The 72,089-nt window shown below is 40.2% G+C and overlaps 1 long non-coding RNA gene across 2 annotated transcripts; it reads left to right on the top strand.

Moving 5' to 3' along the window:
* The first annotated feature begins 17,646 nt into the window (after window positions 1-17,646).
* LOC147005144 (uncharacterized) lies at window positions 17,647-71,147 on the top strand. 2 transcript variants are annotated; one of them, XR_015046832.1, is made up of 4 exons: window positions 17,647-17,762; window positions 19,642-19,759; window positions 25,989-26,048; window positions 71,089-71,147. It is a non-coding gene; the product is annotated as an uncharacterized LOC147005144 (long non-coding RNA). The 2 variants fall into 2 exon arrangements; XR_015046833.1 differs by lacking the exon at window positions 71,089-71,147 and adding an exon at window positions 28,735-28,938.
* Window positions 71,148-72,089: the final 942 nt, after the last annotated feature.

The raw sequence follows: 72,089 nt of genomic DNA, 5'->3' as shown, positions 1-72,089 counted from the left end.
TTTCTTAATTCCCTCCCTTAATCTTTTTCATGAAGCATATTAATGTAGGTCAGGGTATTGCCTCAGTTGTCACTGGAGACTTAACTGGTTGGATACTTCTGGAAAAACTAGGTTGCTTCTAGATATCTTATGGACTAGCCTATTTAGTAAAAGTTCTTCTGAGGAACATACGAAAAAAGCTATTCCATCCCACTTCGTTGGCTTGCAGATTCCTTCATATCTCTCTATGGTTGTAATACTAATCATTAGATTAGAGTCAGCCTTAATGACTTCATTCTAAACTTGACTATATCTAAAAGATCTTGTGCTCAAATGTGGACACAATGAGGTGGACCAAAGGGACAGTTGAGACTTCAGTGTGGAAAGGAAGCAGATACAAATCAACTCATAAATGGCCCTAAGTCTTTTAAGAAATAATTTGGTAAATTTTGCATAATATATTTTGCATGTTTTTTTTTTTTTAATAACTAAACAAATGGCTGGGCGTGGTGCTGCACGCCTTTAATCCTGGCACTTGGAAGGCAGAGGCAGTTGAATTTCTGAGTTCGAGGCCAGCCTGGTCTACAGAGTGAGTTCCAGGACAGCCAGGGCTACACAGAGAAACTCTGTCTCGAAAAACCAAACCAAACCAAACCAAACCAAACCAAACCAAACCAAACCAAACCAAACCAAACCAAAACAAAACAAAACAAAACAAAACAAAACACAAAACAAAAAACCTAAACAAATGTTATAAACACCTTAGTGTGTTCCCACCTAGGAGTGTTTGTTTTTGTGGTCCTCCCTTTGTCATAGAACACACTTTCCCTTTTGCTATACACTTATCTAAGTACTGTGTATGTGTGTGTGTGTTTGTGTGCATTTGTGTGTACATGCTCGGCATGTTTGTAGGAATAAGAGGACAACATGTGGGTGTTGGTTATCTCTTTCCATCATGAGGATCCTGAGGATAGAGCTCAGTATGTCAGTCTTTACTGAGCCATCTCACCAGCCCAGGTAAGGTAATTTTTAATACTATTTTGTCAGTGAGGACAAAGATTTTGCTTTCTCTTCTGTCAAGTGAGGGGACAACTAGAAGCTAGCAGTCCACTCCTCAGAAGAGTGAATGCACCAGAACCTGATTGCACTGTTATCTTGATCTTAATTTTTTTATTTTCCAAGATGGTGAGAATAAATATTTTCTTCATAAATTACTCATTCTTTATTACTTTGTGATAGCAACCTAAGATAGAAAAGGCTGAAAAAGGGACTTGTGCCCTTGGAGATCAGGATAGTCATGAATGTTTCTGAAAGACCCACAACATGAGGACTCCCCCACCTTCTGACTCAGGAGAGGCAACACCCCAAATCACCCACAAGAAACGGTCTTGCTGCAAACTGCAAGAGGATTTTTATTCAAGAGTGATCTCAGGCCCACAGTCATACACCACGCAGGGGTAGAGGACTGTGGAGCTCTGAGTAGCTAGATAAGGGGTTATTTAAAGGGAGAAACCACAACTCAAAGAAGTGGGGAGGGCGTTGTTGGAAAATACCAAAGATACCAGTTAAGAGTCCCAAGGAAGTGCAAAGTCACAAGAGTAGCAAGGAATACCTGGTAATTGTGCAGGTTATCTCTCAAGACAGTTTCTAAGAGCCCCTAACAATAGAACATTTGCATAGCAGGTTCCGGCAATGGTCAGGGTGACTTTCAATGGTCAGGGTGACTTTCTTTGAATGAACACTCTTTGAACCCAGGAAGCAGGTGGGGGAGGAATCTGTTTTATGATTAGCATACCTTGGAGCAATGAGTCACAGAGGTCACATTCCCAGGCCTGGGCCTAAAGACCTAGAATTTTGTTTTTACTTTGTTATACTTTCATTTCTTACTATGAGAAAGAATAACAAGTGAATCCAGGCTTTGGAGTCATTCATATGAGGATTTAAATACTAGCTCTGCCCTTGCCTTGGGTGCAATTTAAAACATTAGAGCTAAAGATTCCTCAAAGGCATTTCAAATGAGGAGTAAATATAGATTTCTTGCTCTATGCCCTGGAGATGAAATGAAATTACACTCAGTTTCATAGATTATATGGCTTAGAGTTAAGTCCTTGATCCTGTAAAGTGATGCTAGGTAGGAGGTTTGTGGGCGTGGTGGAAATACTTGCAGTTTTGTAACTGCATGAAGCCTGTCTTTGTGATATTTGAAAAACTTCCGTGAGTTAGAATCTGCTACTTAACCACCTGGAACCTATCAGATATTCCAGTACTAGTACTTTAAAATACCAAGTAGCAGTGATGTTTAGATATGGAATCAATCACCTTCTTAGCCAAGAGTGCTAGAGACCTCACAAGAAATCAGGAGTCATTATTTTTTGCTTTACTTTCTTCTGTTTTGTTTCAGACTCAGAGATTCTTGAGCCTATTGCCAAGGACCAGTGGTATTTGTCACCATTATAGCAAACAATGGCAGATAACTTTTAATTTTGTCCACCTTGAACAATGAGGGGAGTACCAGGTGCCACTTCTGCATCACAGATCATTCCTACATTTCATCAGAAGCACCCTGTCACTCGGTAAGTACCTTACAATGAGGATCCCTCTTGGTTGAGAAGATGCTTCAGCACAGAGATGCTCCCATTCTGGAATCCTGCAGCTTGGCTTTGCTCTGTAGATGGGAAAATGATTAGCATCCCGTTTGAGTCACTTACAGTTTCTACTGTTCACTGGGCACCATTTAAATGGAAATGATTTGCATAACTGAATTTTCTCTTCTCCCTTGCTGTGTGGGGAGCTCCTTATTGTAAGTTATTCCATAAGGTGAATTATCTTAATGGATTCAGCGTGTATGAAAAATTAACAGATGTTTGTGGAATTCTAAATCTATTTGGCTTTGTTTAAAGATGTGATTTAAGCTCATCTGTCTTCAAATCACTTCTAAATTATTTAAATAAAGAGTCAACCACAGCTTGGTACTAACAGAAGGCTCTGCCCAGAGAAAGTATGTATGCCAAATTGTGTTTTAATTTTCTTTTTTCAAAAAAGTAGCTGATTTCCATTGTTTGAGGCATTTTACATTTCTAAAGGATGGCTAGGACCTACTCCTATGCTGAGCTTTTCTGAAGCTTCTGAAAATTGGGGGAATGAAATTGCCAGCAGGAGTGGTGTTCTATATTAGGAAATGTGCATCCTGGCAGATGTTCAAGGCAATGCTACCTGAGTGTAGAGAGCCATTTAGGACTATTCACATTTAAATCTCTGATTTTAGCTGAACAACACGAAGGAGCAATAAACCCATTTGTGGCATTTATGCTTGGCTGAAGCCAGAGGAAATGCAGGTTTGGCACTATCTACTCCATGCTGTTAGAGACTATCTATTTGCAAGTGGGTCATTGTTCAAATGTATTTGCAATAATGCAAGTATAACTTCCAACTGAATAGCTTAATGGAGATAATGGTAACATATTGCATATATCCATTGCAGAATATTCATTGTATTGTAGTATAATTCAGACAGAAGACTATAAGATTAGTAGGACTTTCCCTTGGTTACATAGGAAAGTAAGATATACGCAGAGCTATTATGGATTAAGGGAGTCAAAGTACCCTCCCATCATTGAAAATACATTTGATAGTTTTTCTATAGAAATTTCTGAAGCATGTAATTCATTTCATTACTTCTTAAACCTACCCAAATTCAAAAATATAAAAAAGGACTCCAGTGCAATTTGACTAAAACTGGGCACTCTACCTTGAACCCCTTGATAATAATAGACTACTAGGCACTCATGAAATCCACATTTCATCAGTTAGAATATTAGACTCCCTTTAACTCTCTCCTTGAACTAAATTGAAATACTTCTATGCTACTTTGAATTTATCAGTGATTTAATTGCTGAAGTTAGTATGGTGAGAAAAGGATGTTTAATGTAATTATATTATTACTAAAATTGAATCTCTATTTAAAAGAACACATGTTATTAGAGTAAAAACAAATTTCAGATCTCATTTTGGTTTATCTCCTTCATTTGCTAGATAAAGAATAAACTTGCATAAAGTCAAACCATTAATTACTTAATCAGAAAATATATCTTACAGAGTGCAGATTAATTAGGATGATTAATGATATAGCAAAAATAAGACCTATCAGGTTTTTTCCTGACAGTATTTCATTGTTCCTATCAGCTGTTTGTGCTTGTATAATTTTACTGAGATGTAAAATTACAAATAAATGATCATGATATCCATTGTAAAGTCCCATGCACTTATTGAAGAATTTGTTTTACTAGAATGTCTGAATGAGGAAGGATTTTTTTTTTTTTTTTTTGGATACATGGTGTTTGTGAAGTTAGATGGTTTCCCAGAGTTGCTTTCCGGATACCCCACAGGCACATCTTTTTCTATTGGTATGGTAAAACACTATGAACAAGGCAACTTATCAAAGAAAACCTTTCATTTGAAGCTTATGGTTTCAGAGGGTTACAGTCCATGATGGAGGACAGAAAGAATATCTGAGAGCTCACATTTTGATCTCAAAGTTGGAAGCAGACAGAATGGCTCCCAGTTAGTGGAACTGTTTGGGAAACAGTAGAAGGAGCCTATGTGAATTCTTCTCATTTAAATCACCAAATATAGTTTGCTGATGTTTTCAGAGACTTCCTGGGCTCCTCTTTGAAGCCAGTTCAGTGGGACAGAAAAAAATGTGAGGAAAAGGAGACTGAGTACCTCTGAATGAAGGCCAGAAGTGTCAGAAAAATTTGAGCTGTGAAGTTGTCAGGTTTGGAGGTAGGCAAATGTGTTTGTGTATATTTCTCCTTGAGTTTAACTGCAAATATATAAGATCTCTAGCTAAAGGCAGATAATTCCATGGTCTCAGGGTATAGAGAAATTTATGTAGTAACACATAGAATAAACCTGTGCTGTTCCTCCATCATGGACTGTAACCCTGTGAAACCATAAGCTTCAAATTAAAGGGTTTTTTTGTTGTTGTTGTTTTGTTTTTTTTAATTCTTCTACCTCTTGCCAAACATAACTATGATACAAAATTTTAAAATTTCTTTCCTATAAGAACCAGCTTATTATATATATATATGTGTGTATATATTTTTATATATCTTATATATATATTTCTTATGGTTTTCTTTCATTTACATTGTTCTGTGAGAAAATATAGAGAAAGCAAATGTCCTACTCAAAGTCAGACAATATCCAAGATTCCCCAAATATCTGTCTCTCTTGTGCTTTATAGTTAATTTATAAATAAACTGATACTTCATTTTTCCCCAATAATTTAATTAATTAATTTATTTATTCACTTTATGTGGGGGATGTGGAAGTCAATCTTGTGAAGGAAAAAGTGGGATGGAGAACGAGGCACCGCAAGCTCCTGTGACTCCTTGAAGAGTTTTGATCTGCCACAATTGTCATTAGATCTGGCATGACTCCCAGAACACCAGTGAGACAGCAACAAAGAACCTAGGTCAGGGCACTGGCTGCTTACTCCACAACCCCACCCCACCCCTGAAACATGCATTCCTTCTGAGTAGGCTGGGCTTTCATTAGGGCCTGGTGATGATGTGGCAAGACATGATTGGCAGAGGATTTAAAGCATTGGGATTGGCTCAAACCCTGTACATAAGCTTATGTGCTTAGCATTAAACTCAGATCTGTACCCTGATGCTGGTCTCCAGAATCTGATTTCCCAGTATTTGTCATGTGATTCCATTGTCTTTTAGTCCTGTTGCGACAATGTTATATCCTTATCAACTCCCACCTCTCTCCCTTCCTAGTCTTCACCTTACAAATCCATATCCCCACGACTCCCCCACTATCTCTCCAATGAAGGGTGAGTCCTATCTGGGTACTACCCAGCCCAGGCATGTCTAGTCCCAGCAGGACCAGCACATCATCTCCCACTGAGGACCAACCAGGCAGTCCAGAGAGGGGAAAGGGATCCAGTGGCAGGGAACAGAGTTAAAGACAGCCCCCACTCCAATTATTAGGGAACCCACATGAACTGATCCTTGTTTTATGGATAGACTTTACATCTCATAAATGTATCTTTCTCCTTGATTCCTGCCATCATTTTTGCAATGGTAACTTTCCTACTTTCATGATCTTATACTGTGTATCTGAAACTGCTTGTTTTGTGCTAGATGGTCTGGTTGGGATGAACTGTGATGACTCCTACATACTTGCTATTATTTTGTAGTCTATCTTTTTTTTTCTTTTTGTAATTATATGAAATGTCAAAGTTTCTCCTCTGTTCATTTCTTGCTTGTGATTTTGGTTGGGGGTACAGCATAATTCATTTGTTTGTTTAACAAATATTAACCAGCACTTAGTGTATCACAAACTTTATTCTAAATAGGAATTGATAAACTATGGCTCAATTTGGTTGGTTTGATTTAGGAAAAGGAAGAACTGTTGAGATAAAAATCCATCTACTATAAAGTTCACCCTGCTTAAGGCTACAACTTGAATATTTTAGTCTAGTTAGTTGTGTAATTGTCATGTGTTTGTCAGGGTTCTCTAGAGGAATAGAAGTGATGGAATGAGAACATGCATTACTTATTAAATAATGTTGAAATAGTAACAGCAGCTGTCTCACTCTTGAGAAGTCAAGAATCTAATAGCTATTCCATCCATGGGGCTAGATGGTTTTCTAGCAAGCCTCTTGTCCTTATTCAGTCATGCAATCCTGGAAAAGCTCCTCCTGATATTAGAGTAGGAATGAGCAGCAACAGCAACAGGGTAGATCAAATGGACAGCAAGAGGGAAAGCCAAGAGAGCAAAGGATGAATAATGTTTTACCACACCCATTTGATCTGCGATGCCACTGGTACTGCCCATATTTGGCATGAGTCTTCTCATACCAATTAAAGTAATCAGGAAATTCTCAGCTATGGCTTTCTACTCTAATTGTGACTGCTTGACATTAAAATCAGCCATCACACATCACCACTCTCTAATTTGTTAATTTTATCACTCCCAAAGGAACTCTCTTATTACTATTATTCCTTTCCCATCTCCTCATGTCCCTATAGTTTGCTTTTCAATTCACTCATTGTGAACCTTTTATAAAACTGAGCTCATGAGTATAGTTTTATAACTTGACTCTTTTTTATGTAGTACAGTATTCTCAAAATTCATTAATGCTGTAGTGTGAGTTACTATATCATTCTTTTTATTGACAAAAATATTCCAGTATATAATATATAATATTTTATTTTTCATCTCATCAGTTGATGGAAATTTCACAACCTTTTTGAGGTATACCTTTTTTATTTTATTAAAAATAGCCTTTTTTTCACACAATGTATACTAATCACAGTTTCCCTTCTAGCTTCTCCAAGATCCTCCCCATCTCCCCTCCCCTCCCACCCGAATCCATATCCTCTCTGTCTCTCATTAAGAAATAAGCAAACAGCTAAAGAATAATAAAATAAATTAATATCAAACAAAGATTAAATAAAACAAAAATAGGACAAAATAAGGCATTTAAAATGTTAAATATGTATGCCCCAGTGATCTTTTGTTTGTTTGTTTGTTTTTTGGTTTTGTTTTGAAGGGTTGGGGATTTCTAGGCAGGGTGGGTTTTTTTTTTTTTTTTATTTTGTTTTGTTTTGTGTTTTGCTTAACTCTGGCTGTCCAGGAACTAGTTCTATAGACCAGGCTGTCTCAATCTCACAGAAATCCACCTGTCTGCCTGAGTGCTGGGATTAAAGGTGTGTGCTACCATTTAGTTGGTATCTCTTGTGATAGCTCCTTTCTTACCTTTAATTTGTTAATTGGATCTTCTCTCTCTTCCATTTTTGATATTTTGACGGACAGTTTGCCAATATTTTTATTTTTGTTTTTAAAAGAACCATTTGTTTCATTTATTCTTTGTAATGATTTTCTATCTTAATTTTAATTATTTCTTTCCATCTACTGTTTTAGAATTTAGCTTATTTTTATTTTCCATTGTCTTTGGTACCAAGATACATTGCTAAATGATTTGTTTTGCATCATAATGAATTTTTAAAATTTATTTATTTATTTATTTATTTTACACTCCATATTACACACACACACACACACACACACTGTCGACCCTCCCAACTGTTCCACATCCCATACCTCCTTCCCACCCCCTGTCTCCATGTGTATGCGTATGTCCCTGCCCCCCACCCCACCTGACCACTAAATTACCTAGGGCCTGGATTAGGTGCATCATCTCTGAATGAACACAGACTTCTGCTGTATGTGTATTGGGGGCCTCATATCAGCTAGTGTATGCTGTCTGTTTGGTAGTCTAGTGTTTGAGAGATCTCAGGGGTCCAGATTAATTGAGACTGCTGGTCCTCCTACAGAGTTGCCCTTCTCCTCATCTTTTTTCAGCCTTTCTCTAATTCAACAACAGTGGGCAGCTGCTTCTATCCATTAGTTGGGTTCAAATACATGCATCTGACTCGTTCAGCTGCTTTTTGGATCTTCCAGAGTGCGGTCATGCTAGGTCCCTTTTTGTGAGCACTCCATAGCTTCAGTAATAGTGTCAGGCCTTGGGACCTCTCCTTGAGCTAGATTCCACTTTGCGCCTGTCACTGGACTTTCTTTTCCTCAGGCTCCTTTCCATTTCCATCCCTGTAATTCTTTCAGACAGGAACAACTATGGGTCAGAGGTGCGACTGTGGGATGGCCCCCTCTTGTGGATAGCCCTGGAGCTAATTATATTTGATGTTAATTCCATCCTCCTGTGAGTGGTTGTGAACAAGGAATGAGTCAGCACTCAGGTGATTTCCTGTAAAACTGCTTCCCACCTTAGTTTGTAAATAAATAAGATATAATAATAAATAAAGGAGAGCTGATGATTGGGCAGATAAAAGGAAAGGAAAGAGAAAAGGAAAGGAAAAGATAGGAAAAAGGAAAGGAAAAGAAAGGAAAAAGGAAAAGAAAGGAAAAAGGAAAAGAAAGGAAAAAGGAAAGGAGAGAGGAGAGGAGGGGAGGAGAGGGGAGGGGAAGGGAGGGGAGGGGAGGAGAGGAACCAGAGGAAACCGCAAGTTCTAAGGGACCATAGATTTGAAAGATGGTAGTGTAGCAGTAGATCTGCCCAATCTAGGTGCATGGTATGTATTTATATTAATTTTTTTGTGTTTTCATTGCCGGGGTATATTTAGGATAGAGAGATTTATCATAACATAATGGCACTGAAAGACCCACAACGTGAGGACTCCCCCACGTTCTGACTCAGGAGAGGCAACACCCCAAAATCACCCACAAGAAACGGTCTTGCTGCAACTGCAAGAGGATTTTTATTCGAGAGCGTTCTCGGGCCCATGGTCATACACCACGCAGGGGTAGAGGACCATGGCGCCCTGAGTAGCTGAGTAAGGGGGTATTTAAAGGAAGAAACCACAACTCAAGGAAGTGGGGAGGGCGTTGTTGGAAAAATACCAAAGATACCAGTTAAGAGTCATAAGGAAGTGTAAAGTCACAAGAGTCACAGAGAATACCTGGTAATTGTTTTGGTTAACTCTCAGTTTCTAAGAGCCCCTAACAATAGCACATTTGCATGGCAGTTTCCGGTGTTGGTCAGGGTGACTTTCTTTGAATGAACACTCTTTGAACTCAGGAAGCAGGTAGGTGGAGGAAGGAATGTCGCTATCAAGGTATGATTAGCATACCTTGGAGCAATGAGTCACAAAGGTTACATTCCCAAGCCTCGACCTAAAGGCCTAGAATTTTGTTACTTCTTCAGCACCCAAAGTAGGGATTGAACCCAAGACTCTGAGATTAAGAGTCTCATGCTCTACTGACTGAGCTAGCCGGGCCAACAAAATGATGCCCAATGTATTGATCTGAATTCAACTAACCTGAGATAAAAATTTACTGCCCCCTCAATCCCTGAATTATAGCCTTTTGACAATTATGGGAAATTTCACCTGCGGTTCAGAACCAGATAGGGAATATTAGTCACTGACTTCAAGTAGAGAAAACAATGATAATCACCTGCTATAAACAGGTATTAATTAACTGAGGCTCCAGACAGCATAACAGATAATATTATAATAGGTATTAATTAAATAAATGTCTGTGGTTCCTGGTAGAGAGCACAACAGATAGATGGTATAACAGGATGGCTGCTCTAGGCAGAGAGCTTCACAATTGAAAATGATCTGCTTCCTATAGGCAGATACTAGTGGAAGTTTAAATTAATTGCTTTAAAGATGGTATAAAGATATATCGCTTTAATAAGTCTTAAAGGAAACTCATACTCTGTCTAACTCGGGCTCCACAAACATTTGGGGTTTAAATCCTGGCTTGCCACACTGCCTCTTATAAGCAGTTATAGAAAGAAAAGGAGAGAGGAAAGGAAAGGAAAGAGGGAAGAAGGAGGAAATGGAAGAGAGAGAGGAAGCAGAGGAGGAGGAAGAAGAAGAAAAATGGAGAAGAAGCACATAGCCTGGAGAAACTGCAAGTGCTAAGGGGTCTCATAGATGTGGAAGATGGTAGTGTAGTGGTAGTGTAGTGGTAGATCTGCCCAATCTAGGCCCACAACATGTAATTATATTAACTGTGTTGTGTTTTCATTGCCAGGGCATAATTGGGTTGGAGAGATTTACTGCAACAGCCCCTCCCCCCATTTGATGCCCAGTCTTCCTGCTAGAGGTGAGCTCTATAAGTTCACTCTTCTTACTGCATTTCATCTAAGTTCCTTTCCTTTGAGTCCTGAGAGTCTCTCAGGTCTCTGGTGCATTCTGGGGGAGTCCCCCCAACCTCCTATCTCCTGAGGTTGCCTGTTTCCACTCTTTCTGCTGCGGGTCCTCAGGGCTTCAGTCCTTTTCCTTCATCCAATACCAGATCAGGTTCCCCTCTCCCCCTCATCCTCTCTCCATCTTAATGAATTTTTAATATAGGTATTTATAAACACAAACTCACCTCTGAGAGCTACTTTCATTTTGTACCATAGGTTTTGTTATGTTGATTTTCATTTTTATTCAATTCTTCGGTATGTATTTGATGCATCACTTATTATTTAATGGTGTGTCCTTAAATCTCTATGAATGTATGTGTATTCTGTGCTTCCTCAGCTACTGATTTCTAGTTTTATCCCACTGTGTTCAGGAAGAATATAAGTAATATTTTCAGTTTTCCTATTCTTTAAGATTTGCATTATAATATATATTATAGTCTTTTAGCTGAGAAATTGTGGCCAGTAATATTCAAAATTATTATTGGAATATGTGTTTGATTCTGTTCTTTTATTAAGTTTTTAATTTGTCCATAACATTTAGATCTAGTCTTTTCGTAATATAATACAGATTTCAAATACTTGATCCACATTTTCTCATTCATTTACTTTTTCTGATTGTTTGAATTCAACTACTTTGTATGGAGCTCTGATAGTCTTTACTCCACCTGATTCATTATATAGGTGTGGCTTTCCACTCAGCTTTTTATTTATGGTGTTAAAATTTTCATTTTAAGTATTTCAAAAAGATTTTTTGTTTTTACAGAATTTCTATCTCTTTATTGAATTACACTTTAATGTCTTGGACTAACTTTATTTCATTGATCTATTTGTGTTCTCTGGAAATTCATTCAAGGGTTCCCTTGTATATTCTTTGATTTCTTTGGGAAAAAAAAACCCTTATAATCTTTTTTTTTCGTTTATATAGTTCATTCTCATTGGAAGCTATTACTATAGGATTAGAAGTTTTGGAAGAGTCATTTTACCATGATTTTCATTCTTATTTTTCTTGTGTTTTCTCATTGGAATTCATATATTTTGTTTGGTTGGGTTTTAAATTCTTGAATCACTTTTGTTATTACAGTGGAAGTTTATAGTGCTGAGGATGGTCCTGGCTGAAATAAGTTGGAAGTCATATTTCATCTGTTTTACTAAAGATCTAGCTCAGTTCTTAGATTCTCAGGTCAGGTATTTGGGCATCAGGTTCAATCCCCCTTCCTCTTCAGAGTATATAATACTGTCTCCAAAAATAAGCATTTTCAAAGATCACTTCCTCTTCCCTTATAATACAGTAATAGTTTAAAAAAAAGTCACCAGTTTCATTCCAATGTTTATAGAAAGGAAGAGAGCACAGATAGGAATGTTTTGTATTCTAAGATATTCTATATAATGGATGTGAATGAAAAGGAAATGAGCAGTGTAAGATTAATGATTAGTATTGGGATGACAGGAAAAGAATTGGGGGGAGGTGAATAGACAGAAAGAAAGAGCCATAGGGGTGGGGAATGTGGTAGGTCAACCTAAAGTAGAATAAAAAATAAGAAGGAAAAAAATATAATCATATAACCTGCAATTCTGAGATAATGTTTATCTCCCAATAGTCCTGAGATAATATTTATCTCTCAGAAGTCTATATCTATTCTAAGCTTTGAGATATAGACCAGTGACCTTGGCTTCAGATTTGACAAGTTATAGTACTTCAAGAACTGGGGAATGGCCAGCCTCTTGATGAGTCAGAGGACTAAAAGCTGTCTTCTCAGGGCTATAGAAATGGCTCAAAGTTTGAAGGCACATTTTCCCCACCAAAGAACCAGAATTCTATGTGTAGAACCTACAGCCATCTTTAATTTCAGCATTGTACCATTTTCTGACTTCCACTGACTTTGGCACACATGTGGCTTTTAAACATATGAACACACACATAAAATTAATTTAAAGGACATCTTTTTTTTTTTTTTTTTTTTTTTGGACAGGGTATCTCTCTATAGCCTTAGCTGTCCTGGAACTCACTCTGTAGATCAGGCTGGTCTCGAACTCAGAAATCGGCCTGCCTCTGCCTCTCAAGTGCTAGGATTAAAGGCGTGCACCACCATTGCCAGTCTTAAAAGACATTTTAACAAAACAAAACAAAAAATGGCTTCTCTTTGGTGTTCTGGTCTAGTGATTTATAGAGTGTTTTTTTTTTCCAGCTGTTTCTCTTCCTTCTGCTTGTAATATGTGCAACTTTTGACTTCATCCCTCCTCTTTTTCTCTCCTTGAAAATGTTACTGAAGGTGCAGTGTAAATATTTTTGAGGCAGTCTTAAATCATGGCTTCCTTCCTCTTCTGGGGTCCTTGATGGGAGTGAGGAGCTCCCTAAACCTTGTCAGTTCTTCTGGAATGAACTCTGAACTTTCTCCTCTTCTGGTCTGTAAACTTGTTTTACTTATAATCATGTAGATGCTTTGTGTTTGACCCAGCTCTTCTGATGGCTGTTATCCTATTTCCCCAGAGTCAAGCAGACCACTCTGTGGTGGTTTGAATATGCTTGGCCCAGAGAGTGGCATTAGGAGGTGTGCTCTTGTTGTAGTAGGTATGGCCTTGTTGGAGGAGGCCTGTCACGGGGGGGGGGGGGGGCTTTGAGACCCTTCTCAAGACCTGGAAACCAATCTTCTCTTGGCTGCCTTCATCAAGATCAAGATGTAGAACTCTCAGCTTCTCCAGCACCATGCTTGCCTGGATGCTGCCATGCTTTCTGCCCTGGTGATAATGGACTGAACCTCTGAAACTATAAGCTAACTGCAATTAAATGTTTGCATTTATAAACATTGCCTTCGTCATGTTGTCTCTTCACAGCAATGGAAACTCTAACTAGGTGTGGTAGTTTGAATATGCTTAGCCCAGGGAGTGGCATCATTCAGAAGTGTGGCCTTGTTGTAGCAGGTGTAGCTTTGTTGGAGTAATTGTGTCATTGTGGGGGTGGGCTTTTAGACCCTCTGCCTAGCTGCCTGGAAGTCAGTCTTCTGTTGGCCTTAGGACCAACATGTAGAACCTCCAGTTCCTCTAGCACCATGCCTACCTGGATGCTGGCTTGCTTCCCACTGTAAGGATAATGGACTGAACCTCAGAACCTGTAAGCCAGCCCCAATTAAATGTTGTCCTTTATAAGAGTTGTCTTGGTCATGGTGTTTCTTCACAGCAGTGGAAACCCTAACTAAGACACTAGGACACATTCCTGTGTCTCTTCTTTTTCATAGTCATTGTTGCTTCATTGACTATATAAGATGCTCCACTTTGGCTCTATACATTTTTATCATGAAATCAATTTTTGAATATTAATATAGTCATTCTGGTTGTCCTATGGTTAATGTTCTTACTGTATTACTTGAATTTCAGTTCACCTGTTATTTTGATTGTGCTTCTAGTTGACAGCCAATAATTGGCTTTTGTAAACATTTCTCCAAGCTCAGCCTTCTGAGTTGAGTATTGAAGTTTTTAAGTTTAGGATAATAATCATTAGTACTTGGGGTTAATATTTGTTATTTTCAACTTACTTACATGCTTTGTTCATTTTTGTATTCTGTGATCTGCTCTCTGAGAACTCTGAAAATCAGACTCCCTTCCCACACATCAACACACACACTCACACACACTCACACACACTCACACACACACACACACACACACACACACACACATACACACAAAACAACCAAGTTTTTTGTTTTGCTATTTGTGGTTGTTTGTTTTATGAATTTTCTGTAGCAATACTCAATGTCTATTTTACTGAGGCATGAAGGATTGATAGAGAAATATTGTGGTGACATGAGCAGATAAAGGAGCTTCTTCCAGATCTCTGTAAAATCTTCTGCTTACTGAGAAAAAAGAATTTCAACACAGTTAATAAAATTTACTGTAAAGATTGCTTACAAGGAGACAATAGGCCTTTTATAGGGAGATTTCTTTTCAAATAAAATCGGTCAAATCACAGTAAACTATATTAAGGTCTGAGCAAATTTGACTAAAATATGGCCTAACATTTTTCCATATATATATATATATATATATATATATATATATATATATATATATTTAGAATTTCACAAATACAACTTAACACTCTCCCCCACACCCCATTTCTTCCTTGGGGGTCCGTGAACAGCTGTGCTTTCCTGCTAGAACCACCAAACAAGCTCTTGAAACTGCTAATTTTTGAGACAATCTTACACTATGTCTCTGGCTAGAATTCCCTAGGTAGACCAGGCTGGCCTTAGGCTTTCAGAGATCTGCCTGTAAATGTGTTGTAAAGGCATATACCAATGCTGGTCTCACTTGGGGTCTGACCTTTAATCTTCCTGTACAGTGAAAATATCCTAAACTCCTAGTGTAGCTTTCATGAGGCGATCTAATCCTTTTGGGTGCCCCTCAGGTACCATGTCTTAAGATCTTATTTAAATTTCTTAGAAACCTTCACAAAATAATGTCTGAACCTCACAAAATTCTGTATATAGTTATCATAAAGAGAGTAAAATGTGCCTTTCCCTTTCAATGTCCACTCCCACACTTCTTCTTCTTGAATGTTCCTATCTATAATTTTCTTTTTTAGGTTACTCTGTGCTTAAATCATATCCTTTAAGATTCTCTGACCCTACTTCTTCTTCTTTTTTTCTTTATTTTTTTTACATTTCAAATGCTATCCCAAAAGTCCCCCAGACCCTCCTTGCCCACTCCCCTACCCACCCACCCACTCCCACTTCTTGGCTCTGGCGTTCCCCCGTATTGAGGCATATAAAGTTTTTAAGATGAAGGGGCCTCTCTTCCCAATGATGGCCTACTAGGCCATCTTCTGATACATAAGCAGCTAGAGACACGAGCTTCAGGGGTACTGGTTAGTTCATATTGTTATTCCACCTATAGGGTTGCAGACCCCTTTAGCTCCTTGGGCACTTTCTCTAGCTCCTCCATTGGGGGCCCTATGTTCCATCCAATAGCTGACTCTGAGCATCCACCTCTGTGTTTGCCAGGCCCCGGCATAGTCTCACAAGAGACAGCTATATCAGGGTCCTTTCAGCAACTGACCCTACTTCTTATACTGGCTTGTCCTTGTTCTTCAGTGAAGTCAACAATCTAGCTTTACCATAGTAAAGGTCTCTGAAAAGAGCCAGACTGCTGCAGATAGCAACATGGTACTGTGTCTCTGGCTAGCATCCCACTACCACCAAGGGCAGTATTTGTCAATATTTGTCATACAAAACACTCAAGTCTCTGTTTACTTAGTTGAATGACTACCAGGTGATTAGGCTGAGAGATCCTTACATTCTATGGGAATCTACAAGATTGCAGAGAATTTCTGCAGTTTGCAAGAAATGTTTGCATTGTGCTGACAATTTCAAACTCCATCTTAGCCTTCTCTTACTTTTCTAGCAAAGAAACTGAGATTATCCCACATTGAAAGCTCAGGAATTTTTTAAGGCTTTCCTAAGACACAAATGGACTTCTAGGTTCCCAGGAATATTTCATAAACTTTCAAAGCTCTCTGCTAACATTTCATTTCTGTCTCTGTATTTTTCCTATTAGGTTTCTGGAGAAGCCTCTTATTTTCTCAGCTTCTATCTCTATCTCAGATAGCTGTGTTAAACAGTCGCCTCTGATTGTGTTAATAGTCAGATGCCTCCAGGATTTCATACAATTGAGCTCTGAGTGGGGTAGCCCAAGATAAGGCCTTAGAATACCCAGAGCACTGTAGGATGAGTGGTTTGCTAGGGGTGGAGTTTTTTTCACTGCCCCACACCTATTTGGCACCCTGCAGTGCTAAACTGGTGTTTCTTACAACTTCTCTTGTAGCAAGGCTGCTGCAGATTGGGGTAGGGATGGGAAGTCATCTAAAAGGCAAGTCTCATTGCTTTCAATGGGATTTGAAGGTATTTTCTTAATAAACACTTCTCTAATTATGGCAAGCTTTTGAGCAATGCCCAGCATTCTCAAAAAGTTGTTTTTAAACAAGGTTTTACCAGGTATCTCATTGTTTTCACAGAGCAATGAAACTCTGGCTCCCCTCTCTGCTGCCACAGATATCCTTTCCTGCTCTTAGTGATTTTGAAGCTTAACTGAACATCATCATTTCAAGAAGTCTATCCTTTACCTTCAAGACTCCTACTCCAGTTCTCATAGTATCTAAGATGTGTCCTTCCATAACAATCCCCACATTAAGGAGAGTGACAGATTCCCTTGTTCCTGTTTTTCTATTACTCTTAGATAATTCCTTTAAGGACAGGGGCAGTGTACTAGCTAGTTTTGTGTCAACTTGATACAGGCTGGAGTTATCACAGAGAAAGAAGCTTCAGTTGGGGAAATGCCCCCACAAGATCCAGCTATAGGGCATTTTCTCAGTTAGTGATCAAGGGGGAAGGGCCCCTTGTGGGTGGGACCATCTCTGGGCTGGTAGTCTTGGCTTCTATAAGAGAGCAGGATGAGCAATCCAGTGGAGGCAAGCCAGTAAGTAACATCCCTCCATGGCCTCTGCATCAGTTCCTGCTTCCTGACCTGCTTGAGTTCCAGTCCTGACATCCTTTGGTGATCCACAGCAATGTGGAAAGTGTAAACTGAATAAACCCTTTCCTCCCCAACTTGCTTCTTGGTCATGATGTTTTGTCTAGGAATAGAACCCCTGACTAAGACAGATGGCCTGCATGATGATTGGTATAGCCAACATCTTCACTGAATCCAGAATCACCTAAGATAAAAGCTACTGGGAACACTTTTGAGGGAGTGTTTGGTTAGGTCATGCCTATAGGGGACTTTTCTTTACATTAATTGAGATGGGAAGACATGCCCACTGTGGGTGGTACCCTTCCCTGTCTGGGATTCTTGATTATATAAGTCAAAATAAACTAAGCAGCTTCATGCATTCATGCTCTCTGCTTTATGATTGTAGATATAATTTGACTAGCTTCTTCAAGCTTCAAGCTGACTTGACTCCCAGCCATGATGGACTGAACCTGTGAACTGTGAACCAAAATAAATGCTGTTAACATTCTGCCTAAGCTCTGCCCCAAAATTACCTGTCAACAACCAGGTATGTTCTGCCCCACAGTTAATTCCAACAGCCAGGTATGTCTGACTCAGTATAAAAGGGGCTGCTTGCCCCTCCTTGGTATCTTGCTCTCTTGATTTCTCTTTCTTTTGCTCTTGCTTTTCTCTTCCCCCTTCTCTCCCCATTCCCTTCCCCCATTTCTGTCCATGTGCACATGGCCAGCCTCTACTCCTCTACTTCTCTTCTCTTTTCCTCTTCCCCTTCCCCTCCTTCCCCTTCCCCTCCTTCCCTTTCCCCTCCTTCCCCTCCTTCCCTTTCCCCTCCTTCCCCCTCTTCCCTTTCTTCCTCTTCTTCCCCTTCTTTCTTCCCTTTCCCCTTCCTTTTCTTCCCCTTCCCCTTCTTCCCCTTCCCTTCCCCTTTTTCTCCATCCCCTTCTTCCCCTTCCCACTCCTTCTCTCTCTCTCTCTCTCTCTCTCTCTCTCTCTCTCTCTCTCTCTCTCTCTCTCTCCTCTTAACTTCCCTCCCCACACCCATAATAAACTCTATACATCCAATGGCTGGTCCCTCAGGGGGAAGGGATACCTCAACATGGGTCCACCGAGGCACCTCTTCTCCCATACTTGACTACACCTCCATAAAACATATCCCCTCACTTTTTATCTTTTAATAAACACATCAAGTGCTTTCTCCTGTAAGTTGTCCTCTCCTTTACAGCATCTCCCATTGAATTCATTCCTCTGGTTTCTTTTTACTTATGTATTCTCTTATTTTCATCTAGAATTATTTAACAGAAACATGCTTATAACAGTGATTGAGAAGATTTTGGGTCAGGGAAATACATTTAAGACTTAGACTTATGTTGTATTTAATTCCATGTAGTTAATAGGTTAAAAATAAAAGTTTGGTTCTGAGGTTTCTAGCTCTAGATCTTGAAAAAGGTCAGATTTTAATTTTAAATATAAAATTGTGAATTAAAAGTAGAAGTGGTCAAAGAGGAACAATGTAGCACACCTTCATTATACAGAGTCTTTTTTGCATGAACACTATGGGAAGTATTTCCAGTAATGTTAGTCTAATGTGAGCGTCTGGCTCGCCAGCAAGAAAGATGCCTCAACAGGATCCTTCTGCACACGTTTATTGGGAGAGCTTGATTGCAGAGGCAAAAAGACCCCGAGCCCAGAACTGGCGCTGCTTATATAGGCCTAGGAGAGGCGTATCCACACCTGATTGGTTATGCTTTCAGTACCTCATTTACATGTCTACACCCAATTGGTTATGCTCTCAGTACCTCATTTACATGCCCCAGGCCAGGCAGTGACTTGGCAAAAAACTCTACTGAACATGCACACATTGGTTGTTTACCCAAACTTATGGGTGGTGGCCAGCGGTAGCCAGTGCCACCTTGTAATGGCATATATGGCTTTCCACAGTCTGTGATCTCTTCTTGGCACTCAACTCTTGCCATTGTAGTCTTTTACCCTACTTAATTATTAGCCTTGGTTCTGACTGAATTTGCCCTGTTTTCTGTGTCCTGTCTCTTTCTTTAAGTAGTGAAGATTCATATATGGAAAATGCTATGAGCAAAATAAGTGTGCCAAAAAACCAAATTCTTGATCAATAAAGCCTTTGAGAAGACTCAGTTCTCTCTGATGGAATCACCATGCCTGACCTAAAGCTGTACTACAGAGCAATTGTGATAAAAAATGCATGGTACTGGTATAAAGACAGACAAGTAGACCAATGGAATAGAATTGAATACCCAGAAATGAACCCACACATGTATGGTCACTTGATCTTTGACAAGGGAGCAAAAACCATCCAGTGGAAAAAAGACAGCATTTTCAACAAATGATGCTGGCACAACTGGCAGTTAACATGTAGAAGAATGTGAATTGATCCATTCCTATCTCCTTGTACTAAGGTCAAATCTAAGTGGATCAAGGAACTCTACATAAAACCAGAGACACCAGGAGGGCTTTGCCTGAGCATCGGCGGGAGACATCTTGGTTCTGGGACTCCTCCAAGAGTAGTCTGCACAGGTGAGAGTGTGGACTACAGAAGCTAACAGCTTCTGGGACAGGCGGGAGCCACAGAGCCTCTGAGGAAGCCCCCTTTTCGGGCTCCAGACATCCGGGCACCTACCCTGCAAGAGGATAGGTGTCCACCCTGCCTGGGAGGGCTTTGCAGGAGCACCTGGGGGAGCTATCTTGGTTCCCGGATCCCTCCAAGACTAGTCAGTACAGTTGAGAGTGTGAACTACAGAAGCTAACAGCTTCTGGGACAGGCCGAAGCAACACAGCTTCCGGGACAGGTCCTGTTTTGGGTCTTCATCTTCGGCCAGGAGGGAGGCCCGAATGCCAGATATCTGTGCACATTCCCTATAAGAGGAGAGCTTGCCTGCAGAGAGTGATCTGACCACTGAAACTCAGAGGAGAGAGTTAGTCTCCCAGGTCTGCTGATAGAGGCTAACAGAATCACGAGAGGAAAAATCTCTAACCAGAGACAACTATAACAACTAACTCCAGAGATTACCAGATTGTGAAAGGTAAATGTAAGTATCTTACTAACAGAAACCAAGACCACTCACCATCATCAGAACCTAGCACTCCCATCTCATTCAGTCCAGGGCACCCCAACACACCTGAAAAGCTAGAGCTGGATTTAAAAGCATATCTCATGATGATGGTAGAGGACATCAAGAAGGACTTTAATAACTGAGTAAAGAAATACAGGAGAACACTACTAAACAGGTAGAAGCCCTTAAAGAGGAAGCACAAAATCCCTTAAAGAATTGCAAGAAAACACAACCAAACAGGTGATGGAATTGAATAAAACCATCCAACCTAAAAAGGGAAGTAGACACAATAAAGAAATCTCAAAGTAAGGCAACGCTGGAGATAGAAACCTTAGGAAAGAAATCTGGAAACATAGATGTGAGCATCAGCAACAGAATACAAGAGATGGAAGAGAGAATCTCAGGTGCAGAAGATTCCATAGAGAACATTGGCACAACAATCAAAGAAAATGGAAAATGCAAAAGGTTCCTAACTCAAAACATCTAGGAAATACAGGACAGAAAGAGAAGACCAAACCTATGGATAATAGGAGTTGATGAGAATGAAGATTTTCAAATTAAAGGGCCAGCAAATATCTTCAACAAAATCATAGAAGAAAACTACCCAATCCTAAAGAAAGACATGCCCATGAACATACAAGAAGCCTACAGAACCCCAAATAGACTGGACCAGAAAAGAAATTCCTCCCAACACATAATAACCAGAACAACAAATGCACTAAATAAAGATAGAATATTAAAAGCAGCAAGGGAGAAAGGTCAAGTAACATATAAAGGCAAGCCTATCAGAATTTCACCAGATTTTTCTCCAGAGACTATGAAAGCCAGAAGAGCCTGGACAGATGTTATACAGACACTAAGAGAACACAAATGCCAGCCCAGGCTACTATACCCTGCCAAACTCTCAATTACCTTAGATGGAGAAAAAAAATAATCCACGACTGAACCAAAATCACACATTATCTTTCCACGATTCCTGCCCTTCAAAGGATAATAACAGAAAAAAAAACCAATACAAGGACAGAAAGCATGTCCTAGAAAAAGCAAGAAGGTAATCCCTCAATAAACCTAAAAGAAGACAGCCACAAGAACAGAATGCCAACTTTAACAACAAAAAATAATAGGAAGCAACAATTACTTTTCCTTAATATCTCTTAATATCAATGGACTCAACTCCCCAATAAAAATACATAGACTAACAGACTGGCTACACAAACAGGACCCAACTTTTTGCTGCTTACAGGGAACTCATCTCAGGGAAAAAGACACTACCTCACAATGAAAGGCTAGAAAACAATTTTCCAAACAAATGGTCTGAAGAAACAAGCTGGAGTAGCCATTCAAATATCTAATAAAATTGACTTCCAATCCAAAGTCATCAAAAAATACAATGATGGGCACTTCATACTCATCAAAGGTAAAATCTTCCAAGAGGAACTCTCAATTCTGAATATCTATGCTCCAAATGCAAGGGCAGCCACTTTCATTAAAGACACTTTAGTAAAGCTCAAAGCACACATTGCACCTCACACAATAATAGTGGGATACTTCAACATACCACTTTCATCAATGGACAGATCATGGAAACAGAAACTAAATAGGGACACAGTGAAACTAACAGAAGTTATGAAACAAATAGATCTAACAGATATCTACAGAACATTTTATCCTAAAACAAATAGATATACCTTCTTCTCAGCACCTCATGGTACCTTCTCCACAATTGACTACATAACTGGTCACAAAACTAGCCTCAAAATATACAAAAATATTGAAATTGTCCCATGCATCCTATCAGATCACCATGGACTAAGGCTGATCTTCAACAACAAAATAAATAATAGAAAGCCAACATTCATGTGGACACTGAACAACACTCTTCTCAATGATACCTTGGCTGAACAATACTCTTCTCAATGATACCTTGGTCAAGGAAGGAATAAAGAAAGAAATTAAGGACTTTTTGGAGTTTAATGAAAATGAAGCCACAACATACCCAAACTTATGGGACACAATGAAAGCATTTCTAAGAGGAAAACTCATAGCTCTGAATGCCTCCAAAAAGAAGCTAGAGAGAGCACACATTAGCAGCTTGACAACAAATCTAAAAGCTCTAGAACAAAAGGAACCAAATTCACCCAAGAGGAGTAGACTGCAGAAAATAATCAAACTCAGGGGTGAAATCAACCAAGTAGAAACAAGAAGACTATTCAAAGAATCAACCAAATGAGGAGCTGGTTCATTGTGAAAATCAACAAGATAGATAAACCCTTAGCCAGACTCACTAGAGGGCACAGGGAAAGCATCCTAATTAACAAAATCAGAAATCAAAAATGAGACATAACAACAGATCCTGAAGAAATCCAGAACACAATCAGATCCTTCTACAAAAGGCTATAATCAACAAAACTGGAGAACCTGGATGAAATGGACAAATTTCTAGACAGATACCAGGTACCAAAGTTAAATCAGGATCAGGTTAATGATCTAAATAGTCCTATAACCCCTAAAGAAATAGAAGCAGTCATTAATAGTCTCCCAACCAAAAAAAAGCCCAAGACTAGAAGGGTTTAGTGCAGAGTTCTATCAGACCTTCAAAGAAGAGCTAATCCCAGTTCTTCACAAACTATTCCACAAAATAGAAACAGAAGGAACTCTACCCAACTCATTCTATGAAGCCACAATTACTCTGATACCTAAACCACAAAAAGAACCAACAAAGGTAGAGAACTTCAGACCAATTTCCCTTATTAATATCAATGCAAAAATCCTCAAAAAGTTCTCGCTTACCGAATCCAAGAACACATCAAAACAATCATCCATCCTGACCAAGTAGGATTCATTACAGGGATGCAGGGATGGTTCGATACAGAAATCCATCAACATAACCCAGTATATAAATCAAGTCAAAGACAAAAACCACATGATCATCTTGTTAGATGTGGAGAAAGCATTTGACAAGATCCAACACCCATTCATAATAAAAGTCTTGGAAAGATCAGGAATTCAAGGCCCATACCTAAACATGATAAAAGCAATCTACAGCAAACCAGTAGCTAACATCAAAGTAAATGGTGAGAAGCTGGAAGCAATCCCACTAAAATCAGGGACTAGAGAAGGCTGCCCACTTTCTCTCTTCCTATTCAACATTGTACTTGAAGTCCTAGCTAGAGTAATTTGACAACAAAAGGAGATCAAGGGTATACAAATTGGCAAGGAAGAAGTCAAAATATCACTTTTTGCAGATGATATGATAGTATATAAAAGTGACCCTAAAAATTCCACCAGAGAACTCCTAAGCCTGATAAACAGCTTCAGTGAAATAGCTGGATATAAAATTAACTCAAACAAGTCAATGGCCTTTCTGTACACAAAGGATAAACAGGCTGAGAAGGGAAACAACACCCTTCTCAATACTCACAAATAATATAAAATACCTTAGTGTGACTCTAACTAAGGAAGTGAAAGATCTGTATGATAAGAACATCAAGTCTCTGAAGAAAGAAATTAAAGAAGATCTGAGAAGATGGAAAGATCTCCCATGCTCATGGATTGGCAGGATCAATATAGTAAAAATGGCTATCTTGCCAAAATCAATCTACAGATACAATGCAATCCCCATCAAAATTCCAACTCAATTCCTCAAGGAATTAGCAAGGGCAATCTGCAAATTCATCTGGAATAACAAAAAACCTAGGATAGCAAAAACTCTTCTCAAGGATAAAAGAACTTCTGGTGGAATCACCATGCCTGACCTAAAGCTGTACTACAGAGCAATTGTGATAAAAAATGCATGGTACTGGTATAAGGACAGACAAGTAGACCAATGGAATAGAATTGAAGACCCAGAAATGAACCCACACATGTATGGTCACTTTATCTTTGACAACGGAGCAAAAACCATCCAGTGGAAAAAAGACAGCATTTTCAACAAATGATGCTGGCACAACTGGCAGTTATCATGTAGAAGAATGTGAATTGATCCATTCCTATCTCCTTGTACTAAGGTCAAATCTAAGTGGAATTAAGGAACTCGACATAAAACCAGAGACACTGAAACTTATAGAGGAGAAAGTAGGGAAAAGCCTCAAAGATATTGGTATAGGGGAATAATTCCTGAATAGAACAGCAATGGTTTGTGCTGTAAGATTGAGAATCAACAAATGGGACCTCATAAAATTGCAAAGCTTTTGCAAGGCAAAAGACACCATCAATAAGACAAAAAGGCCACCAACAGATTGGGAAAGCATCTTTACCTATCCTAAATCAGATAGGGGACTAATATCCAATATATATAACGAACTCAAGAAGGTAGACTCCAGAAAATCAAATAACCCCATTAAAATATGGGGCTCAGAGCTAAACAAAGAATTCTCACCTGAGGAATACCGAATGGCAGAGAAGCACCTGAAAAAATGTTCAACATCTTTAATCATCAGGGAAATGCAACTCAAAACAACCCTGAGATTTCACCTCACACCAGTCAGAATGGCTAAGATCAAAAATTCAGGTGACAGCAGATGCTGGCAAGGATGTGGAGAAAGAGGAACACTCCTCCATTGTTGGTGGGATTGCAAGCTTGTACAACCACTCTGGAAATCAGTCTGGCGGTTCCTTAGAAAATTGGACATAGTACTACCGGAGGATCCTGCAATACCTCTCCTGGGCATATATCCAGAGGATGTTCCAACCAGTAAGGAAGACATATGCTCCACTATGTTCATAGCAGCCTTATTTATAATAGCCAGAATCTGGAAAGAACCCAGATGCCCCTCAACAGAGGAATGGATACAGAAAATATGGTACATTTACACAATGGAGTACTACTCAGCTATTAAAAGGAATGAATTTATGAAATTCCTAGGCAAATGGATGGACCTGGCGGGCATCATCCTGAGTGAGGTAACCCAATCACAAAAGAACTCACATAATATGTACTCACTGATAAGTGGGTATTAGCCCAGATACTTAGAATACCCAAGATATGTTTTGATTTGTGAAACACATGAAACTCAAGAAGAACGAAGACCAAAGTGTGGATACTTTGCCCCTCTTAGAACTGGGAACAAAACACCCATGGAAGGAGTTACAGAGACAAAGTTTGGAGCTGAAACAAAAGGATGGACCATCTAGAGACTGCCATACCCGGGGATCCATCCCATAATCAGCCTCCAAATGCTGACACCATTGCATACTAATTAGCAAGATTTTGCTGAAAGAACCCAGATATAGTTGTCTCTTGTGAGGCTATGCCAGGGCCTAGTAAACATAGAAGTGGATGCTCACAGTAAGATAACAGGACCCCCAATGGAGGAACTAGAGAAAGTACCCAAGGAACTAAAGGGATCTGCAACCCTATAGGTGGAACAATAATATGAACTAACCATTATCCCCTGGAGCTCTTGACTCTAGCTGCATATGTATCAGAAGATGGCCTAGTCGGCCATTAGTGGAAAGAGAGGCCCATTGGTCTTGCAAACTTTATATGCCTCCGTACAGGGGAAAGTCAGGGCCAAGAAGTGGGAGTTGGGGGGAGGATATGGGGGACTTTTGGGATAACACTAGAAATATAAGGGAAGAAAATACCTAATTAAAAAAAATAGAAAAAAAAAGTAGACTTAGTTCTAAGTACTGCTGATGGAGGACCTGCTTGGCTTTCTTATAAGGTACCAAGTTGTTTCCTTCCCATGTAGGAGCACAGCATGAATTTGCAGCACTGAATAGATGGCAAAGAAATTCAGACAAAGCAAAAGGTAACTGTAAAGATGTTGATTTCTTACTCTTGCATCAATTCACATACTCATCTACCTAGGAAGGTTAGAATGGTATTCTAATGACCTTTTGAGATGCTGATGAAAGAGCCTGTAATATATCTCTCATTATCTTTTGCAACCATGATGTTGAACTCAGCAATCCCGAGCCCTGCAGTCTGTTCTTCATGGGGGGAAATGGAAGTAATATAAATTAAGTTGTTCCTCCTCTAGAGAAAAATAGAAAGGCGGGCGGCTTTCAGCCAAGAGATCATCAAACTAATAAAGACTTCTCCTCAGCCACCTGATCCCACATCTCTAAAGAAATGCCCATGATTTTTAGAGGACCAATTCATAAGATAGGCATACTGTCCTTTTGAAAATATGAGTTACTTACAAATACACTTTTATCAAGTTGCACAGTATTTTACTTCTTTTAAAACAATATTTTCTAACAAATATAATTTCAACAGAATTTGCAACCCTATCTTTGAAATTGTAATTAAGCTGTCCTTGGGGTGTGAAGGATTAAGGGAAAGTGTTAGTGATAAATAATAGAAACTGGCAGGGATTGGAAGGTTTAAATATTCTCATTGTTAATAGTGAGTGAATTTAGTAGAGGCAGGTCAGACCCAGATAAATTTGGAGCCATAGCTCCAATTTCTATACAATGGAATTAAAATTGGGAGGCATCTTGTGTCTGGAATGTACTGAATATCTTTCTTTTTATAGCAAATGGTACTTTTGATACTTGTCATTTTTTTTTTAATTGTTATAGCTCACGGCATAAAACAAAGAAATTCTCATCAGTAAGCAATCTATTTTGAGTTTAGATCCTGAAATAAGACAGAGAACCATGAGGAGACGAAGGAAAAAAAACTAATGAGAAAGAATATTCTGCTAATTATAACATTATTTCTAACCTTTGAAGGAATTATTTAGCAAATTGCTGAAGTTTAAAGCTTACATTATACTCCCATTACACTAGCAAAGCCCAGTAATGTCCTGTTTCTAGTTGAAAACTATGATAATTGTCAAATTAACAACTCAAGTAACTGGAATAGTTGAATGAGCTTATTGAGCCAATGTATCACCTTGTTTTTATAAACTATCAAGCAGAGACAGACTATTTTCATTACTTTGGATGCCTTAAAAATACATTTATTAATTGTTCTCCTGGAGACAGATAAGTCCAAAATTAAGGTGTTGGCTGATCTGGTGTCTGGAGAGGTCCTGCCTCCTGATTTGCACATGGCCACCTTCTCTTGGTGACCTACCCTATCAGAAACCAGGGGAAAGTGATGTCATTGCTTTCCCCCAGGAAGGCTTTTGCAGACAGATTTCTTGGCTTTGGAGACCTCAGAAAAAGATGACAGAGAAGAAAGAAGTAAGATTAATGACAGTAGAAGCCACCATGTACCTGAAAGGGCTAGTGTGATGAGTACACTAAGCACTTCAGAGAGCTTCCAGAAGGCTATTGGGATTTTGAAATGGGTCTGGAGCCCTATAAGGGTGGCTGGGTGCTCAGTCAGAGAGCATGGTGTTGATCTTTGAACATGGCATTTACTTAATAGCCACTGTGATGAGTGAGGCAAAGGATTATAGAAGTTAAGACACAACTTCTGAGTCAGGAGGATTAAGAAGATTGTCTATACTTAGTACTTTTCTTCATGTTTTGATGTGTGTTTCCTGACAAGCTGATGTTATTTTTTTCTATGTTTTCATATGTATCTGTGGTACATGTGTGTATGTGTGAGGACACTTGTGAGCATGATTTTTGTGAGTACATATGGTTGCATATGTACACACACACACATGTGAGTTTGAGACTGGAGGTTAATTGTGGGCATCGTTCTTCAAGAATGTAACCTGTTTTTTGAGAGTGCATCTCTCTTGTTGCCTGGAAGCTCACCAAGTAGCCTAGGACACCTGGTTAGGAAGCCTCAGGGATCCTTTTGTCTCTGCCTCCACAGTGCTGGGATTCCAAAAGCGCACTGCCATGCCTGCCTGCCTGCCTGCCTCCTCCTCCTCTTCCTCCTTTTGTAAATAAAGTTTTATAAGAAGAAAGTAGTTCATTTATATATTGTGCCTGGTTGCTTTTTCACTACACAAAGATTATACAGAATGGCCCATAAAGCTGAAGTGGTTATGGCCTAGTCCTTTAAAGAAAGTGTCAATCTTGATGCTAGAGTGTGCATATGTTTATGGATTTGGGATGTTTTATTTCATGCATGCCTTCTTAAATGTGTACTCTGGTGAGCCAGCTCAGGTGTTCATGGTTGCACACTAAGTACTTGGCTGGCCATGCTGTCTCCTCAGCCTGGCTAGCTGGATTGAGATGACTCATTGTGATCCTCATTGCCTAGCTGAAGGAAATGTCATCACTTTCCTCACATGTCCAAGGTTTGTGTTAACTTTAGGAGTTAACATTCCAAGTTCAAAATTGCTGCTTCAGGAAGGTTTGTTAAGTCCTAAATGCACAATATCTATGTCCTAACTCATAGTCTTAACCTGGCAATAAGTCATTGATATTTGGGCAATGGAATTTTGGACAGCATGCATATGAACACATGAAATTTGATAATGACTTTTATATTTTAATTCAGCACTCAAGCAACAGATAATTCTCATGCTCTTAATATGATTAGCAGACATTTCCCGAGTGGCCATTTTGTTTGTGCTGTTCTAGATGTTGGAACCTGTGAATAAGGACAGACCTAATCCTCACTGCCCAACTTTATCTTCCATCATGAGGTGAATGCTCTTCGCTCCCAGGATTCAAACGGGTGACCTCCTAATCCCCAGAAGGCCGTGGTCAGAAATAGGACCTTTATGAGGTGGTAGGTTCTGATTAAGGCCCTACCTATGGAATCAGCATCCTTATAAGACCAAGGCTGAGCTATCTCCTCCATGAGCAAGCACAAAGGAAAAGCTCTAGGAAATACAAGGTGAGAAGGTACTGTTTTGTTGGGAGCTATTAAGACAACACTATTGTCCTGATCTCTAAATTGGGCCTCTCCCCCTGAGAAGAAAAGGGTCAAAAGCGGGCCACCGACACATGGATTCCGAGAACAACCACGGGATGTCCCAACCCTAAGTCATCACTGATGTCCTGACCACACCCTGATTCCACCAAGTTCCTGCTTCCCCATGTAGCTGCCAAATGAAAGAATTTCTATTGCCCCCTCCCTCCCATAAGTACTTCTCCTTTTGCTTGTATTGCCCTACCCCTCCCACTGATAAGTATCTGTACTTCCCCTTTTGCTTGTGCATTTAAACCTCGGGCCTGACTACTACATTTGGGGCCTTGATGCATTCCAGAATGGTTTCCGTGTCCTTATTCGCACAAGGCCCTCGTCCCTCTCTACCCCCCACTTGGTTCTTAGGAGGAGGTCTCCTCGAGACCCTCGAATAACTGGACCTGCTGGACGAGTCACTGTTTCACTTTTTGTGAAAAGTGTCTTTTGCTGGTTGGTTTAGAGATGGGTGGTCTCAACCTATATCTCAGACTGGCTTCAAATTCACTATGTAGCTTAGCTGGCCTCAAACTCATGACAGTCTTCTACTTCAGTTTTCCAAGTGTAGGGATTATAGGCATAGCCTACCATACTTAGCTGGCATGTATACTTTTAACCATGGAAATAAGTTAGTACTGCCAACACTTCATGACTAAAGTGAATTCGAGAAGTTCAAAAAGCCTCCTGGTGCCTATTCATCCAAGTTGTCCTGGATTTTAGAATTATCATTTTATTATAATTGTAATGTAATGGAAAAAAATGCCTGTCACTGAAAGAGTACTAAAAATAGGACTGTGTATGGTATTTATCATTTTCTACTTGAAGGAAGATCTGGAAGGAATTTGAAAGAGATACTTTATGACATGCAAATGAAAGAAATTGGCTTAGTGTAAAGGGAACTCAGGTTCCCACGGGTACCTAGCATTTCTCTTTAGTTGCTGTAGGAAGCAACTACTATAATGACATACACATATTCTATTGTGCCAAGGATTGACCTCAGCTTGGACAGGGATTCTGAAGAAGGGGTATTTGAGAGCAGAAAAAAGAAATGACTTGAAGTCAAGTTGTGTATTACAAGCTTACAGTATAAGTTCTGCTCAAGAGAACTTTCCTTGAGACAGCTTTCTAGACAGCTCGCTAGTTCTCTCTCTGTCTCTGTCTCTGTCTCTGTCTCCCTCTCTCTTTCCTAAAAGCTCTCTGGATAGCTCATCTCTTGCAGATCAAAAGCCCAGGCTTTTATTTACATATTAATTCAGTCATTACCCCAAGTTCCCATGAAACAGCATCTAATGACCCAGCCCCTTGATTCTTAGGAGACAGCAAGAACATTTTATTTTAAAGATTGCAAAAGAATTCAGAGATCTGCCTGCATTTGTTAAGCACATGCAATAAGCTAGCTGGGTGAGACCCTGCCCCCAAATTACCATTCCTACTAAACCTGGACCTTGATCTAAACCTCCCTCTATCCCAGACTAACCTTGAACTCAGGAAATTGTCAACTTGTCTGCGTTTGTATCTGCCTGCCTTTGTATTTTTCTGACAAGCTGGCTCACAGTGCAGCTGCCTCTGTTCTTTTAGGTCTGTGAATCACCTTATACAATACATATTGCATGCTTATATTTTGCATATTTGAGAAATTATATATTCTTTAACTTATGTTTTCAGAGTTCTTTCTTATTGTCTTAAGGGTTGTCTTGAAGGTCTCAGCATTTACGATTTTGCTGAGACATTAGCCACACTCTTGCCTTCTGTCTCTGGTTAAAATGGAGTCATTAACCTTGACAGAGAGGATAGTCCTCTCCAAGAAGGAACATAAAATTATATATGTATATATGTACATATTATACAAACATATGTATATATTACATATATACTTTATACAGACAAGTCTTATGCCCACACCAATCATCAACACTTGTGGAGGTCCACACCCTGCCCTGCTGGCTTTGTTCTAGGGGTGAGAATCATGTCACCCAGATTTGGCACTATCGCATGGTCTACCCCATGTTGCTTGGGAGGAGCTTAGAATCCTGGTCTGTAAAGCTATGACTCTGCTCTCTTGGCAGTTAGCACCATTTTCCTTTCTGTATCCGATTGAGCCTAGAGACACAAGAATATTAAGTATAGAGACATAGGAGTTTCCATAGTGGAGGTGGGAGACTATACCTATATTAAAGATTCTATGGCTAGTTGATGGACTATAACTTCATGGTTGTGGAGATTTGCAATGTTGCAAAAGTAGGCAAATTATCTTGGGTTATCTTTAGATTTGCTTAGTGATCACTTGTTGACCTCTTCTCTATCTAACCTAGTGTTCTTGTAGTTACTGAAGCTAAAACCATTTGTAATATATTAAAAATTAGCAGACTGCTAATTTCTATCAATCCCAAGGCTAAGAAAAATCATCAGAAAGTATCTGAAATCTATAGCAGAGATTCTCTAATTTATTGCAACCCACCTCATCGAGAGATACAATTTGGGTCATTAATCACTCACATTAATCAAGGAAACATACCCTTGTACAGTGACAGCTGTGTTTTGTATTCACAGAGATCAGGAAATCAGGGAAGACCCTTAGGGCATAAGAGTTGGTTTAGATCTGACAGATGGGAGATGGTTAGTGGAACACCCCTTCCTCTGAGTGAGAATGCTCTATACCTGGTCTCTGCCTAACATGCCATTTCATCATAGGGCCAAAGCTAGGCTGGGCTCAACAAAAAGGATATAGGTATGTCTGCTCAGTCATTTCCACTGTGAGCAATATGGTAGGGAGAGGTGGAATGTATAACAGTTCTACATAGTTATCTAGTTATGTAGAAAGATTCTTGCTCTGGGTTAGATAACAGAGGTTGTTTCGCTGAGAAAACACAATTTTGGCCTTAGAGTGAATTTGAGTATGAATACAAAATGATTCATAGTGGAAGATCATTTGTCCTCTGTCTCAATAGAAGTTCAAATTAAATAGTCACTTGAAAAGGCATATAGGAGGGATTCCAGCAGTAATTGAACTTCAGATTCATTTAAATGGGTAGTTCAATGATCTCGTTAAAATGGAAACCTGATGTTTGATTGTTCTTAAGTTATCAGTTTACTTTAATGTCTTTTTTATTTTCTTAAGGTCATGGTTACTTATTTATTATGAATGTTGTTCATTTTTAGTGCTTCAATATAACCTGAGTTAGTAGACATAATTCAAATTCGAACATAGTTAAAATGAATTATATGAGTAGATGGCAGACACAAGAAAAGCAATACAGAATTCCCATAATACTTAAAGGACATACAACCTTACAGGTTACATTAACTTTGCAAATGGGAGACCTCTGGTACTATCTACACTCTTTTTTTTTAGTCCATGCATGCATTAATTGCTGTAGACTCAATACAGGCCATCAGGTGTGCTCTCAGTAATGATTCATAAATTGTAGGAGACTGTAGCAAAACATTATTCATATGTTATGGAATATATGTTTTTGTACCTTCAGGGAAATTTTTACTGTAGCTTGTTTTCAGCCAAAGCTCCATCAAGTAGTTTTTTATCTCACTGAAAGCACTGTTTATGTGGTGGCCTCTCTGTCTAAAGCATTGAACTTAATTCTTGTCTAGTATAAAAATGTATCATTCATTGAGGATTTACTGAGTTATTATACTAAATATATTGCTGTATTTATTATACCATAGGCTATTAAACCTCTTATTAAACATCATGACAATCCTGCAACAGAGGTTTTGATTTTTATCCCATAAACATTGAGATATATACAATTTAAGTAAGTTTCCCAAAGTCATCTTGCCAGTAGATGTTGGAAAGAGAACATGAATTCAGACTTGGCTCTGAGAAGTATTATATTTATGCCATTGGACAAGTCTAGATCTGTCTTAATAGTCTAGACCTGTTTCTCAGCTAAAGAAATGAGTAACATGCAAGAATAGTAATACTAAGAATACTGACAGTAATCATTGACTATGTATTTTCTAGATGCTGAATACAATGTTGCAAATGTGATAGATACTATTCTTAAACAGACTAGCTTGTCTCTTGGCTTAGCAACTAGTATACACTTACTTCCTCCCAGAAGTTGACTCTCTCTCTCTCTCTCTCTCTCTCTCTCTCTCTCTCTCTCTCTCTCTCTCTCTCTCTCTCTCTCTCTCACACACACACACACACACACACACAACTATATGTTATTACAAATAAAATGTCTCCAACTAGCTTCTTTAAATTTATTCTAAGATAGATTAGAGTCAATGTTCTAAGTTAAAAAATTGAAGGGATTATTGTTGGAATGAGGCTGAGCTAGAATCTTTCTGTCCTCCCAGGGACATTCTACCATTGTTTCCAGGTGGATTGTGGGAAACTCACAGCCGTATGCTTGCCTCCTTAGAACTGTCTCTCTTGAATTACCATGTGGCTCTATCTTAAGGTTTTGTGGAAGGTCATATCAGGAATTTATCATTGTATGTGTTATAAAAGCACTTCTGAGAACATACTGTTCTGTAGTGTTTGGTTCCTATTTATTAAGTCCTTTGGATGGATTTTTCTGGCTAAGGCTTTGCTTGCACTAGGGAGCAAGGAAGTTTCTTTCTCTCTAGCACTAAGAATTCTGTAATCGTTGGTCTCACACTTTTCAATAAGGAAGCTTAGAATCAAATCTGAAGTCATACTACAGTAAACAATTAGGCACATTATTCCATAACATTTCTGTAACAGACAGCGGGAAGAGGAGGCTGTTTCAAAACCATGAAGATGGTAGTGAATGCTTCCTCAGCATGGGCTTTTATTTTGGAATGATTATAGACTATAGACATATTTGAAATATGGAATAAGGCAGTGCATGGCAGACAGTTCATATAACTGTGTTGGTTAGTGCTTCATACTCTCTGTGGTAGCTTCTGTCATGGCATAGTGTGATCACACACTTTAGCAAACAACACTACTGTCCTTCATGAGTGTGCTTTATACTACTGCACTGTGCCATGTACACACTTGTGCTTACATTGTCCATGAATCAAACTCTTAAATTAGATAGTAGCTTGCATTGTGTGCAGTGCAAAGCACTGCTCGTTAACTCCTACTGTGTGTAGTCACCCTACTGTGGTGTGCAGTGCCTTATCCCATGAGTGGTTCTCCATCTGACTCTATGTGTGAGCTCACATAGCACACAGCTCATTAGCCCTGAGTTTAAGCCCTATTGTTTGTGAGGGTCTCAAGAGCAGATACTCCTCTTTAAAAATTGATCACAAGGAAAGAGAATGCTCCAAATTCTTTGGAAAGAACAGAGAACAGAGTCGTTATTTTTAGCATTTACATTATTTTCCTGCCAAGTCTGTAAGGCAGAAGTTGAAGCTACAGTGAAGTTCCATGTATTGCTGCAGGAAGCTCCTGTGAGGGAGTCTGGGAAAAGGCTGTTCTTCAAAACTGAGCTGAGGCAGCACCGTGAGTGGATTTGAGATAATCCATGTCATTATGACTCTTCACCCCAAGCTCTTATCTGTGCTCAGAGTGTGGTTCTGGCTGTGTTAACTTTGTAAGCCATGTATTAGCCTTTCTCTTCTTATCCCCAGACTGCAGCTCCCCCTACAGAGGGTGATATATTTTGCTAGTGGCTAGAAAAATTTCAGAATGGGAAACCAGCGAAGATGACTCAGAGTGGCCGTAGAATAATTCTATTAGTATGCACTTTAGATTGGTGTGGAAATTTTATAGTGAAGGAAACACAACCTCAAGTGCCCGCAAAGATCTGAGTGATGTGCAGAGCAGATAGGCTTCCAAGTTCGAGATTTGGGTAGGCAAAAGGTAGATGAAATAGGTCATTAAGATCAGAAATGATACACCTAACCCTCAAGAGACTGGAGGCCCCAGTGAGTTTAGAGGTCAGGTGGGGTTGTGTGTGTGGTAGGGGGCAAGGACATATTTAATGATAAAGGATTTAAGAAAAAGAAACACATGGAAGTGAGAGAAGAGATGCTTGGCCATAGCCCCTGAATAGTTCCGACCTCCAGCCTTTCCTGCCTTTTTCCTCCTCTCCTGGAGTTGAGCTGAACGCCTCCCTGATGCATGGTAGTTATTTGGGGATCCTGTTCTCTTTCCATACCAATACAACGAAAGCAGCCGTTGATAAATATGTCTATTCTATGACTCAGAGCTACTTCAGTGAACTCCAGCACTCTAGGTTAGTTTTTGTGTTCCTATCTGTGTAAATGTGTGTATTGTTCAGTAATCCCATGAGAAGACGGCTGCAAATGCATTAGCTGCTAACACCTCAATACTTCATATCAGTTATTACCTGTAGTTTTAATTTTTTTACTTATTTGTATAAAATTTATATGAGATTATTGTCTGTCTTTGTGAATTGTAGATACATATGGGGGAGGTACATACCTATTTGTATTTTGTTTTAGATTTTGTTTGTTGATGCTTTTTTGTTGTTGTTGAGACAGTACCTTATTCTATATCCTATACTAGCATGGAAATCATAGTGACCCTCCTGCCTCAGATTCCCAAGTGCTGGGATTATAGATGGGAGCCACCATATCCAGCACATGATTGTGTTGGTTTTCCAATTTATTCTAAGTGCCAAAGCCACACAGAAAACTAGATGAAGGAAACACATTACTGACTATCGGGACTCGGTTGCCTTTCCTTTTTTTAAGGGTTCTCTTGCTTAAGTCTATCAAGGTCCTATAGCATCATTCACAGGACCAGTGTCATTCAACCTAGCAAATTCACAGCACCAGCACCAGAGCAGAGGCAGCTTCGTGTGCAGATGCAAATGAAGGGAAGTCCCATTCAAGGGACCATCCTGCTATCCCCTCCACCTCCCAGTTCTCACATACAGCTTGGGACTGTGGATTTTCTTAGCTGTCTCATCTTGTGGAGGCCAACACCAGTCTGTGGAAAGCTGTACGTCCCAGCTAGGCTTGTATTTTTTTTTTTTATTGCAGTTTCTACTCTTGGGTTAGCATTTCCTACTCAAATCCTCAACACCCATTAGCACATCTCCACACTTGCTTTAGGGCAGATGCCCCAGGAGCATCCCAGGATCTGAGATTACATTGCAGAGTGTACAAAATTGGCTGACAACCACGTGTCCCTACTCCCAGCTACCTTGGCAACTCAAGAAGACTTGGAACTCAGCTAAGGTGTAGGTCAGGGAAATAATGCCTTGTTTTCTCACTTTCTTAAGGGCGGGGGGCAGCTATGGGGTTGGGAGAGGAACCATTTACAGCCAAGAAAGAAAGAGTTGCTTTTTTTCTTCTTCCCAGAACTTTTCCTTTTCTTTAAGCGCATGAAAGCATACTTTATCTCTCGCTGTCCCTGCATTCTTTCAGACTGCTGTTTCATTTGGATTTCACATGGATTCTTTTTTTTTTTGTTTGTTTGTTTTTTTTGTTTTTTTTTTTTGAGATTCTTTTTTTTTTTTTTTTTTTTTTTATATTTTTATTACATAATTTCCTCAATTACATTTCCAATACTATCCCAAAAGTCCCCCATAGCGCCCCCCCACTTCCCTACCCACCCATTCCCATTCTTTTGGCCCTGGCATTCCCCTATATTGGGGCATATAAAGTTTGCAAGTCCAATGGGCCTCTCTTTCCATTGATGGCCGACTAGGCCATCTTTCTATACATATGCAGCTAGAGACAAGAGCTCCAGGGTTCCGGTTAGTACATCATGTTGTTCCAACAATAGGGTTGCAGATCCCTTTAGCTCCTTGGGTACTTTCTCTAGCTTCTCCATTGGGAGCCCTGTGATACATCCAATAGCTGACTGTGAACATCCACTCCTGTGTTTGCTATGCCCCGGCATCGTCTCACAAGAGACAGCTATATTTGGGTCCTTTCAGCAAGATCTTGCTAGTGTATGCAATGGTGTCAGCGTTTAGAAGCTGATTATGGGACGGATCCCTGGATACAGCAGTCTCTAAATGGTCCATCCTTTCATCACAGCTACGAACTTTGTCTCTGTAGCTCCTTCCCTGGGTGTTTTGTTCCCAATTCTAAGAAGGTGCACAGTGTCCACACTTTGGTCTTCATTCTTCTTGAGTTTCATGCGTTTAGCACATTGTATCTTATATCTTGGGTATCCTAAGTTTTGGGCTAATATCCACTTATCAATGAATACATATTGTGTGAGTTCTTTTGTGATTGTGTTACTTCACTCAAGATGATGCCCTCCAGGTCCATCCATTTGGCTAGGAATTTCATAAATTCATTCTTTTTAATAGCTGAGTAGTACTCCATTGTGTAAATGTACCATAATTTCTGTATCCATTCCTCTGTTGAGGGACATCTGGGTTCTTTCCAGCTTCTGGCTATTATAAATAGGGCTGCTATGAACATAGTGGAGCATGTGTCCTTTTTACCGGTTGGGACATCTTCTGGATATATGCCCAGGAGAGGTATTGCTGGATCCTCCGGTAGTACTATGTCCAATTTTCTGAGGAACCGCCAGACTGATTTCCAGAGTGGTTGTACAAGCTTGCAATCCCACCAACAATGGAGGAGTGTTCCTCTTTCTCCACATCCTCGCCAGCATCTGCTGTCACCTGAATTTTTGATCTTAGCCATTCTGACTGGTGTGAGGTGGAATCTCAGGGTTGTTTTGATTTGCATTTCCCTGATGATTAAGGATGTTGAACATTTTTTCAGGTGCTTCTCTGCCATTCGGTATTCCTCAGGTGAGAATTCTTTGTTCAGTTCTGAGCCCCATTTTTTAATGGGGTTATTTGACTTTCTGGAGTCCACCTTCTTGAGTTCTTTATATATATTGGATATTAGTCCCTTATCTGATTTAGGATAGGTGAAGATCCTTTCCCAATCTGTTGGTGGTTTTTTTGTCTTATTGATGGTGTCTTTAGCCTTGCAGAAGCTTTGTAGTTTCATGAGGTCCCACTTGTCAATTCTCGATCTTACAGCACAAGCCATTACTGTTCTATTGAGGAATTTTTCCCCTGTGCCCATATCTTCAAGGCTTTTCCCCACTTTCTCCTCTATAAGTTTCAGTGTCTCTGGTTTTATGTGAAGTTCCTTGATCCACTTAGACTTGACCTTAGTACAAGGAGATAGGAATGGATCGATTCGCATTCTTCTACATGTTAACAACCAGTTGTGCCAGCACCATTTGTTGAAAATGCTGTCTTTCTTCCACTGGATGTTTTTAGCTCCCTTGTCGAAGATCAAGTGACCATAGGTGTGTGGGTTCATTTCTGGGTCTTCAATTCTATTCCATTGGTCTATTTGTCTGTCACTATACCAGTACCATGCAGTTTTTATCACAATTGCTCTGTAGTAGAGCTTTAGGTCCGGCATGGTAATTCCACCAGAGGTTCTTTTATCCTTGAGAAGAGTTTTTGCTATCCTAGGTTTTTTGTTATTCCAGATGAATTTGCAGATTGCACTTTCTAATTCGTTGAAGAATTGATTTGGAATTTTGATGGGGATTGCATTGAATCTGTAGATTGCTTTTGGCAAGATAGCCATTTTTACAATGTTGATCCTGCCAATCCATGAGCATGGGAGATCTTTCCATCTTCTGAGATCTTCTATAATTTCTTTCTTCAGAGACTTGAAGTTTTTATTATACAGATCTTTCACTTCCTTAGTTAGAGTCACGCCAAGATATTTTATATTATTTGTGACTATTGAGAAGGGTGTTGTTTCCCTAATTTCTTTCTCAGCCTGTTTATTCTTTGTGTAGAGAAAGGCCATTGATTTGTTTGAGTTAATTTTATATCCAGCTACTTCACCGAAGCTGTTTATCAGGCTTAGGAGTTCTCTGGTGGAATTTTTAGGGTCACTTATATATACTATCATATCATCTGCAAAAAGTGATATTTTGACTTCCTCTTTTCCAATTTGTATCCCTTTGATCTCCTTTTGTTGTCGAATTGCTCTAGCTAGGACTTCAAGTACAATGTTGAATAGGTATGGAGAAAGTGGACAGCCTTGTCTAGTCCCTGATTTTAGAGGGATTGCTTCAAGCTTCTCACCATTTACTTTGATGTTGGCTACTGGTTTGCTGTAGATTGCTTTTATCATGTTTAGGTATGGGCCTTGAATTCCTGATCTTTCCAAGACTTTTATCATGAATGGGTGTTGGATCTTGTCAAATGCTTTTTCCGCATCTAAGGAGATGACCATGTGGTTTTTATCTTTGAGTTTGTTTATATACTGGATTACGTTGATGGATTTCCGTATATTGAACCATCCCTGCATCCCTGGGATGAAACCTACTTGGTCAGGATGGATGATTGTTTTGATGTGTTCTTGGATTCGGTTAGCAAGAACTTTATTGAGGATTTTTGCATCAATATTCATAAGGGATATTGGTCTGAAGTTTTCTATCTTTGTTGGTTCTTTTTGTGGTTTAGGTATCAGAGTAATTGTGGCTTCATAGAATGAGTTGGGTAGAGTACCTTCTGTTTCTATTTTGTGGAATAGTTTGTGAAGAACTGGGATTAGATCTTCTTTGAAGGTCTGATAGAACTCTGCACTAAACCCATCTGGTCCTGGGCTTTTTTTAGTTGGGAGACTATTAATGACTGCTTCTATTTCTTTGGGGGATATAGGGCTGTTTAGATCATTAACCTGATCTTGATTCAACTTTGGTACCTGGTATCTGTCTAGGAACTTGTCCATTTCATCCAGGTTCTCCAGTTTTGTTGAGTATAGCCTTTGGTAGAAGGATCTGATGGTGTTTTGGATGTCTTCAGGACCTGTTGTTATGTCTCCTTTTTCATTTCTGATTTTGTTAATTAGGATGCTTTCCCTGTGCCCTCTAGTGAGTCTGGCTAAGGGTTTATCTATCTTGTTGATTTTCTCAAAGAACCAGCTCCTTGATTGGTTGATTCTTTGAATAGTTTTTCTTGTTTCCACTTGGTTGATTTCACCCCTGAGTTTGATTATTTCCTGCCGTCTACTCCTCTTGGGTGAATTTGCTTCCTTTTGTTCTAGTGCTTTTAGGTGTGTTGTCAAGCTGCTAATGTGTGCTCTCTCTAGTTTCCTTTTGGAGGCACTCAGAGCTATGAGTTTTCCTCTTAAAAATGCTTTCATTGCGTCCCATAAGTTTGGGTATGTTGTGGCTTCATTTTCATTGAACTCTAAAAAGTCCTTAATTTCTTTCTTTATTCCTTCCTTGACCAAGGTATCATTGAGAAGAGTGTTGTTCAGTTTCCACGTGAAGGTTGGCTTTCTATTATTTATTTTGTTATTGAAGATCAGCCTTAGTCCATGGTGATCTGATAGGATGCATGGGACAATTTCAATATTTTTATATCTGTTGAGGCCTGTTTTGTGACCAATTATGTGGTCAATTTTGGAGAAGGTACCATGAGGTGCTGAGAAGAAGGTATATCCTTTTGTTTTAGGATAGAATGTTCTGTAGATATCTGCCAGATCCATTTGATTCATAATTTCTCTTAGTTTCACTGTGTCCCTGTTTAGATTCTGTTTCCATGATCTGTCCATTGGTGAAAGTGGTGTGTTGAAGTCTCCCACTATTATTGTATGAGGTGCAATGTGTGCTTTGAGATTTACTAAAGTTTCTTTAATGAATGTGGCTGCCTTTGTATTTGGAGCATAGATATTCAGGATTGATAGTTCCTCTTGGAGGATTTTACCTTTGATGAGTATGAAGTGTCCCTCCCTGTCTTTTTTTATGACTTTGGGTTGGAAGTCAATCTTATCAGATATTAGAATGGCTACTCCAGCTTGTTTCTTCATGCCATTTGCTTGGAGAATTGTTTTCCAGCCTTTCATTCTGAGGTAGTGTCTATCCTTTTCTCTGAGATGAGTTTCCTGTAAGCAGCAAAATGTTGGGTCTTGTTTGTGTAGCCAGTTTGTTAGTCTATGTCTTTTTATCGGGGAGTTGAGTCCATTGATATTAAGAGATATTAAGGAAAAGAAATTGGTGTTTCCTGTTATTTTTGATGTTAAAGTTGGCATTTTGTTCTTGTGGCTGTCTTCTTTTAGGTTTGTTGAGGGATTACCTTCTTGTTGATTCTAGGGCGTGGTTCCTGTCCTTGTATTGGTTTTTTTCTGTTATTATCCTTTGAAGGGCTGGATTCGTGGAGAGATAATGTGTGAATTTGGTTTTGTCGTGGAATACTTTGGTTTCTCCATCTATGTTAATTGAGAGTTTGGCTGGGTATAGTAGCCTGGGCTGGAATTTGTGTTCTTTTAGTGTCTGTATAACATCCGTCCAGGATCTTCTGGCTTTCATAGTCTCTGGTGAAAAGTCTGGTGTAATTCTGATAGGCTTGCCTTTATATGTTACTTGGCCTTTTTCTCTTACTGCTTTTAGTATTCTATCTTTATTTAGAGCATTTGTTGCTCTGATTATTATGTGTCGGGAGGTATTTCTTTTCTGATCCAGTCTATTTGGAGTTCTGTAGGCTTCTTGTATGTTCATGGGCATCTCTTTCTTTAGATTTGGGAAGTTTTCTTCTATAATTTTGTTGAAGATGTTTGCTGGTCCTTTGAGTTGAAAATCTTCATTCTCATCCACTCCTATTATCCGTAGGTTTGGTCTTCTCATTATGTCCTGTATTTCTTGGATGTTTTGAGTTAGGATCTTTTTGCATTTTCCATTTTCCTTGATTGTTGTGCCGATGTTCTCTATGGAATCTTCTGCACCTGAGATTCTCTCTTCCATCTCTTGTATTCTGTTGCTGATGCTTGCATCTATGGTTCCAGATTTCTTTCCTAGGGTTTCTATCTCCAGTGTTGCCTCATTTTGGGTTTTCTTTATTGTGTCTACTTCCCTTTTTAGGTCTAGTATGGTTTTGTTCATTTCCATCATCTGTTTGGATGTGTTTTCCTGTTTTTCTGTAAGGACTTCTACCTGTTTGATTATGTTATCATGTTTTTCTTTAAGGATTTGTAACTCTTTAGCAGTGTTCTCCTGCAATTCTTTAAGGGATTTTTGTGCTTCCTCTTTATTGTCTTCTTCCTTTTTAGCAGTGTTCTCCTGCATTTCTTTAAGTGTGTTATTAACGTCCTTCTTGAAGTCCTCTATCATCATCAGGAGATATGCTTTTAAATCCGTGTCTAGCTTTTCCGGTGTGTTGGGGTGCCCTGGACTGGGTGAAGTGGGGGTGCTGGGTTCTGATGATGGTGACTGGTCTTGGTTTCTGTTAGTACGATTATTACGTTTACCTTTCGCCATCTGGTAATCTCTGGGGTTAGTTGTTATCGTTGTCACTATTTAAAGATTGGAGCAGAAGCTGTGTTCCACTCACCAGCAGTCCCAAAATCCTGCGGCGGGGGTCGTGGGTAGCTGGCGGGTGTCAGGCAACCCTGCGCTCCCGCTACCCTGGCGCTGATCCGGCCGGGTGAGGCCTGTGGCCCTACTCAGGCTGGTTTCTGCTTCCCTAACTAATGCAGTCTCAGGTCCCGCGCAATTGGATTGGAGCAGAAGCTGTGCTCCCCTCACCAGAAGTCTTAAGATCCTGTGGCGGGTGTTGTGGGCAGTTGGCGAGTGTCCGCAGACCCTGCGCCCCAGCTGCTCAGGTGCTTTTCTGACTGGAAGAGGCTTGTGGCCCTGTGTGGGCCGGATTTCTCTCTCCCCAACCAGAGCAGTCTCAGGTCCCGCGTGATTGGACTGGAGCAGAAGCTGTGTTCCACTCACCAGCAGTCCCAAAATCCTGCGGCGGGGGTCGTGGGTAGCTGGCGGGTGTCAGGTAACCCTGCGCTCCCGCTACCCTGGCGCTGATCCGGCCGGGTGAGGCCTGTGGCCCTACTCAGGCCGGTTTCTGCTTCCCTAACTAATGCAGTCTCAGGTCCCGCGCAATTGGATTGGAGCAGAAGCTGTGTTCCACTCACCAGCAGTCCCAAAATCCTGCGGCGGGGGTCGTGGGTAGCTGGCGGGTGTCAGGCAACCCTGCGCTCCCGCTACCCCGGCGCTGATCCAGCCGGATGAGGCCTGTGGTCCTACTCAGGCCGGTTTCTGCTTCCCTAACTAATGCAGTCTCAGGTCCCGTGCAATTGGATTGGAGCAGAAGCTGTGCTCCCCTCACCAGAAGTCTTAAGATCCTGTGGCGGGTGTTGTGGGCAGTTGGCGAGTGTCAGCAGACCCTGCGCCCCAGCTGCTCCTCACATGGATTCTTAGAGGCCAGCAAAGCTTAGCACAAAGGAAGCAGAGAGGGTGGATTGCAAGGGGCCTGCTGGCTTGGGCCACCTGCAGGAAGGCACCTAGGCAGAGCACAGAGACTCTTGCGGAAACAGAGCAGTGTGCCTGCAATCTAAATCAAAGGTGTTTATAAAAAGAATTCCCTCTTTTGGACCTGAGTTCTTCCCCTCCCTGCTCAGGTCCTGCTGTCTTCCTGCTGTCACCAGGCAAGGGCTCGCAGCCTATTCATGGTTTGAAAGGCAAAAAGCTTTAAATGGTAGCATCTTTTCTGGCTCAGGTTGCTGACACCAGTTCTGCATGCAGGCCCCCATCCTGGCCAGGGGCGATTTCTCTATAGTTTTATTTTACTGCTTCAATTTCCTTAAGAAAGACAGAAAGAGAGTCTCTTACTTCTCCAGTATAATGTCTCCCATAGGAACCAACCTTAGCAATAGGCAGGAGAGCACCTGTCACTTACAAGGTCCCAGAGCCCAGCCACCCATGACAAACAGTATAAGCATGTTGGTGTGTCCTTCTGGGCTTCTATTTTAACATATTTAGGGTGGGAGCATAAGTACCCCATGCCCATTATTTCCATATTCATTGGAAATTGAGGACTTCTCAATGTAATATTATGTCTGAATAAGATTCTTTTAAGGAAAAGCAAGGGAAAACATTGGGTCCAGAAGAGGCATGAACAGAAGTCCACTCATTCTAGTAGTGTTGCATCTCAGGAGCTTCCAGAGTGGCATTGGCTTATAGTGGTTCACATTTAGAAGTATCAATTAGAAAGAGAAGTGATAATTCAGCAGCTATCTGGGAATCACTGCTTATTTCAATGAGATAAATCCTTCCAGTGCCTTCAGCTACACTGGAACTGCTCACCCTTAGTCACATACTCTGAGAAGTCTGTCACTTAGCAGTGTCACCATGATGCAAACATGATAGAGGATGGATACATAAAATTAGGATGCGTCTGCCATCGCTAGATGACAGAAACAATCAATATCATATATGTAGCCCACTATTGAGCTTGACTACAACACAGTGATTGTATTTATGTCACTGCTTGGGCCACCTGCAGGAAGGCACCTTGGCAGAGCACAGAGACTATGGTGGAAACAGTGCAGTGAGTGTGTCTGCAATCTAAATCACAGGTGTTTATAAAAAGAATTGCCTCTTTTGGAGCTGAGTTCTTCCCTTCTTGCCAACATGCATATATTGGCATCTGCATTCTCCAAGGGAGAAAGCAAACAAAGGGATGGGAAGTAGTTTAATTAAGTCCAAGGTGGAAAATAGTAATGTACCTCTCAATAGGCACACGTGGATACATGCTTGAACCACTGCTGGGTTCCAGCTCATAGCCAAACCTCCCAGAACTTGGGGTCAGCTGTGACTGGCCTAGATATGTAGAGTGGCTATGGCATGCATAGCTACAGGGAGCTGATGTTGAGGTCCTCCTTCAGTATACATTTGACTTTGAGAAGTTATTCTGTCTTTGTGAGTTCACTTGTTCCTTAGTACATTGAGTAATGTGAAATTAGATTTTCTCCAAGATGCTTTCTGAGTTCCATATTCCATATATAAAGCAGAACCACATTAGACAACATTGAAGATACACATCAGCATATTCTCATGCCTTACCCAAGACTAACACAGGGAAATGGCCATGAATGTATTGCTAACCTTGGACATGTTATCTAGTTTCTCTGTCTCTGTGTTAAAGTCCTGTGTTAAAAGAGAATCCGAGTAGAATAGGCAGCTTAAGAGTTGTTGCATCCTGGACATAGTACTACCGGTAGATCCAGCAATATCTCTCCTGGGCATATACCCAGAAGATGTCCCAACTGGTAATAAGGACACATGCTCCACTATGTTCATAGCAGCCTTATTTATAATAGCCAGAAGCTGGAAAAAACCCAGATGTCCCTCAACAAAGGAATGGATACAGAAATGTGGTACATTTACACAATGGAGTACTACTCAGATATTAAAAACAATGAGTTTATGAAATTCTTGGGCAAATGGATGTATCTGGAGGATATCATCCTGAGTGAGGTAACCCAATCACAAAAGAATTCACTTGATATGCACTCACTGATAAGTGGCTATTAGCCCAGAAACCTAGAATACCCAAGATACAACTTCCAAAACACAAGAAAATCAAGAAGGAAGACCAACTTGTGGATACTTCATTCCTCCCTAGAATAGGGAATAAAATATCCATGGAAGGAGTTGCAGAGACAAAGTTTGGAGCTAAGATGAAAGGATGGACCATCCAGAGACTGCCGCACCCAGGGATCCATCCCATAATCAGCCACCAAATGCGGACACTATTGCATATGCCAGCAAGATTTTGCTGAAAGGACCCTGATATAGCTGTCTCCTGTGAGGCTTTGCCAGTGGCAAACACAGAAGTGGATGCTCACAGTCATCTATGGGATGAAACACAGAGTCCCCAATGTAGGAGCTAGAGAAAGTACCCAAGAGCTGAAGGGGTCTGCAACCCTACAGGTGGAACAACAATATGAACTAACCAGTATCCCCAGAGCTTGCATCTCTAGCTGCATATGTAGCAGAAGATAGCCTAGTTGGCCATCATTGGGAAGAGAGGCCCCTTGGTCTAGCAACGTTTATATGGCCCAATACAGGGGAAAGCCAGGGCCAAGAACTGGGAGTGAGTGGGTAGGGGAGCAGGGTGGTGGGAGGGTATAGGGGACTTTTGGGATAACATTTGAAATGTAAATGAAGGAAATATCTAATTAAAAAAAAAGTTGTTGCATCAACTCTAAGAGAGCAAATGAACTGGAGTGTTAAAAATGTTTATTCAGCATCTGACACAGGATACCCACATAGATGCCAGCAAAGAGTGAACTAGAGATGCAGGCTTCTAATGAAGCTGCTGTGCTGGATGGAAGCAGAGGAGGGAGGGGAGTTTTTGTCTTGTTCTGGATAAAGCGCCATTCTTCTAATCCCTGCAAGCTGGAAATAAACATTTCATCCCAGGCTGCTTGCTGTACCAGACAATTTCCATGCTGGCACACGTGCTAACATCAAAGAGACACCCCGAAGTGAAAGGCAGTAGCCTTCTGAGGGATCCTCAGTGGCTGCAAGTGGGAAAGGGAGGAGAAACCCCAAGGAAGTTCACAAAATAAACTTTGGAATAGATTAGATACCGATAGAGGTGTAGGCTTAGTTTCATGCCTCTGAGATTAAGGGGACTCTTTCAGAAGGAAGTAGGGTTTCAGAAGAATGGCAGATGGCTAGATGCAAACACTTGGTTACATGAAGAAGGGGAAAGGCCAAAATGACAAACCCAGTTGTCTCCCATTATTGAGAGTATTTTTTTTCTACTTATCAGTTGCTAAGAGATCCATTCTGTCCTTCTGTGTGCTGAGAAGAAAAGAACCACACTTCTCTTCTTATTTACCAAGTGCCCCTGAGCTGCCCACGGGTCCTGTCCTCGGACTTCAAGGAAGGGTAATGTTCCGGGCAAGAAGTAATTACAGCTCTTGGTTCCAGCCGCCTGGGCGACAGCTCGCACGGTTAATTGGCTCTGCTAGGCTGGTCTGTTCTCCCTTGGCTTTTGCCATAGTTCTTCCTCTTCCCAATGTCTGAGGGAATTTTTATAGTCCAGTGCACTCAGGCACGTTTAGGATACCTCTGAGGAAAAGGCCCCCATCAGGCAAGCCTTGATTTCCAGACCTCTGCAGCTAGGTTGTCTGTGGCGTTAAAGAGGGCTGCCTGCTCATTAGCTAATGTATGACATTTTCATTAGCATTAATGAGGCCCCTCTGAATAACTCAGCCTTAGAGTCATGGGGATGATTCTGTGCCACAGAAAGTGATTGGGGAAGATTTCCTGGCTCATTTAGGTTCTTGTTAGGAACAAAGGAACAGTGAATATATCCCAAGATAATAGACAAGTTGCTTGGAAAGTTGGTTCTTTGAGAAGTGGGAAAATAATATTTTTAAACATGTTATCATGGAGACTTTCTATCCTATACAAAAGAATCATGTTACATTGAGCCTTCACACACTCCCTGCTCAGCTTCAACAATTGTTAGCCTTTAGACAATCTTTTTTTAAAAAAATTATCTATTTATTTTGTGATTGTGAGTACAATGTAGCTGTACAGATAGTTGTGAGCCATCCTGTGGTTGCTGTGAATTGAACTCAGGACCTCTGCTCGCTCTAGCCCTGCCTACTCCTGCCCAAAGATTTATTTATTATTATATGGAAGTATACTGTTGCTGTCTTTAGACACACCAGAAGAGGGCGTCATATCTCATTATGGGTGGTTGTGAGCCACCATGTGGTTGCTGGGATTTGAACTCAGGACCTTTGAAAGAGCAGTCAGTGCTCTTAACTGCTGAGCCATCTCACTAGCCCCTAGCCAACCTTTCTTTATCTAGTTTCTCTGCTTTATATGTTTGCAATTTCCAGACTTCATATCATTCGAGATCTCAGCTATAGTTCTTCAGGGTTTATCTCTAATGGATAAAAATGTCCTGCCCAGCTATCATTGCAGACTGTGTTTCCATGAACTGGTATGGGAAATGGTGCATGATAGTGGCTACAGGAACTCTAGTACCTAGTGTAGTGGTTCTCAACCTACCTAATCTGTGGTCCTTTAATACAGTTCTCCATGACTCAGTGACCCTTAGCCATAAAATTATTTTTATTGATACTTTGTAATTTTGCTACTTTTATGAGTCACTGTAGATATCTATGCTTTGCGATGGTCTTAGGTGACAGCTGTGAAATGGTCATCCACACGCCACGGGGGTTGTGACTGACAGATTGAGAAGTGCAGACTTAAGGTGAGAAGGAGAACCTAGTTGTGTTTTGTAGAGAAGGGAGGCCTCTGGGAAATCCTTCAAGGTCTTACTTAATACCATGGAAAGCTACAAAACTGAGGACTTGGAACTTGTCCAGAAAACTCTGGGCAAGGTTAGGACTTTTGTTCCCATAAGACTCAGTATTCATCTGGATGGCCCTGGAAGGGTTATAACCCCAAGTTAGTGTGTGTAGACGGTGGGACCGGTGGTACCCTATCCTCATCAAATGTAAACAGGATGAGGACACTTTTTTTTTTGAGAGATTCAAGAGGCTGGTATCCGGCAGCATACCCAAGAGTAGAAGTAATCTGTTTGGTTCTTAAAGGGTATTAGTTCGTTCCCATCACAGCCTCCCCTAGATATCAGAACATCCAACACTACCAAAAATGACTTACTGTGATTCTCTCAATACCTTTCATGGATGAAAGACTTTAAAGAAATTAAGATTCTTTTGATGCTGGTATAGTCTGAATTTTAAATATGCAAACAAATGTTATAGTTTTCTGAGAGTAGTCTTATATATGCAACATTAAAAAGCCCTTGAATGCTATATACTTGGTCTTGTTTTTATTTCTCTTTGAAGGGGTACATACTGAAATAGCGTCTTAACGTTTTTAGTATACAGGGAATGAGCAAGTTTGTTTTTTTATTGGATATTTTATTTATTTACATTTCAAATGTTATCTCCTTTCCTAATTTCCTCTCCCCAACTCCCTATCATATCCCCCCTCCTCTGCTTCTATGAGAGTGTATACCCACCCACCCACTCATCCATTCCTGCCTCCCCACCCCCAAATTCCCCTACACTGGTGCATCAAGCCTTTACAGGACCAAAGGCCTCTCCTCCCATTGATGCCTGACAAGGTCATCCTCTGCTACATATGCGACTGGAGCTGTGGGTCTCTCCACGTGTATTCTTTGGTTGGTCATTTAGACCCTGGAAGCTCTGGTTGGCTAATATTGTTGTTCTTCCTATGGCGTTGCAAACCCTTTCAGCTCCTTCAGTCCTTTCTCTTACTCTTCCATTGGGGACCCTGTGATCAGTTCAAAGGTTGGCTGCTAGCATCCACCTCTATATTTGTCAGGCTCTGGCAGAGCCTCTCAGGAGACAGCTATATCAGGCTCCTGTCAGCATACACATCTTGGCATCCACAATAGTGTCTGCATTTGGTGACTGTATATGGGATGGATCCCCAGGTGGGGCAGTCTCTGATTGACCTTTCTTTCAGTCTCTGCTCCACACTTTGTCTCCTTATTTGTACATTTTTATTTTAGAATAAATAACTGAATATTTGGAGTGGAACTGCAGTTAAAGGAATGTGGCTTGATGATGTACCCAGGCCTTTGTATGACAGTTATGTATTACACAAGCATCTGAGGATATGCCAATGTTACAACAAGATGTGTGGTAAAATTATATTGTACTTTATCACAGACAGCCCTTCACTGCCATGGCTTATTGACCTGGTCAGTTCTGTGTGTTGGAAGTACAGGATAAAATGTGGTCATGAGTGGAGAGGATAGTCCTTGCCAATGCTACGCTCTTTTAGGGTTATTTCAAAGCTTCATTTGTAACTACTATCTCTACCTTAAGGGACTGGTACTGGGTATTGAGGAACTGCAGAGACGTGGTCTTCTAAGGCTTAGTGAAAAGTCCATAACTCAGTAGCTTCCAGCCGTGTGTGTGCTGTATGGGCAGGCATCAACACTGACAAAGGAGATACAGATTGCTTAGGTGGACATTTATTTTGCAATGGTAAGAGGAATGATGAAGATCAAAACAGTGGAGCTAAGAAGTAAATGTGTGTGAAGTTCATTTTCCTTTCAGTTGTAAGAGGGTTGTTTCCTGGAATCCTTTTTTAAACCTTACCTTAGAAATAGAAAGATGCTATCCTAGGTTTTTTGTTATTCCAGATACACTAGCAAGATTTTGCTGAAAGGACCCAAATATAGCTGTCTCTTGTGAGACGATGCCGGGGCCTAGCAAACACAGGAGTGGATGCTCACAGTCAGCTATTGGATGTATCACAGGGCTCCCAATGGAGAAGCTAGAGAAAGTACCCAAGGAGCTAAAGGGATCTGCAACCCTATTGTTGGAACAACATGATGTACTAACCAGAACCCCGGAGCTCTTGTCTCTAGCTGCATATGTATCGAAAGATGGCCTAGTCGGCCATCACTGGAAAGAGAGGCCCATTGGACTTGCAAACTTTATATGCCCCAATATAGGGGAATGCCAGGGCCAAAAGAATGGGAATGGGTGGGTAGGGAAGTGGGGGGCACTATGGGGGACTTTTGAGATAGCATTGGAAATGTAATTGAGGAAAATATGTAATAAAAATATTAAAAATTAAAAAAAATAAAATCATATATATATATGATTTTATATATGAAATATATATATATATATATATATATATATATATTTGAGGAAGGGATCAGAAAGTGAGAGTGTCCTCTTTCCACTGTGCCATTTCAGGAGCTACCGTTCTCTTATTACTGGTGTCAAATTGACTTGATGACAAGCTTCATCCACTCCAGGTACCATTCCTCCTCATCGAAAAGATGTACAGTGTGGGAATAAACTGTGTGATCACTTAAAAAAAAAAAAAGAAATAGAAAGATGCAAATATAACTTCTGTTTCATAGGTAGAGGCAGATAATTCTTTAATGGAACACCCAATAAGTAAAGTAGTTAATTATCCCGAGCTTTTGTCCCCACCAGCAAGAACACGCTCAGGACAACCGGAATCTTCTGTGGCAAAAGCTTTATTGCTTACTTCTTCAGGAGGCAGAGAGCGAATGGCAAAACCCGTCCCTTTTATGGAAAATTGTCCTCCACCTTGGATGTGTCGCTCCCTGATTGGCTGCAGCCCATCAGCCGAGTTGTCGTCACAGGGAAGGCAGAGCACATGGAGTGGAAAACTACCCCGGCACATGCGCAGATTCTTTGTTTACTACTTAGAACACAGGATGTCAGCGCCATCTTGTAATGGCGAATGTGAGGGCGGCTCCTCACAGTTAATATGTAATCTAAACCATTGGATGACACCTTTATTGTACCTTGGGCAGACATGTTACAGTTCCTTGGGTGCTGTGTAGAATAGGGAAAGTGTGGAAGGTGGGATGATGGGCTGTCTGGAAGAAATTGCCTTCAAATGGAATAATTGTCACATAATTCTTTTAGGTCAGTAATCTAAGATTTGCTTATCTTAACAGTGCTAAGCTAAGCTTATGTGAAGGAGGTTATGATATAAAGGGATAGGGAAATGGGTGGCATTCAAACACCTAGGGTTATTATTGTGGTCCACCATGATAAATGGCAGTATGAAGGACAGTGTGGATCTGAAGCTAGATATTACTGGTTTCACATATGCACTCCAGTTATTAGAGGTGTAGGTTCATGCATCATTTGCAGGGTTTCAGAGTTCTGATCTGTAAAGTGAGTTCTAGGGTAGCAGAAGAGGAGGCAGGAAGTCAGCCCAGTATTAATTGCCTCTCCAGAGCATTAAGTTGTTGGTCTTTAGACCAGAGTCACCAAATATGCCTTAAATAAAGCCAGAATTCCCCACCCCCTCTTCCCCACCAGTACTCATATTTCCCAGGAGTTCACCTAGCATGTGATGTAAAAGTTAGGCTGCGTGCCACTGAATCATTTTATATAGCATAGAGGAGTCTCTGAAAGGTTGATGTTTGACTTCCTTATCATCTTAAGAGTCCTGTTACTTGGTACTGTGACCATAACAGAGCTGTAGTTTACTGGGCATTTACATGATGTGCATGAAGACAACTTTACAGAAGTAGATTTTCCTAGTCTTCTCTTTGTAATGGATACAGTTTTGAATATTGGCTTGTGTAAATTGCTCAAGGCCATAAAGCTGGTGAGTGATGGAGCATGGTCTCACGCCAGCTTTTTGTGACCCCAAATCCCTGTCACTCCAGTCACCATCATCTGGTTATTATGAGCTAACACCACTTGGTGTGACTCACGAGAAGAAGATATAGATGACTGTTGGGGGACTAAGAGCCAAGCACAGTCTAATTGGTCAGAAATCCAGCAGAAGCATGCTTTGTAGGTCAGTGACTTTGTAGGTAGAATCCTCTAACTTTGGTACTATTGATCAGACTTCCTATGTTGAAAGCACTGCCCAAGCTGAGCATAATACAGTTTGCCACAAATAGCTTCAGCTTACTTTGTTCCTAAAGCTTATGATTACAGAGAGAGAGGGAGAATATATCATTTGGGCCCTGCATGATCTTGCTGTCAGATTAGGCCCTATGGACAGGAGAATGGAGAAAACTCATTAGTTCAGCCGGGGTTGTGTTGCTCTAATCCATGGGGTTAAGCAGAATGGAGTTTAGGGCAAAGGATTGAAAGGACATGTAGTTAAAAGCACAATGGGACATCAAGCAAAAATAAACTAAGGAAAAATTTTCCATAATGTTAAGATATTTGGAAGCTAATCGTACCACTTTCTTTAAACTCTGGCTTCTTCATATGAAATGAGACCAATACTTTTTTGTTTAAGATTATTGAGGGAGACAGATGAAAGAAAGCTTCCCTGAACTGCACTGACCCTTGGAAATGTAGCTTCTTCCTAGTGCCTGTGCAAAGCTGCTATTTCCAGAGTGTCTTTTGCTCTGAAAGGTAACTTATGTCAGGGGCAGCCTACCACCCAGCAGTTGTAAGCCACCTGTCTACTAAATGAATGAATATGTGATTACCCATGAACATGTATGTTCTAAGTTCTTCAGCAGAGAGTATTCCGAAATGTCTGGGAGGGAGTTATTTATAACTCACGCCAAATTCTCCAGTTGGGCACAGCTTAATTTTGGGTTTACCTTAAAATGTCTCCGTTAAAAGGTAAAAGCCAAGCAACAAGCCTGTAGATAAAAATAAACAGATTATTCAGATGGAAAACACGAAGCAAGAATCCAAAGCTCTGACAATTGATGCATTTTAAGGTGAGCTAGAAATTTGCTTAGGGTACACAATAAAGCCTGAATTAAACAAATCAGAGCCTTGATGCTTTGCTTCACATTCAAGAAGGAACAATTCTAAAATGTTCCCATAAGAAAACTGTCTTTAGAGATCTTCCCAGGGGAGAAAATAGACTCTCCAAGTTTTATATCACTGAAAAATGATTACATTCACTTACAAGTTTGTGTTTTACATTTTAGGATACATTTGATCATTGCGTTGTAGACATCTATCTATATTTGCTATGTTCCTTAAATAGTTAATGTAAAGACTAAGGGCTTGAAGAAGAAAATGACTTAGTACCATGACTTCAAAAATGGTAGCTTTCTAATTCTCATTCAGTTAATATTTCTTACCTGAATAAGTACTTTAAGTCCTCTCCCTGCCCCTCTCCCTTCCCTCCCCCTCTCCCCCTCCCTGCCCTCTTCACTCTCCCCCTCTATCTCCCATTCTCTGTATAATTACTTGGGGACCACTCTCTCTCTCTCCATTGTGTGTGTGTGTGTATAGAGATCATAATTAAAATCATTTCTCCCATTCCTTCCTTCAAATATTTTTATATGCTTTCCCCTTCCTCCCATATACCCCTCCCCGCTCATCTTCATATTTTTGGCCTCCTCTTTCATCAATTGTCATAGCATGTGTGTGTGTGTATGTGTGTGTGTATGTATATATGTATGTATGTATGTATTCCTAAATATAACGTCTTTGATGGATTTTCCTTTCATATTGTTGTATTGCAGGCTCTCCTCTCACTGAATCCTGCAACTACTGTTTTGACTGTTCATCTATTTTCATTAGGGCTAGCTAGCTTACTTAATGGAGGAGACTTCATCTAGCTTCCCCTTGTCCATGCCTGGCAGCTGCATATGTTGGTTTGCAGCATTGCTTTCTCTCCATGCTTTTTGTCTGTCCCATGACTCTCCCTTTGTGAGTATTCACAGCTATTTCTCTATTCCAAAGAGCTCCCTTTGCTCCTATCTTCTTTAACCATCATCTTACCCAAAAATCCTTGGCATGTTTTTGATAGTGGAAATGATTTTTAAGTGGTCAATCCATAGACACAACAAGCTGTGTTAGCTGCGGAGAAGGCAAGGGAGGAGAGAAGACAGCAATTTTAGGGAGATGTACACTTAAGTCAAGTGAAGCAGTGAGTAAGGAGTGATTGCTCTCAATCGTGTATTCACAGTATTGGCACCACCAATAATAGCAGTGCCGTTATGATGACTGTGGCTGACATCATTGTTGCCAGTACTGACACCATTTCTTCTATAACTATTACATCACAGCATTTGCTCCTCCACATCAACTGTTGCTACCACTTACTGCTACTACTGCCCCCTACATCTCTTAGTTGGTGATAGTAGTATCTGCACTTGTGATAAGTGTTTTGTATATAATAGCACATTGCAATTGTACAGCATTCCTATAAGGAAAACACTATCACTCACTTCCATAAGGAATTGGAGCTGGATACTAGTTGGTTTAATCTGAGATATCAATCATTCCTTAATCCATGCCCCAGTAGAAGTTACCCATGATGGGTTATGGTTACACTCTCTACCAAAATACTTTTCAACCATAATAAAGGTTGATCTTGAGAGAAGGAGTACCACTCTTTAATATTGTTTATTTAAAAAAATTGATAAGAAAAGCACCTGGGCAGCTGGGGCGCAGGGTCTGCTGACACTCGCCAGCTACCCACAACACCCCCCACAGGATCTTAAGACTTCTAGTGAGTGGAGCACAGCTTCTGCTCCAATCCAATTGCGCGGGACCTGAGACTGCATTAGTTAGGGAAGCAGAAACTGGCCTGAGTAGGGCCACAGGCCTCACCCGGCCGGATCAGCGCCAGGGTAGCGGGAGCGCAGGGTTGCCTGACACCCGCCAGCTACCCACGACCCCCGCCTCAGGATTTTGGGACTGCTGGTGAGTGGAACACAGCTTCTGCTCCAATCCAATTGCGCGGGACCTGAGACTGCATTAGTTAGGGAAGCAGAAACTGGCCTGAGTAGGGCCACAGGCCTCACCCGGCCGGATCAGCGCCAGGGTAGCGGGAGAGCAGGGTTTCCTGACACCCGCCAGCTACCCACGACCCCCGCCGCAGGATTTTGGGACTGCTGGTGAGTGGAACACAGCTTCTGCTCCAGTCCAATTGCGCGGGACCTGAGACTGCATTAGTTAGGGAAGCAGAAAACCGGCCTGAGTAGGACCACAGGCCTCATCCGGCCGGATCAGCGCCTGGGTAGCGGGAGCACAGGGTTGCCTGACACCCGCCAGCTACCCACGACCCCCACCGCAGGATTTTGGGACTGCTGGTGAGTGGAACACAGCTTCTGCTCCAGTCCAATCACGCGGGACCTGAGACTGCTCTGGTTGGGGAGAGAGAAATCCGGCCTACATAGGGCCACAACCCTCTTCCGGTCAGAAAAGCACCAGGGCAGCTGGGGCGCAGGGTCTGCTGACACTCGTCAGCTACCCACAACACCCGCCACAGGATCTTAAGACTTCTGGTGAGTGGAGCACAGCTTCTGCTCCAATCCAATTGCGCGGGACCTGAGACTGCATTAGTTAGGGAAGCAGAAACCGGCCTGAGTAGGGCCACAGGCCTCATCTGGCTGGATCAGCACCGGGGTAGCGGGAGCGCAGGGTTGCCTGACACCCGCCAGCTACCCATGACCCCCGCCGCAGGATTTTGGGACTGCTGGTGAGTGGAACACAGCTTCTGCTCCAGTCCAATCACGCGGGACCTGAGACTGCTCTGGTTGGGGAGAGAGAAATCCGGCCTACATAGGGCCACAACCCTCTTCCGGTCAGAAAAGCACCGGGGCAGCTGGGGCACAGGGTCGGCTGACACTCACCAGCTACCCACAACACCCACCACAGGATCTTAAGACTTCTGGAGAGTGGAACACAGCTTCTGCTCCAATCCAATTGCACGCGGGACCAGAGACTGCATTAGTTAGGGAAGCAGAAAAACGGCCTGAGTAGGACCACAGGCCTCTTCCGGCTGGACCAGCACCGGGGTACCGTCAGCTACCCACGACCCCCGCCGCAGGATTTAGAGACTGCTGGTGAGTGGAACACAGCTTCTGCTCCAATCTTTAAATAGTGACAACGATAACAACTAACCCCAGAGATTACCAGATGGTGAAAGGTAAAGGTAAGAATCTTACTAACAGAAACCAAGACCACTCACCATCATCAGAACCCAGCACCCCCACTTCGCCCAGTCCAGGGCACCCCAACACACCGGAAAAGCTAGACACGGATTTAAAAGCATATCTCCTGATGATGATAGAGGACTTCAAGAAGGACTTTAATAACACACTTAAAGAAATGCAGGAGAACACTGCTAAAAAGGCAGAAGACAATAAAGAGGAAGCACAAAAATCCCTTAAAGAATTGCAGGAGAACACTGCTAAAGAGTTACAAATCCTTAAAGAAAAACAGGATAACATAATCAAACAGGTAGAAGTCCTTACAGAAAAACAGGAAAACACATCCAAACAGATGATGGAAATGAACAAAATCATACTAGACCTAAAAAGGGAAGTAGACACAATAAAGAAAACCCAAAATGAGGCAACACTGGAGATAGAAACCCTAGGAAAGAAATCTGGAACCATAGATACGAGCATCAGCAACAGAATACAAGAGATGGAAGAGAGAATCTCAGGTGCAGAAGATTCCATAGAGAACATCGGCACAACAATCAAGGAAAATGTAAAATGCAAAAAGATCCTAACTCAAAACATCCAAGAAATACAGGACATAATGAGAAGACCAAACCTACGGATAATAGGAGTGGATGAGAATGAAGATTTTCAACTCAAAGGACCAGCAAACATCTTCAACAAAATTATAGAAGAAAACTTCCCAAATCTAAAGAAAGAGATGCCCATGAACATACAAGAAGCCTACAGAACTCCAAATAGACTGGACCAGAAAAGAAATACCTCCCGACACATAATAATCAGAGCAACAAATGCTCTAAATAAAGATAGAATACTAAAAGCAGTAAGAGAAAAAGGCCAAGTAACATATAAAGGCAAGCCTATCAGAATTACACCAGACTTTTCACCAGAGACTATGAAAGCCAGAAGATCCTGGACAGATGTTATACAGACACTAAAAGAACACAAATTCCAGCCCAGGCTACTATACCCAGCCAAACTCTCAATTAACATAGATGGAGAAACCAAAGTATTCCACGACAAAACCAAATTCACACATTATCTCTCCATGAATCCAGCCCTTCAAAGGATAATAACAGAAAAAAACCAATACAAGGACAGGAACCACGCCCTAGTAACAACAAGAAGGTAATCCCTCAACAAACCTAAAAGAAGACAGCCACAAGAACAAAATGCCAACTTTAACATCAAAAATAACAGGAAACAACAATTACTTTTCCTTAATATCTCTTAATATCAATGGACTCAACTCCCCGATAAAAAGACATAGACTAACAAACTGGCTACACAAACAAGACCCAACATTTTGCTGCTTACAGGAAACTCATCTCAGAGAAAAGGATAGACACTACCTCAGAATGAAAGGCTGGAAAACAATTCTCCAAGCAAATGGCATGAAGAAACAAGCTGGAGTAGCCATTCTAATATCTGATAAGATTGACTTCCAACCCAAAGTCATTAAAAAAGACAGGGAGGGACACTTCATACTCATCAAAGGTAAAATCCTCCAAGAGGAACTATCAATCCTGAATATCTATGCTCCAAATACAAAGGCAGCCACATTCATTAAAGAAACTTTAGTAAAGCTCAAAGCACACATTGCACCTCATACAATAATAGTGGGAGACTTCAACACACCACTTTCACCAATGGACAGATCATGGAAACAGAAACTAAACAGAGACACAGTGAAACTAAGAGAAATTATGAATCAAATGGATCTGGCAGATATCTACAGAACATTCTATCCTAAAACAAAAGGATATACCTTCTTCTCAGCACCTCATGGTACCTTCTCCAAAATTGACCACATAATTGGTCACAAAACAGGCCTCAACAGATATAAAAATATTGAAATTGTCCCATGCATCCTATCAGATCACCATGGACTAAGGCTGATCTTCAATAACAAAATAAATAATAGAAAGCCAACCTTCACGTGGAAACTGAACAACACTCTTCTCAATGATACCTTGGTCAAGGAAGGAATAAAGAAAGAAATTAAGGACTTTTTAGAGTTCAATGAAAATGAAGCCACAACATACCCAAACTTATGGGACGCAATGAAGGCATTTTTAAGAGGAAAACTCATAGCTCTGAGTGCCTCCAAAAGGAAACTAGAGAGAGCACACATTAGCAGCTTGACAACACACCTAAAAGCACTAGAACAAAAGGAAGCAAATTCACCCAAGAGGAGTAGACGGCAGGAAATAATCAAACTCAGGGGTGAAATCAACCAAGTGGAAACAAGAAAAACTATTCAAAGAATCAACCAATCAAGGAGCTGGTTCTTTGAGAAAATCAACAAGATAGATAAACCCTTAGCCAGACTCACTAGAGGGCACAGGGAAAGCATCCTAATTAACAAAATCAGAAATGAAAAAGGAGACATAACAACAGATCCTGAAGACATCCAAAACACCATCAGATCCTTCTACCAAAGGCTATACTCAACAAAACTGGAGAACCTGGATGAAATGGAGAAGTTCCTAGACAGATACCAGGTACCAAAGTTGAATCAAGATCAGGTTAATGATCTAAACAGCCCTATATCCCCCAAAGAAATAGAAGCAGTCATTAATAGTCTCCCAACTAAAAAAAGCCCAGGACCAGATGGGTTTAGTGCAGAGTTCTATCAGACCTTCAAAGAAGATCTAATCCCAGTTCTTCACAAACTATTCCACAAAATAGAAACAGAAGGTAATCTACCCAACTCATTCTATGAAGCCACAATTACTCTGATACCTAAACCACAAAAAGACCCAACAAAGATAGAAAACTTCAGACCAATATCCCTTATGAATATTGATGCAAAAATCCTCAATAAAGTTCTTGCTAACCGAATCCAAGAACACATCAAAACAATCATCCATCCTGACCAAGTAGGTTTCATCCCAGGGATGCAGGGATGGTTCAATATACGGAAATCCATCAACGTAATCCAGTATATAAACAAACTCAAAGACAAAAACCACATGGTCATCTCGTTAGATGCGGAAAAAGCATTTGACAAGATCCAACACCCATTCATGATAAAAGTCTTGGAAAGATCAGGAATTCAAGGCCCATACCTAAACATGATAAAAGCAATCTACAGCAAACCAGTAGCCAACATCAAAGTAAATGGTGAGAAGCTTGAAGCAATCCCTGTAAAATCAGGGACTAGACAAGGCTGTCCACTTTCTCCATACCTATTCAACATTGTACTTGAAGTCCTAGCCAGAGCAATTCGACAACAAAAGGAGATCAAAGGGATACAAATTGGAAAAGATGAAGTCAAAATATCACTTTTTGCAGATGATATGATAGTATATATAAGTGACCCTAAAAATTCCACCAGAGAACTCCTAAGCCTGAAAAACAGCTTCGGTGAAGTAGCTGGATATAAAATTAACTCAAACAAATCAATGGCCTTTCTCTACACAAAGAATAAACAGGCTGAGAAAGAAATTAGGGAAACAACACCCTTCTCAATAGTCACAAATAATATAAAATATCTTGGCGTGACTCTAACTAAGGAAGTGAAAGATCTGTATAATAAAAACTTCAAGTCTCTGAAGAAAGAAATTATAGAAGATCTCAGAAGATGGAAAGATCTCCCATGCTCATGGATTGGCAGGATCAACATTGTAAAAATGGCTATCTTGCCAAAAGCAATCTACAGATTCAATGCAATCCCCATCAAAATTCCAAATCAATTCTTCAACGAATTAGAAAGTGCAATCTGCAAATTCATCTGGAATAACAAAAAACCTAGGATAGCAAAAACTCTTCTCAAGGATAAAAGAACCTCTGGTGGAATCACCATGCCGGACCTAAAGCTCTACTACAGAGCAATTGTGATAAAAACTGCATGGTACTGGTATAGTGACAGACAAATAGACCAATGGAATAGAATTGAAGACCCAGAAATGAACCCACACACCTATGGTTACTTGATCTTCGACAAGGGAGCTAAAAACATCCAGTGGAAGAAAGACAGCATTTTCAACAAATGGTGCTGGCACAACTGGTTGTTAACATGTAGAAGAATGCGAATCGATCCATTCCTATCTCCTTGTACTAAGGTCAAGTCTAAGTGGATCAAGGAACTTCACATAAAACCAGAGACACTGAAACTTATAGAGGAGAAAGTGGGGAAAAGCCTTGAAGATATGGGCACAGGGGAAAAATTCCTGAATAGAACAGTAATGGCTTGTGCTGTAAGATCGAGAATTGACAAGTGGGACCTCATGAAACTACAAAGCTTCTGCAAGGCTAAAGACACCATCAATAAGACAAAAAAACCACCAACAGATTGGGAAAGGATCTTCACCTATCCTAAATCAGATAAGGGACTAATATCCAATATATATAAAGAACTCAAGAAGGTGGACTCCAGAAAGTCAAATAACCCCATTAAAAAATGGGGCTCAGAACTGAACAAAGAATTCTCACCTGAGGAATACCGAATGGCAGAGAAGCACCTGAAAAAATGTTCAACATCCTTAATCATCAGGGAAATGCAAATCAAAACAACCCTGAGATTCCACCTCACACCAGTCAGAATGGCTAAGATCAAAAATTCAGGTGACAGCAGATGCTGGCGAGGATGTGGAGAAAGAGGAACACTCCTCCATTGTTGGTGGGATTGCAAGCTTGTACAACCACTCTGGAAATCAGTCTGGCGGTTCCTCAGAAAATTGGACATAGTACTACCGGAGGATCCAGCAATACCTCTCCTGGGCATATATCCAGAAGATGTCCCAACCGGTAAAAAGGACACATGCTCCACTATGTTCATAGCAGCCCTATTTATAATAGCCAGAAGCTGGAAAGAACCCAGATGTCCCTCAACAGAGGAATGGATACAGAAATTATGGTACATTTACACAATGGAGTACTACTCAGCTATTAAAAAGAATGAATTTATGAAATTCCTAGCCAAATGGATGGACCTGGAGGGCATCATCTTGAGTGAAGTAACACAATCACAAAAGAACTCACACAATATGTATTCATTGATAAGTGGATATTAGCCCAAAACTTAGGATACCCAAGATATAAGATACAATTTGATAAACGCATGAAACTCAAGAAGAATGAAGACCAAAGTGTGGACACTGTGCACCTTCTTAGAATTGGGAACAAAACACCCAGGGAAGGAGTTACAGAGACAAAGTTCGTAGCTGTGATGAAAGGATGGACCATTTAGAGACTGCTGTATCCAGGGATCCGTCCCATAATCAGCTTCTAAACGCTGACACCATTGCATACACTAGCAAGATCTTGCTGAAAGGACCCAAATATAGCTGTCTCTTGTGAGACGATGCCGGGGCCTAGCAAACACAGGAGTGGATGTTCACGGTCAGCTATTGGATGTATCACAGGGCTCCCAATGGAGAAGCTAGAGAAAGTACCCAAGGAGCTAAAGGGATCTGCAACCCTATTGTTGGAACAACATGATGTACTAACCAGAACCCTGGAGCTCTTGTCTCTAGCTGCATATGTATGGAAAGATGGCCTAGTCGGCCATCAATGGAAAGAGAGGCCCATTGGACTTGCAAACTTTATATGCCCCAATATAGGGGAATGCCAGGGCCAAAAGAATGGGAATGGGTGGGTAGGGAAGTGGGGGGCGCTATGGGGGACTTTTGGGATAGTATTGGAAATGTAATTGAGGAAAATATGTAATAAAAATATTAAAAAAAATAAATAAAAAAATTGATAAGAAGGCTGGAGAGATGGCTCAGCAATTAAGAATACTACTCTCTTCCAGAGGACTTGGGTTTGATTCCCAAGGCTCACACTGTGGCTCACAGACATCTGTGACTTCAGTTCAGGGGATTTGATGCTCTCTTTTTTCTCTGAAGAATGCCAGGATTAAACACCGTGCACAGACATACATGCAAAGAAAACAATATAAAATAAAACAATAAAAGAGAATAAATTAAGCTTATGTGAACTGGACATGGTAGTAGACAACTGTAATACAACATTGAGAAGGTTAAGGTAGGGCTCAAATTTGTGAGTTTGAGCCCTGAGAAAGCTACAGAAAATAACCTGTATGGAGAAACAAACTGGCAAAGAAATTTGAATAAATATGTTTTTGTTTTCTTTAGATGAAAGATGTTGGTGAATTAGGGTTACATAGTGTAGAGAGCAGGCATCTGAGATTTGTATTGCCATGTGAGGCATTATGAATCTTCAGGAAGTCATTGCCATCTGGCTATACTTTAATTCATACATCTTTTCATCTGCAGCTTTGTTAAGATTCTCCATTCTCTGTTTCATGACAAGTGGACAATTGGGAATGGGAGAGTTTCAAGGTTCCTTAAGAAGGTAATGATGGTAACAATGTTCAGGTGCATTTCTTTGTGCTGAACTAAAACCACCTTAAGGGTTACAACAATCATTTTCCCATGGAAATTAAGGCATCAGTGATGAGAGACAATAGTGAGGTACAACTTTGGGAATATTAGAGATTTAAGGTATTAGAAACTGGGAGAACTTTAGTATTGAAAGTATTGAAACAATGTGCAAATTATATAAAGCCACCAGACTTCACAAAAATAACTTAATGAATTTTTTAGCAATAAAATTACTTTGGATAATAAATTTCTTGGATATGTTTTAGTCAAGGAGAGTAAAATAGAAGTGTGCCAATTAAATATCAAACCAGAGTAAACTCTGTGACTTGAAATGATAAAACATTAAAAAACTTAAGCCATTGGAACTCCTATATTTTGTTTGGTTCTAAGAGAACTTAAAGAAAATATCTAATAGAATGTCATGACTAATATGTAGGATCTGTGCAAATACATCAAGCCAGTTCACATTGGCATTGTCCAACTTTGTTTTGTTGTACAGTTTGCTGCCTTTTTAAATTCTGGCTTTTCATGGGTGTTTAGAATTTCTAGTCAAATTACAGTAAAAAATCATTATTTATTTATTCATTTATTTATTTATTTATTCTCTGGCTCTATAGTCAGAATTTTTTATTGAGGCTTTCTGAGATTCTTTATTAAGTAGGTAGTATTACCATCTTCACTTTATGAATGAGAAGGTTGAGAGTCAAAGTCGTTATAAAACTGAAGGCCACAGAATCCTGAGAGCCTGTGTTTGCAGGCACCTCTTTCTAAATCTAGAGCGTGTACCCTGCGTGGCATCTCCCATTTTCAGGCTACATTCTTTGATGCCTTACTTCTTGGAAGTCAAAGGTTAGGAACTTAGGGCTAAGAGAGTGGTATCTGTGGTTGCTGTTGATGAAGGATGGAACTCCTTTGTGTGTTTTTCAGTCAGAACACCTCCACTTTGTGCACATGATTCTATGTTTCCCATACAACTCAGCAAGGATATTTCCTTCAACTGCTCAGTATCTTACCCATCACCCTGTAGTGTTATGATTGTCATGCATGCATCTATAACTTGGCCTGTGCCCTTCTCTCTCTAATCATTGTGCTTGGTAAACTTCTTGTCTGCCATGTTTCCTCATACCAATCTCCTCCTTTGCAAAGTAAGGTCCTGAACTCTCAAGTAGAGCCTTGTGATGCTTCTATTGGCCAATGACCCAGCTTGACACTCAGTATATTTTCTACCACACTATCTTGCTATTGCAATTACATTGATTCATCATCTCTGCCACATTAAGTCTACTGGCAGAAGACCCTCATCTGTTTCACTTTATATTCCAAGTCCCTGCCATAATGACACAATGACAGAGACTCAATAAATATCTGGAAGGACAAAGTTAATTCTTATTAAGCAATAAATACATGTTGGGAAAGAGAAACTATATTTCCAACATACAAATATGTTTTAGTATATATTCTAACTTTAAAAAAGTGAAAAGATTGAGATTTAGAGAGAAATTTGTGGCAAAGCTTTAAAAATAAATTTCATATTTTGCTAAGCTTTAAAATCATTTCTTAATACAGCCTGATGTAACCACTTTAAAAAATTGCACTAATACTCTCTGGCTACTATAGCCTGCCTGAAGGAAATTACCTTGCCTGCCAAACAGAAAATTATCCTTAAGCCCTTAAATTTATCCCAATTTCTTACTCAAATACCTTGTGCACAACTCAGAGCAGACAAGAGCTTTCTCTTCAGCTGATCCCTTCCCATCATTGTTTAATGAATGCTGGCATGGATTCAGCCCTAGAACTGAGGTGTTTCTTGAATCCTGTATCAGCATTTTAAAGATGTCCTTAGGCACAAAAAAATTCATATTGAATACATAAACAAATTTCACTTTGGAAAAAGATAGTTTTATATGTTACTTCTTTTAGCAAATAAACTAATGAAAGTTGAGAATTAAGTGTTCAGTGCTGTAAGTTGATAAAACATTACTAATGCTAATAAAACTAATAAATGACTTTTCTTCTCCGTCTTCCTTCCCCCTCTTCCTCCTGCTCCTCCCTAATCTTCGTCCTGAAGATGGTTCTACTTCAGTCTCTCCACACTTTATTTAGTGCTTCTGACCAAGAGAATACATTTTATAGCAATTTGACTAGTCAAAGTTTCCTCTGACCACCACAGTAAATGCACAGGAAGATAACTGCTACTTGTGGAAAATTTATTTATGATGCTCAGATACATGCCCATTGTGGGATGAGTTCCTGCATCCATTCTATAGATTATGGCAAACACATAGAGCCGAACTGACTGAACTACTACCCGTGGCCACAACAGCTATTAATGTGTTACAACACCTGTGTCATCTTTGTGACCTTTATCCTGAAAGCAACAGAACTGTACTGCCCTTTAAGCAAGAAAACAATACACATTTCTCCCTGAACGAAGAGAAAATGTTAACTTCTTAAAAATAATTAGAATTATTAATGCTATATAATCACTTCTCCCTTTCCTTTCCCTTTATTTCTCAAATCCTCCAGTGTACCCCCTCCCCCTTTTCTCTTTAAAACTGATGGCCTGTGATGGTTTGTATATTCTTGGACCAGGGAGTGGCACCATTTGGAGGTGTGGCCTTGTTGGAATAGGTGTGACCTGGTCGGAGTAGGTGTGTCACTGTGGGTGTGGGCTTAAGATTCTCACCCCAGTTGCCTGGAAATCAGTCTTCCAGTAGCAGCCTTTGGATGAAGGCATAGCACTCTCAGCTCTGCCTGTGCCATGCCTGCCTGGATGCTGCCATGCTCCCACCTTGATGATAAAGGACTGAACCTCTGAACTTGTAAGCCAGCCCCGAGTAAATGTTTTTTATAAGACTTGCCTTGGTCATGGTGTCTGTTCACAGCAGTAAAACCCTAACTAAGACATGGCCTTTTTCCCTTTTCCTCTTAAATTGTTGTTTTACACATTCATTCTCATTCTCTCTCTCTCTCTCTCTCTCTAATATATAAGCACAACCTGTTCAGTCTATATAATATGGCTTTCATGTACATATATTTTCTAGCCTGACTATTTAGTATTTGATAACAAATATGTGTGCCCTTCCCTGTGGACATCTATTTTTTTTCTCAATCTCAGTTTTCCTTAATTGCCTGTGGTCCTTTGCTAGGTTTGGAGCTTTGTAAGTTTCCACTATCTCACTTTAGCATGTCTCTTGGTGCTGTCCTTGTTCAGCTTATCTTTAGGAAGCCACATTGATGAGATTTCATGAGTGTGGCTCCTGACATTACTAGGAGACACAATCTCATAGCAAACTCCCTGATCCTTTGTCCCTTTCAATCTTGCCACCCCCTCATTCATCTGATCCTTGAGCAGATGTTGCTTTGTAGATGTATCAGTTGATAATTGATTCTATAACTTTACGTTTTATCAGTTGTAGATTTCTCTAATGGTCAGTATCTGTTCCAAAGAGATGTTTCACTCATAAGGAGTATTGCTCTTACCTATAGGTATAAATATAAACTGGTTTAATTAAGTAGCAATTGTATGTTCTTCTCCAGGATCCATGACTTCACCAGGCATGAGTTTCCTCTTGTGCAGAGGGCCTTATGTCTAATTAGGGAGATGTTGGTTACTGCCAGTGTATTTATATACCTCTCCAACAGACTTAGGATTATCTGCCATGCTTGTTGTTGTATGATTAATAGGCATCATAGCTTGGTGGAAATATTGGTTTCTTCCCTCCTTTGGAAGATTGTATGTGTGCTTCTGGTACCCATCAAAGTTAGTCCCCCAGGAGGATGCTTTTGGTTTAGAGCTAGCTCTAGTCCTCTGCAGTGTCCTGTGTGTACATGGTTCCCGACCCTCACATAGAGCCAAGAGGGTATGGGCCTCCATGAGTGTAGATGGTTGCTGAACATGAGGTTTTCTATCTATCTATCTATCTATCTATCTATCTATCTATCTATCTATCTATCTTCATGTTCCTCCTTTGGAAAACATTCTCCCTGCCAAGATTATTGGGAAATATTCTGTCTGCTAAGGTTATTGGTGAATGTCCTCTCTGTCAAGGTTAATGATAATCAGAGACAGCACAAATCCAGGAGACAAGGGTGTATCTATGTCCTTAGCAAAAATGGTAAATGCTATGACCCTCAGGACAGCTGAAGGCTGTGGAAAAGAACTATGAAAACATGTATTCAAAATTTCTCAATTATGAAAAATACAAATATGTACTCTAAATTATATGAGAGGCTTCATGAACCTAAAAGAAGAGAGACATTATGAGCCAGCTTGTCAGAAAGATACAAAGGCAGGCAGATTCCTGAGTTCTGGGTGAGCCTAAGACAGAGTGAATTTAGACATGGGGGAACAGTGATCTGAGAGCTGGATCCCACCCAGCTAGCTTATTGTCTCTGCTTACAAAGGCAGGCAGATCTCTGAATTCATTTGCAATGTTAAGAAAAATTTGCTTGTTATCTTTTCCTAGGGTTCAAGGAGCTAAGGTTAAAAAAAAAAAACCTGCTGGTTTGTGGGACAATCAAAAGGGAACCTGGGGTGGATGATTGAATTGGTTTGTAAATAAAAGTCTTGGTTTTAGTCTTGAGCAGAATACAGGCTGTCAGCTGCTACCCAAGATTTGACTTTATGTCGTTCTCCCCCACAAACACCCCTGCTGAGGCTGGTCCTTGGCATCCTCCTTCATAGCATGTGTGTCCATGTACTATCTCCTTTAGAGTTCCTCCTCCCCATGGTCCCTTTCCTCTCTCCTGGCTTCTGTGGTTACTTCAGGTTTACACTCAGATCTAAAGATTTGGAGCTAGATTACACAAACAAGACACCTCTTACTTGTTCTTTTGTAACTTGTTCAGACCCTATGTCTTATAGTTAATAAATGTATATCTATGTTGGTCTGATTTTACTGTTTTCTCTGCTTTACCTTTTATGCTAGAGTTGAAAAATATAATTTTATCCCAATGATGTTAGGAGCTTTCTAAAACTATTAAAAGGCCCAAATGAATGTCATATGATTCAGTTCCTCATGGAATTTTATACAGACAGATATAGATACTCTTGTTTTTAAAAAAGTCCATTCAATGAAATGGAATTTACTGTTATTCTTTCCTGTGTTCAGAAACGGGGAATTCATATTTTTTATCAGGGCTTAGATGCAGTATGACCTTCTCCTAGTACACAAATTACAGATGTGTGTGTGTGTGTGTGTGTGTGTGTGTAAACAAGCATCTAGAAACTACACTAGAATTAAGACAGAGAAGCACACAGACAGAAGAGCAGGCAGGTAGGCAGACATTCATGCTCAGGCTTGGTGGGTGATGAAAAAGGAATAGCATAGATCTTTAGAGATGAAGATGGGGCACTGGTCTTCTGAGTAAAGAGGAGAAGAAGCAAAGAATAGAAACCTGGAAACACTGTGACTACTTTTTGTAGATACTTCAGTTTGTCTAAGGCTGAGCTGTCAAGGACATTGGGAAAATCTTGCACATCAAACTTTTATGTTCTAATAAATAATCACATTTTATGTGTCTACCCTTTTTATTGATTTAGGTAATATTCTCATGACAATTATGGGAAGTGGGAGCTTGAGGCACCTTTGAGATTCTGGGAAGATGCCTGTGCTACTGTAATTGAATTAGAAATAAGGATTGTGGCAAGGAACAAAGGCAGAAAGGGGAAGGGGGGATAGTTACATAAAGTATTGTGAATCTTTTAGAAGGACCAGGTTTGAGCATATTTGGAGCTATTTGGTACCATGAGGTATAATAATAATAATAATAATAATAATAATAATAATAATAATAATATAATAAAGTTAATAGATTTGATGTTGGTTAAATTATAGAATCACAAGTATTAGAACAGAGATAAGTTGCTGTTACTGCAGTTGTACTATCAGAAGAGAGTTGGGGAACTTTTAACTGTAAGATTCATTGAGGGGTTAGATTGACATTGTTACAAAATGATTCGTGGACAACACTAGAAATTTGGACCAGAGACACTGATAAAATTGCTATTGACTTCAAGAGGGAAATTCTAGAAGAAATCGATTTTGAGAAAAGGAACAAAGTGAATGATTTCCTGGTGGTGACACGCTCACCTCGGTTCTTATCCACCATGTTCTCTCCAGAAGTGTTGTGTGTAGGGCATATGCAGAGGCAGTGCTTTCCCACGCTAGGAATGGGAGTAAAGCTGGTTTTGTTGTTTTACTTCTCACATATTATTTTATATGAAATCAAGAGACTTATTTGTCCTTATTTCCGAGACAGATGCTTTGGACTTTGGAACAGTATAGTTACCAAGCTATTATTTGATCTCAGCACTTGTCAGAGAGAAATTCATATCTGTAGTCATGAGTCCTTCAGTATTCTTGAAAATAATACCCTTATTGACTCAGCCAAAAGTATAGTTGTAGCCTGAGTCAGGTCTTTCATGAAGAATTGCTGATCAGTATCTCCTTGTTTACTAGACAGGAGGCTGTCTCCTAGCAGTGTCTATGATAGGTAAGTTAATAAGATGAATCTGTGATAGGTGGTTATAAATGTATCAAGACAGAAAGAACATCATGTGAAGGTGTCCAAGACAACCAGCTGTGGGAAGCTGCTCTCAGTGGGAGGGCTAAAGAGAGGGCTGGTGCCTCCTGTTGAAGGGGTAATCCTGTGGATTTTCTCTGAACTGTTGGACTATACAGCTGGACTAGAGAGCAGATGGAATCTCTGTGAGGACTACTTACAACAAAGAGAGAGTGGAGCTGTACCGGCTTTCTTTTCTGCTCTTCAGTCTGTTGGGGTTTTCTCTCAAAAGTAGGTAGCACAGGGGTCTCCAAACCCAGCATCCAGCAACCACCATCTATGCAATCAAACCAGAGTAGGGAGTGCTGAAAAGAACGAAGGAAACCAAGTGGCCAGTAGACCTCCTCACCGAGGAGTTGGATGGGAAGAAGTTGGAGAATTTCTGCCTCAGCAACTGAAGTAATTTTGTAGTGTGGAGCTCAAATCACACAAAGCCAGGCATTGCTGAACACAGAGGATTATTAATGCAAACTATGTTTGATTTCAAAGATTTGTAAAAGCCCATGTTTATTTTCGTTTTTCTTTTGGTGGCAGATTCTCCTGAAATATGGACAGAGAGAAACGGGAGATCAATAATGAATAGACTATGCTTTGCAACTAGGCTAGAGAAGGAAAAAGAAAAAAAATCCAAGCGCATGAGTCAGTAGTAGAAGCATTGGAGAGAATGAAGATAAGAAAATTACAGGGGACAGTAAATTAGTCAAGATAAGCAGTCCCCGTTAGTAACACTCATCCGCAAGTTCAGCTTTCCTTTCTAGTATTCTGGAGTTGAACTTGAGTACAAGTCCTTGTTGTCACAAGCCTCTCTTTTCCTGTCACTACTGTCAGAGCTTTGAGGACCAGTCTTCCTCAACATTTTTTGTTCACATCTGAAATAGAACCTACTGGAGAGTTTTCCAAATGGTAGCATTTGCTTAGTGAACATTGTAATTTAGGATCATTTGTTAGGAGGAATATTGATCAGTGTGGAGCTTGTCATCTAGAGCCTGACAAATCATATTTTGCAAAATGATTTCTTGTAGATATCTCTTGGGTTTCTTTCTGTTTTTAAAAAAGGAGACACAAAAGTCAAAACTTTGCTCATTCTGAATTCAGCTCCATGATCTGTAATTTTTGTAGACAGGCCAGATTTGATTTTGCCGTCTGCAAATCTGAAGTTTATAATGCATGTAATTTGATTTTCTTTCTCTAGAAGTATTTTATCTATCTGATATAAGTCTTTATCAGCTTAGGCGAAGTAGAATTTGCCATAAAAGTTAATATTGAATCCTTTGCTTTTAAAGATACTGTTAGAAATTTGCTAATTTTAAAAGACATTTGTTGGAGGGGTATTGAACGTATATTGCCTATAAATTCTAAGAATGTCCCATATTCTTGACTATACTTTTTATTATACTAATTTGTCCTGATTTCTCTGTGTGTTCATTTGCATGTAAGTGAATGTATGTAAGTGTAGAGATGAGGCAGAGGTCAAATTTGGGTGTCAATGCCTAGGAGTCATCTGCCCTCCCCCCCCCCTTTTAAATGTTATTTTTTCTTTTTTTGCTGGTATTGGCCAAGTATGTTAGGCCTGGATGTTCAGGAAACCCCAGTAACGTACCGGTTTCCACCTTTCCAGTTCTGGGGTTACAGATGTGTGCCACCATGCCCAGTCCTTTTTGTTTTATCTAGGTATTAGGGATGCAGATCAAGTTTTTATAGTTTTTTTGCTGACTGAATTGTCTTTTCAATCCTTCAATTCACCTTTTGTAAAAATACTCATCTGACATTTTATTAATATTAAGTGTGTTAAATTTTGAAAATTTATCATTCACTTTTAAATATTTAAATTCTTATTTAAACTATTATATATAAATTATATATATATGATATAAGCCATCATTTTAATAAAATGCTCACTTAAATAACTAAAACTCTAAAGAATTGCTTTGTAGGAATGATCTTTCAATGCATTGAGGGATTTCTGCTTTTCACACTTTAGTGTTTTAGATACCATTTTGACGTCCCTATAGAATGAACTCCGGGCTGTATTTTATGGAGGTAGGAATACTATAGCTCAAACATGAGTAACAACAGAAATGGTGAGAGCGTGCTTCTGCCCCAGGTTCTTTGGTCAATATAGTTTAGGTGAATGTTCATCAGACTGTCTAACAGAGTTGCAATTCAGGAAACACTCTCATTTTTTTTTTTCATTGTACCAAATTTGACACATTGTCTATTTTCAGAAAAATAGAACAATAGAAAAACCACTGTGTATCCCATAAGGTTCTTTAATTTATATAAAAAAAACAGATTTAAAAGCAGCAGATAAACCTACTGATAACATGCCTGTCCTACTGATCTTAAAGGTGTCATAGTCATTATGTATAAAGGAAGATTAAAATTTTATGGAAGAAATGAATTGTATAGGCATGGAATAAAAACCTTAAGCTTTGTTTGCTTGTTTGTTTTGTGGGTTTTTTTTTGTTGTTGTTGTTGTTGTTGTTGTTTTCGAGGCAGGATTTCTCTGTGTAGTCCTGGCTGTCCTGGAACTCACTCTGTAGATCAGGCTGGCCTCGAACTCGCACCTGCCTCTCCCTCCCGAGTACTGAGATTAAAGGTGTGTGCCACCACGCCCGGCTAACCTTAAGCTTTTTAAAAAATTTTAATGAAAATAGATTCTTCTCTCCTGCAATATACCCCAATCACAGTTTCCCCTCTCTCTACTCCTTCCAACTTCCCACCACCTCCCCAATTCTTCAGATCCCCTCTTCCCCCATCTCCTACTTAGCAAAGAGCAGGCTTCAAGAGATGACCACCAAATAAAACAAAACAAGATACCATAAGTAAAACAAAAAGTCTTCACATCTAGGCTAGACAAGGCAAACCGTTAACAGAAAGAGTCCCAAAAGCAGGCAAAAGAGTCAAAGTCACACCCATTCCCACTACGAGGAGTCCCACAAAAACACCAAACTAACAGCCATACCATACACAGAGGACCTG

This window comes from Mus caroli, unplaced genomic scaffold (assembly GCF_978045245.1).
Source record: "Mus caroli unplaced genomic scaffold, Mus_caroli_1 scaffold_4, whole genome shotgun sequence".
Classification (NCBI taxonomy): Eukaryota; Metazoa; Chordata; class Mammalia; order Rodentia; family Muridae; genus Mus; species Mus caroli.
This window is presented reverse-complemented; position numbering and strand designations above follow the sequence as displayed.